At 36.9% G+C, this 72,089-nt stretch overlaps 4 protein-coding genes across 4 annotated transcripts; all 4 read right to left on the minus strand.

Annotated features, from left to right (window-relative positions):
• Positions 1-11,907: 11,907 nt before the first annotated feature.
• On the minus strand, positions 11,908-13,752 carry LOC140247016 (uncharacterized). The gene has a single exon (XM_072326321.1). It carries the CDS (start codon positions 13,750-13,752, stop codon positions 11,908-11,910), a length of 1,845 nt encoding a protein of 614 aa, XP_072182422.1.
• An 11,746-nt stretch (positions 13,753-25,498) lies between these two features.
• On the minus strand, positions 25,499-27,410 carry LOC140246527 (uncharacterized). The gene has a single exon (XM_072325872.1). It carries the CDS (start codon positions 27,329-27,331, stop codon positions 25,499-25,501), a length of 1,833 nt encoding a protein of 610 aa, XP_072181973.1. The 5' UTR covers positions 27,332-27,410.
• Positions 27,411-39,410: 12,000 nt separating this feature from the next.
• On the minus strand, positions 39,411-41,277 carry LOC140226426 (uncharacterized). Its single transcript, XM_072306900.1, is given in 2 exon segments — positions 39,411-39,725; positions 39,727-41,277. Coding segments are annotated over 2 exon segments (1,866 nt in total).
• A 14,137-nt stretch (positions 41,278-55,414) lies between these two features.
• On the minus strand, positions 55,415-57,262 carry LOC140246528 (uncharacterized). Its single transcript, XM_072325873.1, has one exon. The coding sequence runs from the start codon at positions 57,260-57,262 to the stop codon at positions 55,415-55,417; it is 1,848 nt and encodes a 615-aa protein (XP_072181974.1).
• Positions 57,263-72,089: the final 14,827 nt, after the last annotated feature.

The raw sequence follows: 72,089 nt of genomic DNA on the forward strand, positions 1-72,089 counted from the left end.
GGGCGCTATTATATGGATGTAAGAATGACCCAAGTCCTTCATTCTTACATTAATATAAGATTTAACTCATTCATTTCAGGCACTTCCGGGGGTAATTAGGATTTATCATTTATACACAAGATGAGTCCATGCGTAAACTACAATTTCCCATGTCAAACTGAATTTGGCCAAAAATTGGACTTGGGTCATTTTTATATTCAGGTCTTCATTTATGTTCAGTTATCAGCCAAAGGCTTGCCTGATGTATTTGCTCACATGTTTCAGAAAAACTATGCCGTCCATGCTTACCCCACGAGACAAAGAGATTCATTTCACCTTCCACGTACTCGCACACTCCTTTCTCAAAAAAAAAAAAAAAAAACAATTGTTTTTACCGGACCTAAATTTTGGAATGATCTTCCCGCCGATTTAATGAATTGTTCTAGTATGTTTACATTTAAGCAAAAATTGAAATTAATGTTAATAGATGAATATAACCAGCCTGATTAGAATTTCTTAATGTGCTATATGCGCAGTATCCTTGTTTAATGTATATTTCTGGTTTATGCTTCTATTATATAATCACTGCATCCGTACTTGTATTAACATTTCGAACTCATTATGAACATGATAATAGATAATGTGCACGTATATACTTGTGTATCTATATGCCATATTTCCACTCAGTTCTTATTCTTTGGATTTTTTTCACTTTTTCTTTTTCTTCTCTTTTATTTCTTTTTCCCTTTGTACCTTGATATTTTAGCTTTCATATCGTTTCGTCATGATTACTTTGTGTCCTATCTCCATTGATTGCATAGCAAGTTTACACCGGTACTTTTTCATGCAACCTGCGTTTACAAGCTTTGCTTTTGCGGTTCCATCATATTTCCCAAGTTATAGAGAATTGTCTTATGTACATTATGTATGCTGACACACTTTCTGTTCATGACCCGACTAACATATTTTGTATCTTGCTTGGTTTGTATTGTTTTTTGGATGTATTTTGATGTCAATTGAAATATGAAAATAAACGTGCTGGAACTGTTCACTGTGTCTCGAGTGTAGGACCAGTGCAGTTTCAGTTATTCAATTCAATTCCCTTTCAGTCGGGTTGGTTCATGAGACAATCTGGCGAGGATGTGTTGAAATAATGCTAAATCGATGCTGTTTACCAACTACAAGCATGGAATCTGATCTGATGTCTTATCAATTTATCTTTTTATCATTTCTTCTGTTTTAGTTTCCATCGATTATCATTACCGATAGGAGAACATACTTTTTGAACATTGTGAAAATTAAACGAACTGGTATGATAAAGAAAAGGGAAGAGGGAAAGGGTTACAGGCGATGACACACACACACACACACGCACACACACACATACTCACACAACCACACACATATTAGCTTTATAACTTTAGCCATGATTTGATTTCACCATAAACCTTTGACAACGTTGAAACAAGCCTCCTATTAACACTGTCAACATGTCAACATGTTAACAGAAGTTTCCGTTGCGTGACATACATGCTGATATTCAATAACAACCACACAGACAACACGCAAATACACAATGTACTTCGTCAAACAGTGAACGAGCTGGGTTATGCTTCCGTAGTAAGCTCCATTCAATTTCCTGTCATGCACTGACATCCAGCAAAACAAAAACTAAACATTAAAAAAGTCAATCAAAACACTGGGAAGCGTACAAAATGTTGGCGTAAAACCTGAATCATGTTATGCACTGGAGGTATACATACGTAACGGCCTGTGCAAAAACAATAAAAAGAGAAAAACAAACAAACAAACAAATAAACAAAGAAACAAACAAACTATATAGAATTGCAGTGCCATGTAGAACCGCTTGTTATGGAACATCTCAATGTTTGACTTGAAAGTCGCATATCATATCTTTTATTTATTTTTTATTCATTTTCTCACATAATTATTCAGAACATGGTAGCCCGTTCGAACACGTGATCTTCCACAGGGCCCTGTTTTGTAAAATACAGATTATTTTGAAACTTTAAATCCATCAATCACATCAGAAACCTAAAGCATAAAGGTGATTGTTGCAGTCATCTGATTACGTACAGCTGATCTGCTGAAAGGGGGAAATGTATTTTCCTGGAAATTATTGTAGGTATTGAGTATGTAAAAATAGAAGAATTATGGTCGTGTCTGTGAGGATGTGAGTTCCAATTGCTGTGGTATAGACTATCCCTTAATATCCTGTAACGCTCCAAAGTCATTCGCTTGAAAATACACGATCAAGTATAGGTTATTGCCGTACAAATATTGTGGAATTCAACTAGTGCATTGCAGCCAGACATTTTGAACTTGATATTTTAGATAATTTGAATTAGGGCATGCTTCATGCGGATCTCAGAAAAAAAAAAATAGAACTTTCTTGTTATAAACCAATAACAACTAGAAGAATTACGTGCTTTAAGTAGTTTGAGTAGTCAGAATTGGCAATGAAGAATGTAAAACTCTTTGTCTAATGCAGCAACAGTTGGTGCTATAGATAAGGTTCCGTGACCAAGTTCTCAAAATATATTTCTCAATGAACTTTAGCCACCACAAATAATACTTATCACAGGGAAGAAAAAGTGTGAAGTATCAAGTGATTGAAAGGACACAACAACATCAACAACAACAAACATACAAATTGTAAGGGCAGAAGAATCAAGGAGTATAGCACTCGAGCTTACTAAACTACGAGTTAGATAGACAAACATGGTTATTTGATTAAAGATGCATGATGTGAATCTACATAGAATCCTTATTGTTTCTATTTTTGGAGAGAGTTGAGAGAGAGAGAGAGAGAGAGAGAGAGAGCGGGGGGAGGGACAAAGAAGACTATAAGTAATGGTATGTAACGGGGTGAATGAATGATTGGATTGTCAATGTTACAATAAGTGACAATTGATTATAACGAAACATTGAAATGTCAGAGTTTGATGTGAAAAGCAAAATAGTACACGAGAATGCAAATGCACTGTAAATATAAACCATTTTATCATAGATTTTTATTAAAATTTCGGGTATGAAGAAGTTTTCGTTTTGTCCTGATCACTAGCAATAATTTTATGACAGAGCTCAACATAAACCTGTTTCTCTGGAGACCAGTTTGTGCCATTAAAACCTGTCAGTCAGAAATTTTGGTGGCCCGAAAGAAAAAAAAAATGAATATGGGTTAATTATACCCAAAGTAATAACGAACTAAAACATTCATTTTGAAACTTCGATACCCTATTTGGCCATCAATGTATAATCTTGTTGGAAATTCTTTGACTGATATCAACTATCAGCGGGCACCGGACTATAACCGCTAATGTCCGGCCCTCTTCTATCATGTGTTGTACAGGACTGTACTAAAGGATATCAATAAAATGAAAATGAATGAACAAAGTAAACGTTTTCCAGTACTTAGAGTACGCAACTTTCTGTAAATGACAATTATATTGTGTGTGTTATACTAGTTTGATAACATCACCAAAGCATTTTCAAAGATATATATTAATTAGTTTGAAGTCATCTACATTTTCTTTAGTTTCTTGTTGTTTACCTATGACAACTCAGTGATTACAACGGTAGAGTTGGTTTTACAGTCTTACCAAACGATACATAATACGACTTTTATCAGACATAATTATATGTAATGCTTTGCTACCAAAAATCAAATTAAGGCATTCCCTTACTTCAATTCTCTTAATATTGTTCATATACAGTTTCTCATGCATTTTTGGTATACCACATATCAGGTGACTTGATATACGTCACTGTTTCACTACAAATTTTCAAAAGAGAAATGAGCTACACGTATTACCTCTGCTGGAAACTCCGATCGGAGCTTCCGATCGACAGCAAGTGTTATGCACTACGTGTTTATTAAAATGATTGAAATGCTTGCGTTGAGATGCTTGTATTGCAACGGATTGACAAAAATTGTCCTGCATTACAATGATCGGGCCATCAAAGGATAACCATTTGGAAATTTGGCGGTCCGACATCAATTTTCTGCGGGTCACTTCAGGCCACCGATAATGGTGAGACCTAGCTGATTCTCATCATGCAAAGGATGTGTCGTACAAAACGGTATTATAAGATATCATAAAATGATTATGAATGAACAGAGTGAACGTTCTCCACCACCAACACTACGCATCTTTCTCTAAATGACAGAATAATACTATTAAAATTGTGTGTCATAATAGTTAAATAAAAGTCACCGTCATAACCAAAACGTTTCGAAAGTTATACATTGAAAACTTTGAAGCCATAGTAAATTCTTTCTTTCTTTCTTTCTTACTTACTTACTTAGCTTTGACAAGTATGGTTGACGTCTCAGTTTTACAGTTCTACCAAGCTGATCAGGTTATACGATGAATAATAGTGACATTAATCAAACATAATATCTATAATAACGACATCAAACATTTAGGTAACTTCACTATATTTTATATACAACTTTCCATCACTCTATTTGGTGTACCACTTTTAAGAGATGCGGCACTTCGAAACACCTCCGTTTCAACAAGTTTTTTTTTTGTTCATTTTCCATCTGAGAAGATGGGTGGATAGCCCATACTCAGCTACGTTAAGCTAGTCTTCCATGGGGTCCAGTTGGATGTGAGGTGTGACCACTTCACCGGGTTAAACACCCTGCTCTTTTGCGATGAATGAATGAAGCGGGATCTTTTACGTGCATGAGTTGTTACTCTGTCATACACGGGACCTCCATTTTATGTCCTATCCGAGGGACAGAGTGTTTTGCCTCTTGCTAGAGGGGACGGTATGCTTACACACAACATTGCTCAGTCCAGACTCGGGTTCGAACCCGGGCCGCTACCGACTGAGCCAACTCACCGCCCTAACAAGTGACTTCAGTAGTTAGAGATTCGACACTGTTCCACACCAAATTCAGAAAAGAGAAATGAGCTATTTACAGACATCACAAATTATAGAATTCTATCAAATTAAAATGTGGATAAATCGGATAATGAAGAGAGAGAGAGAGAGAGAGAGAGAAGGGGCAAAGACTTCAAATAATGGTTTGTAACGAGGTGGATAATGATCAGATTTGTCAATGTTACAACTAGATGGGAGTGATTACTTGAATATACGAAACACTGAAACTGCAGTTATGCAAAACACACACAATACACGTATTATAATGCAATTACACTGAATATATTACCATTTTTGTCATTGATTTCTAATAGATTTACACGTGTACAGAAATTCTCGTTTATCTCGATTAATGACAAGTTTTTTCACAAGGTCTCCACACTAACCTGTTTGTCTGGTGACCCGTTAGGGCCTCTAAAATCTTTAAATCTGAAATTTTGGTGGCAAGAAAGAGATATGTACTGGCCCAAAGTGAAAAACGAACGTAACAATCCATTTTGAATCTTTGTTGCTCGATCTATGAGAGGAAAAGAATCGCAAATGAAGCTTTCATTGTACTGATGTGGCATTGGCGATGTATCGATTGATTCCGATGGAATTGTGTGTTTGAGCAAAAAAAAAAAAACAAAAACCAAAAACAAAATACGCGACCTTGGTACCTCAGGCGTGCGAACATATGGCACATAAAGAGTAAAAAATTTCTGTCCAATGGCACAGCAGCAGCTGCTGCTATATATAGACGAGGTTACGTGATAAAGTTCTCAAAATATATTGTTGATTTAATAAAGTTTTGCCATCATAAATACATATAAACACACACACACAGAGTAGTCGAATATTCGAGAATAAAAAGTGATTGCAAGCATGCAATAATAGCAATAACAAAAAGAAACATACATATTGTAAATACAGAACCAAAGAGTAGCATATAAACTCACCATAATAACAGCTGTATAGTCCAACATGCTTATTTGATTAAAGATACATTGGGTAAATTTACGCTGAACCGTCAGCTGTTTTAATTCTCGCGGAGAGATGGATGAGAGAGAGAGAGAGAGCGAAAAAGAGAGAGGGAGAGAGGGAGAGAGAGGAAGACTGCAAGTAGTTTTATGTAACGCTGTGGATAAATGATCAGATTTGTCATTGTTGCAATGAGAGGGGATTGATTGCAGGTGTGTAACGCATCATTGGAATTTCGGCTACGCAAAAACAAGTAAAACACTAGAACTCGAATGCACTTTAGATACATAAAAAATACCATTAATTTTTAATCGACTTACAGGTATACAGAAGTTCTCGTTTGTCTTGATTAATTACAATAATCCTTTTACAAAGTTTCGACACTAACTTGTTTCTCTGGTGACCCGTTAGGGTGGGATTTCACGGAGCACGCGAACGATTTGCGAAGGACGCGAATGACAAAATCCAACATTCGGAAAAGTTTTTCTCCGAATGTTTTCCGACAATGAAGCCGAAAACTATTCTTGCGCAATTTGTACGAAGTTTCCACGACGTATGTGCGAATGTCGTGTGTATCATTGCTAAAGTACAGCATGTTACGTACACGAAGAACACGCGACGGAAATGCGAACAACGAAGAATTTTAAACAATCATGGGAGAAAATGTACCCAAGGAGAGGTGGAAGCTGTCTTGAGTTGAATTTTTTTCTTTCCTCTATTTTTCCTTTCTTTTTCTCTCATTTCTCTATCGTGTGCTTGCCTCCATTTTTTCCCTAGGAAATATCTCCACTAGTAAAGCATTTGATCTTCTTTTTTTTTTGCAGTTCCTCCAACACATAATCTCTATGGTTCAAATGAAATTTTACATACTTTAGATCAATTTTAAGTGTATTCTGCGATTTTTTTTATATCAAACATTTATTTCTCTTTGCAAGTCTTTAATTTCTTTTGTTACTGTAGTTGTTAATAATTCTTTGATGTTTAGATGTATGTTACGATTTTTATTTGTAGAAAACGTATAGGTCATACATCCCCCAAACGTGCGCTAAACGTTCGCGAGAGTGTCTCAAAAGGTACGCGAACAGTTTGCGATTACGTCGTAAAATGATCGGAAAAACTTCGCACATTTCGTGTAACATACGCGAGACATTCTCCAAAGTTTCGGAGTCTGTTTGGGGTTTCACGAACATTTTGCGAACATCGCGCGTGTCTTGCGAAGGTCTTGCGCATATGACGAGGCTTTAAAGACACTTTCGAGAACAATTCACGAGCAAATCACGACCAAGTGTGCGGAAAAGGTTCGTAAAATATTTCAAACTTTTTTGAAATTCTCGCCGAAGTAAAAACGACATTCGCGAACAACTGACGACGCTTCCGAACCCTCACGTTCGTTTGGCGAACTTTTGCAGACTAAAATACGAATGCTGGATTTTGCCATTCGCGTCCTTCGCAAATCGTTCGCGTGCTCCGTGAAATCCCCCCCTAAGGACCACTAACATCTAAATCTGAAATTCTGGTGGAGATAATAAGTAGTGACCCAAGATAAAAACGACCATAATAATTCCTTTGGTATCTTTGGTACCCGATCGGGCCATCAAAGGATAACTTTTTTTTTTTTAAATTTGTTGGACCTACATCAATATTCAGCTGGCCTCCTCGGGACACCGCTAATGTGGAGCCCCATTTGCTCCTCATCATACGAACTGTGTTGTACAGGACTGTAATAATAGGATAAAATGTACATTAATGAATAAAGTAATCGCTCTGTACCACCAACACTACGCATCCTTTTTTGAATGACAGAATAATACTACATAAGGTGTGATAATAGTTTGATAACATCAACCATTATTTCAAAAAAATGTACATCAATAAGTTTGAAGCTAGCTATAGTAGGAGCTACATGGTGTTTTTTTTTTTTTTTTTTTTTTTTTTTTTTTGCTTTGAAAACTCAGTGGTTGCATGGATGAAGTTAGTCGTATCACAGTCCGACTAAGCCGATCAGGTTTTACTATAAATGACATGAATCAAAAATATTTCTCATGCTTTGCTATGAATAACAACACAGAGGCAATCGGGGTTACTTCGATTTACTCTTAATCATGTCATAAAAAAGTACATACACAGCTTCTCGCTCATGCTATTTGGTATATCACAATATATTCAGAGATGCGGTACTTCAAAACTTCTCCGTTTGAACAAGTGACGTTACAGGGTTTGATACACGTCACTGTTTCACTCCAATGAGGAATTAGCTATTAGCCCTGCTGAAAAGAACACGGTGTTTCACTATAATAGAGTACCGAGCTTCCGCCCGACAGCAAGTGCTATGGAACGGGCACTGCGTGCTTATTAATCATATGTTTGCGTCGGGATGCCTGTATTGCAACCGACTGACATAATTGTCCTGCATTGACGTATTTTGAATAAAGGATTTTACTTTTCCTACCAAAGTGTACGAAACTTGAAATGTTGTTATCACGTGGTCACCATAGAAAACTACAGGAATGAGTTGGCTAATATACCAACACAATAATCAATGCAAATTTGGGCAAATACTATGGTACATTACTTATGGTACACACTTAAGGATTGCCGTTGGTATATAGCACGCTTTGCGTATACTTGCATTAACTCTCACGCAGACGCACAGTAATTAGTGTACGTAAACATTACCCATAAATTCAATGATATTTATAATGTATTCCGACAAAGTATTATAACCTCATCAGAGTTTAAATCTAATGACCTTTCACTCGTTAAATGTAAAACACCTGTCTAGGTAATATAAACAGAGTGTTGATAATTCTATCATTGTATACAATCACAACAATGCATAGAATTAAGTGAGTGTGTGTGTGTGTGTGTGTGTGTGTTGAAGCGTGTGTGAGTGTGAATATCTTTCATTTAACTGAGATTTTGATATTCCAAATACTGTAAAGCTTTAATTACTAAGTCTGTACAACTGTACATGTATACCTTTACATCTATGAATTCATGGTAACAATAAACATAAATCATACATCACAACTGAATTGGAAAATCATTGACGTTGACATGTTGCTGAAATAAGAAGTATTAAACTACACATAACAAAAGGAAGAAAAACAAATTGATGACTAGTTTCCAGATTTAATCTCCTTCTTGAGTATGCAAAACACAAAATGGACACCATGACCCCTCAAAGCCGCCCATCCCCAAGATTCCTACGTTCTTAGATTACCTGAATTACCTACGATAACGTCCAGTAGTTGAACATTTTAGAGGGCCATGCAAAGGGTTCAATCCTGAGAATGAGAAGACCCTTATGATGATCCATGGGATGGTCATTTTATGCAATCTGGATTAAATTTGTTATGTTTCTGCTCCAAGGGAACATTAAGCCTAGACTTGAAGCTGTTCAACGTTGTTGCCCCGACATAAGCACAAAGGCTACTTAAATTATTGACTACTCTCTGATTGAAAGATTTAAACCTTTTACTAGTTCGACGCCTTCCTGTATACAACTTAAACTTATGACCGCGTGTGACTTGATTATTGATGTCAAAGAGAACAGCTGGATCAAAGTCTTCCATTTCACGCAAAATATTGAACACTATAATCATATCTGAGCGTTCACTTCGATACTCTAGGGATGGAATCCCCTAATCCTTGAGTTTCTCATGATATCGCAACGATTAACATCTGGTACCAACTTTACTGCTCTCCTCTGAACTGGATCTGATTCAAGCTTTTTCGTGTCACTGTTTGAATGTTCATTCCATACAGAAGAGCAATATTCCTAGAAAGGTCTAACAAGGACCCCATGCAGTAAGACAAACACTTCTTTATTATATAGTCAGACAGTTAAAGTCCTTTTCATAAGACCAAGTACTCTATTCGCCATTGCAGCGACTTTGTGTACATGCAGAGTAGAGGTTAGGAGAAAAGTGCACCCCGAGATCCTTTTCCTCTTTGACTGTCTCAATAACCTCAACATAACCATTATTATCATTTGAATACCGCTGATATTGACATCGCAGATTTCCACGGCCATGTTGCATAACATGACATTTTCCGTGATGATTATCAAAATTTTGCCATATCCGGGACCAGACCTGAAGTTTGCGGATGGTATCCTGCAGTAACTGTGTGACACGGGGATCACTAATTGACCACCAGCATTTGACATCGTCTGCAAACAGTCTCATATTACAGTCGGCATCTTCAGAAATATAATTTACAAATATTAGGAACAATACCGGCCTATAACACTTCCCTGTGGAACACCACTACGGGCTGTCCTCCATGAACAAGCCTCACCATCACGGACAATGACCCTTTGTATCCTGTCGCAGAGAAAACCCTCAATCCAGCTCAACACGTACATTCCCATCGATGCCGAGGTGTTTTAACTTGAGGAAAAGCCTCCTACGGCGCACACGATCGAAAACCTCTAGAAGTCCAGATAAAATACATCAAAACTGTCACCATTGTCAAGGACTTTTGACCACTGTTCCATGCAATCCAAGAGTTAAAGAAAACGAGTGTTTGGAACGAAAATAGTACTGAACACTACTAAAGAGATCATTATTGTCAAGATGCTTCATAATATGAACACAAACAATGGAATACATAATCTTACAAACACATGATGTAAGACTGGCTGGTCTTCAGTTAGCAGCATCATATGTACGCCCCTTCTTATGGATAGGTATAATATTAACATTCCTCCAGTCAGATCGACAATATACAATTTTTGAGCGGCTGCGAAAAATAATCTGCAGAGAAATTGCAATTTCCTTCCTAACTTCTGTCAGGACTTTAGGATGAAGACCGTCAGGGACTTGAGTTTTACCCTCTTTGAGATTGGCAAGTTTCTCTGCAATATCTTTAGTAGTAATGTCGAAGTCAGTCAACAATTCAGTGATCAGTAAGACGTTCTTAAAGACGTTAAAGACGTTCCTAAAGAGAACATATTTTTCAATCAATCCATGCAAAAGTGTCCCAATTAGCACTGACATCACCTGAGCAGAGCACATACTGCCTATCTACCTCTTCAATGTCTTTGCAAATAGCTGCGTAGTAAGGTATTCTCCATACATACTGCTTGACTTGATAATATTACCTTCATTATGAACAGATGTCCAAACGCAGACATGACTGACCGACACAGCATGGTCACTCCGACCTATGGGGGACAATTATGCACTTGACAGTCATCACTGGTTAAGATTAAGTAAGTTAACTTGGATACTTGTGATCCTCGTGCCCTAGTGAAAGAAGTAACATGTTGGAAAAGAAAGCATTCTTCTAAACACTCCAGAAAAACAGATTTATCCACATTTGGATTATTTAGAAAACCAGTGCGATCAATCGAAGCGATGTCACTCCAGTCAAAATCACCTGCAAAAACAACTTGATTGCATGAACTGCATGGATCACGAATAGGCTAAAAGCGAGCAGAGTTATTCTAAGATAAAGCATTAGGGCTTCTGTAGACGCAGCCAATCGGGGTAACAACATTCGGGGAAGAATGTACATTAAGCCACAGAGATTTACAACAGTCTTGAAGAATGCCTGGAAGGCGAACTAACAACACCCGGGCGAGCACGACACCACCCCCCTCCCCCCCCCCCCCCCCGTGCACCACCAACACCATCTCCCACGGTCTCTTGTTTCGGATTTCATCTGAATAGCTCCCCCCCCCCCCCTTCAAAAAAGAAAGACAAGATAACGTTGCATCCTTAACAGGACTGAACATCGAATACAAATGATGTAATTGACCTTTCTGTACTATACTTTTTTTTTGAAATGGTCAATCACCAATACATATACTTTAATTTGTCGTCATTATTACTTGAAGGTCCTTAGAGTGTATGAATATTCTGGTGAGTAGGCATAACACATGAATGCAGCCCTTTATTACATTAATTATTACAAAGTGTATTCAATTCACTTAGAATTGACATAAGATATTCTTCTTCTTCTCTTCTCCTTCTTCTTCTTCTTCTTCATATTCTTCTTTTGAATATGGTATTGTAGTACAAATGTCTTCCATGTCAGTCCACGTTAAATCTCACCAAATATGTAAAGTCTATCTGTAGTGCAGAAAGCTATCTCACCACTCACAAACTCTTGTATATAGTACCAACACCAAATTCCTTTTTGTATTCTAAAATCAGTGATGAGATTGTGTACATGCTCCAAATCACCAGTGTATCGATCAATACTGACGAGACCCTCCTCGTGCTTCACCCAGGCTACAATGACCGAATCATCTCGACAAACAGCTGGGAAGGGAGAAATACCCTCCTTCTTCAAGACATTCTCCTTCTTCCCTTTACCATCAAGGCATACGACAGCTGAGTCTTTTAGGATCAGTTTTCCAGTGTTGTGAAAGGAGAATATTTGCCAAGGTGTATATCCATCACACATCATACTCCTGACAGCCTTGCCACCCTGTGTTGTAAATACCCGGATCTTTTTCGGTTTCCTATAAGCCACATATATATTATCATCTCTATCCACAGTGAGACTTCCATACTCTCCATCAGCGCAACTCATATCTTCAAACGTGACGTTGAGCTTCTCCCATTCGGGAGTGTATACTGTCATCTTTTCATTATTATCGCGTACTACACTTCGGCCATCAGACAGGAATTTAGTTTGACGGATTCTGACATCCTTCAGTACCGTCTCATGTAACTCACCATCAGGACGGTAGAGATGAATTCCACCTTTCCATGAACACACTGCCATCTTGATACCATCTGGTGCACAAGTCATGCAGTCCATACAACTTCCGCTTGGAAGCTCTACGTCTGCTTTGACATCCCACGTGTAACCGTCCAACTCTCCAAGACAAAGTTCATTAATCTTCTCGTATCGACGGAATGAAATCTTCTGAACTCGTTCTGCCAGACCTCTCGGTGATCGGTCGTCAGGATCATCTCGTCCCAGTAAGCTCTTCAAGTCCTCGCACAGCGTGTCGTGTGTAAATAAGGCGTCTCTCTCCAGCGGTACCTTCATGCCATTAGTTACCAGCTCTTCCATCGCGTTCATGTGACTGATTCTTTGCCGACTCTCTTCCTCCATGACTTGTAATTTCTTCTCGAATTTTTGAGACCAATGTTTCACTTGAATTTTCAGGGCATCTCTTCTGTCTGACAATAGCTGCATGTATTCCTCATACGTCTTGTCGATGTCATCATTGAGCTTTCTAAACATACTTGTTATTTCATTGCGTTGTGTCTCTATGAACTCGATATGATTTTCAGCGGTCGCTTTCTTTGATTTTACTCCTTTTTTCAACTCACTGATATTTTTGATCACTTTCTCCTCGTGGATAGCTGCCTCTTCGATCTGATGCCCAGCTTGTGAGTGTCTTAACATCCCGCACTTACAGCAAGTGTACTCCCGACATGCGGTACAAAAACACTCTTCATCCTCGCTAGGATGTTTCTTGCATTTCCGTCGCCTCTTAAACAGAACTTTTCCCGAGAACACCTCGCTCACGGGCACCACTTCGTGGGTGGAGAACAGTTTCCAGATAGAGTGGCCGACTTCACACGATTTACACAAATATTTCCCACAGTCCTGACAGTAGGACACAGCTGGCGACTTTTCGTCCGTCGCACAAACTGTGCATGTTGGATTCTTGGTTTTCACTTCGTCCACGAGAGAACTCAGGGGTATGTTTGTTTGTAACTTATCCACATCTCCACTGGGCAGGGGCGTTCCTTTCCTGCATATAGGGCAATTTATAGTGTCCTTGTCGGACTGAGTTTGAGATATCCGATGAAGACATTTTTTGCAGAACGTGTGAGAACATGTTAGCGATTTAGGTTGATTGAAAAGAGTCAGACAAATAGGGCATTCCAGATTCTGGCTGATGATCTGGTGAAACGTTGCCATGGTCTATATTTCTCTAATAGCAAAAGAAACAGAAAGTGGTAAAAACATCGATAAATATCATCAAAAAACTGAGTTCAGCAATTACCTGATAGAAGAGGCGAAAGTTCGTTCGAAACATGATGTTAGAATGTATGCATTCTTAAATCCGAACGAAATAATGAAGCACAATCTAAGACACCAGCGTGAATGTTTTCTTTTTTTATTTAACATTTACTGAGGATGCTTTATTTTTGGGTGCAAAGAAATTTCCCTATTTAGGATGGTTCATTTGAGTGGAGGAGATCATATTAACGTATTGAGTGGACCCGTCCTACGATGATATTGAATGAAATTAGATGTTACTCGTTGATACTCTGAAAGAAATATTCTTGAAAAAATAATAACTTGTATTGCGATACACTCATCAAAATATATTAGGTTATTTGATTAGAGTGGATTGCGGAGGGATGACTCTTTGAATGGTGATCCTGTATATTTATATGAGCGATAAAATCACCCAATGATGTTGTCTGCAAAAGTTGTCATGTAAAAAAAGAAAAAAAAATCAATGAATATGTGAGCGAAATGAGTGATTATAGAATCGTGTGTTCATCAATGTATAATATTTGCCTGTTTGTAGATAGGCCTATAAAACGGAAGAGGGTGTCTTTCAATCTATACAAAGTATCTACATCCAGGAGAGATAGTATTATGAATAGTTTACTTTTTATTGCATGGAGATACTGGTTTCCTTAGTCTTGGTGGACGCGGAAGGCCGCAAGAACTTTTACTTATATACCTGTACCTCATATGTCAGGAACTGAGTTAAGCACAGAGGAAATATTTGTTTTCGAATAGGCAGGTGTCGAAATGGTGCAAGAGAGGAGTGAATAAAAGTAAATGAGTACGGATAAAGGGGCCTTTCAGCCTCTGTACGACTGTAGGCAGTCAGGTCTACAGTCACCTTTCATTCGATGTTCTTTCGTCTGAGTTTTTTGTATACACGGAGAAAAGACAAACGCTCTTGCAGACAATGAGACAGATTTGACTGCCACGATTGCCTTCCTGTATACCTTTCCAACAATATAATCCTGTACTCAACACCATCTTTGTTTGAACGCTTAAAAGTTGTGTTGTGAGGCCTTCGATGAGATTCTTTCATTTTTTATGGTAGCATCTGGTAGCATATGGTAGCACATGGTAGCATATGGAAGCATATTGTAACATGCTGATTGGCATGTCAGTTTTTCTGTTTGCCTATTGTCACCTGCATTATGAATATTAAGAGAGGTATTTGTTTTCGAATAGGCAGGTGTCGAAATGGTTTATCCGTGGGGGGGGGGGATAAACATGCTCATGAAATTACCAAAATCCTAACAGAAAACAATTAACGAAACAAACAAGGGCATGCACATTTTTTTTTTTTTTTTTAGCATATTCAGTGGCCATGCGTTATTTGTAAAACTACGTGCCAAGCACAATATCTAAGAACGCACGATGGCATGGAGGCACGATTGTGGATGTCGTTTCGCATATAATGCTTACCAAGTTATGCTGTACGTCCGGGTTCAATATTGCTGATTTATGTCTGGTTCCGAATTAAATGTAGATATAAACTTGCAATCTGTTGTCTAACGACCCTGTAGGAAAGTGTGAATGTCGTCTTCATTTTAAGACCCACGCAAAATGAATTAACTCATGAAGAGTTTGTTTTCCGACAGAGAAATGTATTACACAGCACTCGACAAAATGGCCGGGCAACTTTCAGAGGAAAGTTTGTATTCTTTGTGACGTTTTTGATCACCCCTGACCCCTGATCGAAGCGGGTATTCCCCACATCTCAAACACTCCGTAGCGTCTACCTGAAATCACAGCGCACAATGAAAGTTCCTAATGCAAAATGAACATTTCGTATAGAATTGAAGCAACGGTAAAGCTTTGGTTGATAGAGATTTGGGTTTAACTTGTTGGGAGATAATTTGAAACAACTTGTAAGAAATACTAAAGAGCATACATACCTCTAAGAGGAATCCAAACTTTATTGGTGAAAATCGGTTTCGAAATGGCTGAGATAACATGTATAGTACCCACCTTTTATAAGAATCTCTTCACTTTTCTTAGTTTTTTGATATCTCGGCCATTTCAAAACTGATGTAGGTCAAATGAACTTTCTTTTTTTAGAATTAATAGGAAGGGTTATCCTTATGATTGTATGCATTTTGATATTTCATAAAAGTGTTTTTTTACTTAATATTTTGCAAAAAAAAAGTTAAGATCTGAATCCACATGTTAACTGAAGCAATAGGTCTACCATCATTTTTTTTAAGATACGATGGGAAATTTCTTTAAAGTCATGAAAGAGAAAGACATGAAAAAGTAGCTATGTTAAAGAATCACATTATTTGAGTAAAATGAGACATACTAGTTTAGAGATTTATGTAATTTATTCATATATCTGATCCACTTTTTCTTTAACTTTCAGAGACTTTTCAAACTATGCAAAGAGCCGATTGGCATTTATTCAGGTTTGAAGTATTTGACTGAAGTTCCCATGGCATTAACGGGCCATCAGAGCCTCATGTCAGCTGTCACCACCGAAAAAGTCTGAAACTCTGCAGCAAGATTTATCATGCATTCATTATTATTACTCCTGTATACTAGAGGTCACTCCTCTGGTTACCCATTCTGCACCGCATTCAATTTAAGCTGTTACTTATTGTATATCATTGTTTGAATAGATTTGCCTTTAAATACGGTATAATACTGATCTGTTTCATCAGTACACACCCTCAAGATCATTCCTTTCTAGTAATACTGACCCCCTCAAGTCCTCCCCCTAAAAAACCCAAACAAACAAACAAACAAACAAACAAACAAACAAACACAGAATAAACTTGTCATGATATGACAGGTCTTTTGTTCACACAGGGTTCTCTCTCTGGAACAAACTTCCTTTACACATTCGTATATCTCAATAACTTGCAATTCATCGTGTAACCAACTTTCCGAAATAGTTGGCACGTTTAATAATCAGGTTGTGTAATAAAAATATCTTATATCATCCATCTTATTTCTTATACTTATCACATTCGAGTGATCAATCTTCAGGCCATTCTTGGACAAGATTTTCATCCAAAATGTCCCTCTCGACCCAGGTGTATATTAAATGGGTAGTTGGCAATGCTAGGGTAATAATAATGGCAGGGCCCTCTGGTAGAGCAGTGGTACAACCGAAAAGGGTATATATTCATGTTTGTTTGATTTTTGTGAATCTCCCGCCGAACTTTATGTGAGCTTTTTGTTTGTTGTTGTTTTTTAGTCGAACATCGCAGAAACAACTTCAGCTATACATCGTAAGCCTTCTACACTTCTTTCTTGACTAAATGCAATCGCAAATCTCACTGTTGTTATCTTTATGATTCGCGACATTTCTAGACTGATTCGCCTATGTAGAGGAGACATGCATTGTTAATAATATTCTCAATAACAGGCAAACTTGGAAAAAGTGCAATTTGTCATCGCTACCTTTAAAGTTCATGTGCTCAGTCATGCATGACATTTGTCAACATAATTAGGTATCAATGGAAAGAGGAAGAGTTCCCCCTTTCTTCACAACTAACACTGCGCTCTCCATATCTGACAATTGTAAAATCATCGACCTCCCAAATTTGATTACTTTTTTTTTGATACGCACTTTACAATAAAGGAAAGGGGAGGGAAGCGGGAAGTGTTTACAGGCGATGACACACACAGACACACAAACACTCGTACATACACACGCATGATAGTCTAATAACATGCGCTAAGATTTAATTTCATCATTAATGTTATACATCGTTAAAACAAGTCTTTTATTAGTAAGAGTCACTGCCAACATGTTAACAAAGAGGTTCCGTTGCTTGACATACATGTAAACGCTGATGCATGACAACCACACAGACAACACGCAAATACACAATGGACTTCGTCAACGTGAACGAGCAGTGATGTATACTTCACAATCTGTAATAATATCTCTCTAATTTCATACATGCACTAAAATCCAGTAAAACCTTATTATTTCACAGTTACAAAATGTGAAATCAAAACCAATATATGAGGAATTTGTAAAAGAGATTAAATCAAGACCTGTTTGCGAAACAATTTTTGCTGGCAAGTATGGAATTCAACCAGAAGATTGGACACAAATATATATGTTGCCATTTACATGTACAATTGAAGTAAAATTGAGAGAATTTCAGTTCAAGTTGTCGCATAATATACTTTACACAAATGAAAGATTGTTTAAGATGAAAATATCAGAATCAGAGTTGTGTACGCTTTGTAAGTCATGTGCTGAGACCCCTGTACATCTGTTTTTTGATTGTAAAGCTGCCAAAGAATTACTTCAAAAATTTTGTGGATAAAATTGGTACGATCTCTCATGTCAAATTAGAGGATTGTACAAGAATTAGAGTAATGTTTGGATTCATCAAAGACTGGAAAGGGCCCCACAGGAGTTTATTGAATCATTTAATATTGTTATACAAAAGGTACATATATATTCAGAGATGCAAAGATACAGGTGTGAAAATTCATGGATTGACAGCATTCGTTGTTAATATCCGATATATAGAATCCAACATTGCAAAACGAACAAACAAATTAAGTTTTCATTATAAGAAATGGTCCCCTGTAGAAAATATTTTTTAGGTCATTGTAGAAGAACATACAGTCGACTCTCGTGATAAAGAATATCCATATGGCAGAACCCCGACGTGATGGGGTAGTTTTTTGGGGGTCCCAGGGTTTGAAAATTTTCCTATTCAGAGGTATTTGCGCCCTGGATACGGCAAGGTTTCAAAAGTGACAAGATCACGGTGGTTTCGCTGGGCCCAAGGAGTTTATTGTAACGAGAGCTGACTGTATCTTTAGGATATTGTTCAATTGTTGAAGAGTTTGATACCCATCTTTTACTGTTGTTGTTGTTGTTGTTAATTTGTTAAACAAAACATGATTTGTAATATGATTTTGTATGTTATGTTGTATAATGAAGAGGAAATAAATAAATTTGTAAAAGAAAAAAAAATCCAGTAAAACAAAAACAAAATGTTTAAGAATTCAATCAAAACAACAGGAAGTACGCAAAATATTATCTTAAAAAAACACCTGAGTTTTGTATACACTGGAGGTATATATACGCAACGAACTGTGCAAAGAGACAATTTAAAAACAAAAACAAAACTAAAACCAACTAACTGTAGAATTACAGTGGCACACAGAACCGCTATGGAACATAATAATTCTTTTCGTAAAATTCGTACAGAAATATATCATTTATCTATTTTAATTATTTTTCATATATTCATAACATGGCGGCTCGTTCAAATACGTGGTCTTCCACGGGGCCCTGTGTTGTAGAACACAGAATGTTTCAAACTTGAAACATATCAAACAAATCAGAGACATAGAACATAAAACAGAAACCAACAACAACAATAACAAGATAAACGGGTTTGCATACTTTAGGTAGTTAGGATTGGCAACAATGATTTGAAATCGTTCTGTCCAGTGGCACAACAGGTGCTGCTATAGGTGAGGCTCCGTGGCAAAGATTTCCAGAGATATTGTTGACTTAGTAAACTTTTGCCACCAGAAAGTAAAAAGAAAAACACCGAAGTAGAAAATGATTATAATCAACAACAACAACAAGAATACACATACATATTGTAAATGCAGAAGAAACAAAGAGTAGTATGAACACATCACGATTACAAGTTATACAGGCAAATAATTATCCTTATGTGATTAAAATTCCATCGAGTAAATTTACGCTGAACCCTCATCTGGGTTTAGTATTCGCAGAGAGATATGAGAGAGAGAGAGAGAGAGAGAGAGATGGCAAAGACTTGAAGTAGTTGTATGTAACGAGGTTGATAAATGATCGGATTTGTCAATGTTACAATGAGAGGGGAATGTTTATACGAAACACTGAAACTGCAGTTATGTAAAACAAAAACAATACACGAAGTGGTATGCAATTACTTTGTAAATATCAACATTTCATCATTGATTTATAATTGAATTGCAAGTATACACAAATTCTCGTTAGTACAATAGATTAATTACAATAATCTTTTCACAAGGGATCGACGCTAACCTGTTTCTCTGGGGACCCGTTTGGACCGCTAGAATCTTTAAATCTGAAATTCTGGTGGCCGGAAAGAGATATGTACTGTGACCCAAGATAAAAACACACTATAACAATCCAATTTGAATTTCAGTTACCGGATCGGGCCATCAAAGGATAACCTTCATGGGCCACCGCTATTATATAATATATCGAGCCATAGTAGCTGCTTCTCATCATTCGAAGTGTGCTGTACAGGACTATACTACAGGATATAAATGAAATGAATATGAATGAAAAGTAAACCCTTTTTACCACCAACACTACGCCTCTTCTCTAAATGTCAGAATTATTGTGTGTAATGATACTTTGATAACATCATCCAAACATTCCAAAAGATGTTCATCAATAAGTTTAAAGCCAGCGAAATATTCTATTTTTTATCAGCTCTGAAAACTCAGTGATTGCTTTGGTGAAGTATAGTCGCACCAAGCAGGTCAGGTTATACTATAAATGATACGACATTAACAAACATATTTCTAATGCTTTGCTATGAATAAACACACCAAGACAATCAGGTTACTTCGATATACTCTTAATCTTTTTCATATACATGTACACATTCTTGTTCACCCTATTTGGTATATCCCAATAACAGAGATGCGGCACTTCAAATCTCCTCTGTTTCAACAAAGGGACGTCAGTGGCTTGATAAACGACACTGTTTCACTCCAAAATTTACCAAAGAGAAATAAGCTATTACAGACATCAGATAGTACAAAACATAATCACATACAAATTTGAATAAAACAGAAAATGACGAGAGAGAGAGAGAGAGACTGAGAGGGAGAGAGAGAGGGAGGGAGAGAGTGAGGAAAAGGCTGATAAAGGTTTTGAGAAATGAAAAGGGAAAAAGAAAAGGTGCATGAGTTACAAATCAAAGTTTGTTAGGTGATATCCTGTTTGACAATTTTCATCTAAAATCTGTAAGGCCTACAGGTTCACCCCCGCAGTATTTATTTTAAGTCTTGTTTTGTGCAAAGTAATACATGTATTTCATATTTTCCTACTCATAACAACAGCATAGTGTTTTAAAATGGAGAATTGATATGGCCTCTGTTCCCTGGCTGATCACAGGGCTACGTGTTTCCACACACTTTGTGGAGTGTCCGGACACATACATGAATTAGTATGTCAATACTGAGGCATAATACTGTATTACTGCTCATTCTCTTGTTTTATTCAGATGAGATGTCAATTTCTGGGTTCATGAATGCCGATATACTTACACTACGTCTATTAAACATGACTTAATATTGTGATAAAGTGTTGAGCAGTAAGCTGAAAGAATAACCTGACTTGTTTACCACAACAATGATAACTATGCATTAGGCCAGATTCATTACTATGGTCTCTCATTTCTTTTTTTCTTCGGTTTCGATTTTGTCATACTGTCCCTTGAACCTGAAAATCAATTGTAAAAGTATAATTTTCTGTATGTCATCACATTTTTTTTATATGGGGGGGGGGAGCTTCAAGGTATATTAACAATTATTGAAAGGTTGCATTTTGGTCCACGTATAAAATTGAAGTTTATGTACCAAGTCATCAAACGTACTTTTTTTCTTTATCTCTCTCTCACTACACTGCTTTTTACTGTATTGCTTTCCAGTCACGTTATTATTTCATGATTTTAATATATGTGACCTTGCACCACAAAACAAACAAAAAGTCGCCAGGCATCAAATTTCAGTCAAGAGCATATTCCGAAAGAGCAGATTTTAAGCTTTAAAATGATGTATATCTCAAATCAAATGTAAATCTAAATCAAATCTAAATCAAATCTAAATCAAATCTAAATATTGGAAAGAAAGCATACACTCAGGAAAAGTGTGAACTGAGAAAGGAGGCTCTGAAGTACAGTGTCTATTCAAGCGCTTAATCTTTTTACCAAGCCGTGCTGGCTGTGCGATGAATGGGGCAAAAAATAGGATGTAAACGATTACTGGAGTAACAAGAATGAAGGGATGATCAGATCAAATTGAAATTGAGCATGCCTTATTAACACACTCTGTCCTTAACTAATGCCGAATTTAAAAGCAGTAGCAGTATCTTTTGAAAAGTTTTAGGAGTTGAAAGTGAAGAGTTTGTACATCAAGGTTTTTAAGAAATGAAAAGAGGACTCTAAAGGCACACTAAATCACACTATTCTGCCAAAAATGTTCGAGAGAAACTGTTAGAAAACATACTTGCCTGCCCATTTTATGATCCTAAATTTTATCATAATGTACAAGAAGACTTACTCTTCCAGAAAGGATGGAAAAGTCAAGATCGGCTCGGTTGACCCATTTCACCTATTTTCAGTCCTCACACAAAATCAGTGTGTGCGACTTTTTGTTCGGTTTGTGGTGCACGGTCAAATAAAAAGTTGAAAATGCCCTGGACCTTCAATGACAGTTTCTCAGCGTTATTAAATGTAATAACGTAAACACAATGAAACAATTCTTTTCATTCGGAAGCAGGAAAATATCTGTCACCGCCGTCAATACCATTTCACTCCATGATATAACGCATCACTGCATTGTAATGTATATAAAATATATCATCAACAGAAAACTAAAAAGTACATCTCCAACAATGCTTACTGTAAGAACCTAAAATAACGACACAATCAACTATTCATGGATCACAAGTATTCAATAGGCATTGCCACTTCAAAAGATGGTTTCTACCTATATAAACTTACATACATACCTTCAACGTATAGCATTGGATATATAGGCCCTACCTATTCCTGATAGTCACCGTAGACCCACGCTGCAGGGGGTGGAGAGACAAAATCCCCAAATAACGAAATCTTCACAAATCTTCTCTCAAACCTTAGAGCCACGAGTGAGTAGACTTGTGACTGTAGTAAGAGGGTGATATGTTATGTTACCGGCAAATCTGGGGGTGGGCGTCAAAGTATAGCCAAAACTTCGCAGGTGCTATCGCTTTATATTGTACAAGGATAATAATATTCAGGCAAAAGGTCATCATTCCACGTGCACTTGGGGGCAGAGAGGGGCACAATGTCCAGGGAGTGGGGGTAGTGGGGGGATGGGAAGAGGAAGCTCCAAAAATTGGAGAATGTTTACAATTACTTTTCTCTAGAACCAGAAGTTATAAGCTGAGTTAGTACTATGAATAAGTAGGTTGGTGACTGCAGTTTAAAGCTAGTTCATAGCAGAGGGATGGAGGGGGGGGGGGTGGATAAATTCTTCCTTAGGCTTTTATTTCATTTTCATCTTCTCCTTGGATACACATGTCAACTTTGTCAACAAACTTTACAGGCATTATCACTTATTTGATTGGGTTACAGAAGATGCATTTGTACAAAATAGAATGATGAGCACCATGCTCTTACCCCAATGGGGACTTCTAGGGGACCCCAGTACCCCAAATGACAGAATCTAAAAATAAAAAAAAAAAGTCTTCCTTAAAATCAGAGATGCTGTGAATAATACATTAGTGACTGCACTTTATACTAGGTTTTAGTGGATTCGGGGGGGGGGCAACGGGTCAGAGAACACATTTGTGGCTAGTGTTTTGAGTAATTGAGTCTGTATTGAAAATGCACGGTCATTCTATTTTGTAAAGAAAATATGAATGACTATACAAATGCACACTCTACCGTGTAACCCCCTGGAGCCCTCAAAGCTGCCCCCCCCCCAAGTTTCCATAATTATGTTCTTTGGAAATATTCTGCAAGAATGTCTGGAAGGTGAACTTTCAATACTCAGACTAGCGCTAGCAGGCGCGCCGGAAGCAGTTTTGGATTGGGGGGGCAAACATTGGAGGGGGCTCAAGATTAGACCATACATATGTTACACAATATACACATACACACACACACACACACACACACGCACACACATCTATTATATATATATAAATATATATATATATATATATATATATATATATATATATATATATGTGTGTGTGTGTATATATATACATATATATGTATACATATATATATATATATATATATGTATATATATATATATATATATATATATATATATATATAGATAGATAGATAGATAGATATTATATATATATATGTAAAGTGGCGTACGGTGGGTCGAAACATGGGGGAACCATAAAGTAATTTTAGACGGTCTGTATGCTTACAAGTGCGTGTGTGCGTGAGCAATAATGGGACTACAATACATTACGGAATGTGATACATTCAACAACTCAGTCATTGAGGAACATTGTAAGTTTTCCTTACATGGATTATGAAATGACGGTGTGAAACGATCGACAAATTATATACTGTCAGCAACATAAGGTGAATGGCATAACAATAAAATGCGAGCGAGCGAAGCGAGCGAGCTTGAAAATTTTGATATTCTACAGTTCCAAAACTGAAGTTTTAATTGTAGCTAATTTCGCTTTGGAAATAAATGGGGGCGCATCGGGCGCAACTGCTGGCAATTATTGGCAGCAACATTAGGAGAATGGCATAACGATTCAATGCGAGCGAGCAAAGCGAACGAGCTTGAGAATTTTGACATTTTACAATTCAAAAACTCCCGTTTGTAGTTATATCTTTCGCTTTGGAAATTAAGGGGGGCATCGGGCGCAACTTCTGGCAATTACTGGCAGCAACGTTATAGGAGAGTGGCATAACGATTCAATGCGAGCGAGCGAAGCGAGCGAGCTTGAAAATTTTGACATGTTGCAGTCCAAAAACTCCCGTTTAGTAGCTATATCTTTCGCTTTGGAAATTAAGGGGGGGCATCGGGCACAACTGCTGGCAATTACTGGCAGCAACGTTAGGAGAGTGGCATAACGATTCAATGCGAGCGAGCGAAGCGAGCGAGCTTGAAAATTTTGACATTCTAGAGTCCAACAACTGCCGTCGTAGCTATGTTTTTCGCTTTAGAAATTAAGGGGGAGGCGCACCGGGCTCAACTGCTGGATGCAAGCGAGCGAAGCGAGCGAGCTTGAAAATTTTGACATTTTACAGTCCAAAAGCTGCCGTTTGTAGCCATATTTTTTCCCTTTTACTCATATTTTTATATACATATTTATTTTATTTTCTTTGTTTATTCATTTTTTTATTATTATTATTATTTTCTTTTCTTTTTTTTTTTGGGGGGGGGGGGCTTTTTGGGGGGGCAAAAATGCGTTTTGCCCCCCCACTTTTTGGATTGGGGGGGGCGGCCGCCCCCCCTGCCCCCCCACTTCCGGCGCCTATGAGCGCTAGACCCCCAGGTCTCTTGTTGGTAATTAAAGTGTTTATTCCCCCAAAGCTTAGTGTTGTGTCATTTACAGCACTAATATCACAACTAAAAGAAGACCCAAAAAACAAAAAAAACAAAAACAAAAACAAAAACCAAAAAACAAACAAACCGTCGTGTGACTGGCCGTTTTATTTTTGGAGTGGTCAATCCTCCACAGGAAACCTTAACTTTACGACATGATTATTAAGGTCTTTTTAAAGAGTAAGAACATTCACATGAGTAAGCGTGGCACATGTTCAGCCCATTTCTACGAGTTAACTTCAGTCAAAGCGTATGGTATTCACTTAGCATATTGCACTGAATATCCCGTCTTTTTTCTGACATGCTACTGCCGAGCAAATGTGGTCTATGACAGCTAACTTTAAATGAATATATAAAGTCTTTGTGGAGTACAGAGAGCTATCTCACCACTCTCAAACTCTTGTAGGTTGTACCAAAATCTTCCTGATGTTTTTATTTGGAAATCACTGAGGCTGTGCACGTGCTCCAAATTTCTCGTGTATCGATCGATACTGACAAGACCCTCCTCGTGTTTCACCCAGGCTACAATGACCGAATCATCTCGACAAACAGCTGGGTAGGCATAAATATCCTTCTCCATCAAGACATTCTGCTTCTCCCCCTTACCATCAAGGCTGGCGACAGCTAATCCATGTGTCAGTATCAGTTTCCCTGTGTTGTGAAAGGAGAATAATTGCAGGGGTGTGTATCCATAACACATCATACTTCTTACAGCCTTACCACCCTGTGGCGTAAATACCTGGATCTTCTTGAGTTCCCTATAACCCACGTAGATATCACCATCTTTATCAACAGTGAGACCACCAGACCCTCCTACAAGGCTACTCATCGTCTCGAACGTGACGTCAAGCCTCTCCCACTGTGGAGTGTAGAGTGACACCTTGCCATTCATTTTGCGTACTACACTTCGGCCATCAGACAGGAATCCAATTCTTATGACTTTGACATCCTTCAGCACGGTCTGCTCTAACTTGCCATCAGGGGAGTAGAGATGGATTCCGCCATTATACGATCCAACCGCCATCTTTCCGCCTGGTGCACGAGCGATACATTCCATGCGACATTTGCTAGGGAGCTCTGCATCTGCTTTGACTCCCCATGTGTAACCTTTCAACTGTCCAAGACAAAGTTCATTAAACGTCTCGTGTCTGCGGAATGAAATCTGAGCTCGTTCCATCACACCTCTCGGTAATCGGTCGTCAGGATCATCTCGTCCCAGAAAGCTCTTCAAATTTTCGCAAAGCGTGTCGTGTGCTAACAAGGCGTCTTTTTCCAGCGGTACCTTCATACCGTTAGATACCAGCTCTTCCATAACGTTCATGTGATTGATTGTTCGCCGACTCTCTTCATCCATGACTTGTAATTCCTTCCCGAATTTTTCAGACCAATGTTTCACTTGACTTTTTAGGGCTTCTCTTCTGTCTGACAATAGCTGCATGTATTCCTCGTACGTCTTGTCGATATCTTCATTGAGCTTTCTCAACATGATTGTTATTCTATTGCGTTGTGTGTCTGTGAACTTGATATGATTTTGAATAGTTGTTTTCTTTGATTGTGTTTTTTTATTCAACTGCTTAATATGTTGGATTACCTTTTCCTCATGGATAGCTGCCTCTTCGATATCATGTTCTGCTTTTGAGTGTCTCAACATCCCACACTTACAGCATACGTACTCGCGACATCCAGTGCAGAAACACTCCTCATCATCATAAGGATGTTTCTTACATTTCCTTCGCCTCTTAAGCGGAACTTTTCCCGAGAGCACCTCGCTAATGGGCACCACCTTGTGGTTTGAGACCGGTTTCCAGAGAGAGTGGCCTTTCTCACACGATTTACACATATATTTCCCACAGTCTGGACAGTAGCATACAGCTGGCGACTTGTCGTCCATCTCACAAAGTGTGCATGTTGGACACGTGATTTTCACTTCTTCCACGAGAGAACTCAGCGGTATGTTGGTTTGCAACTTATCCACATCTCCACTGGGCAGGGGCGTTTCTTTCCTGCATATAGGGCATGCTATAGTTTTCTTGTCGGATTGAGTTTGAGATATTCGTTGAAGACAGTCTTTGCAGAACGTGTGAGAGCATGTCAGTGATTTGGGTTGTTTGTAAAGAGTCAGACAGATAGGACACTCCAGATTCTGGCTGATGATCTGATGAAACGTTGCCATGGTGTCTATTTGTCAATAGCAAAAGAAACACAAAGTGGTAAAAACATCGATAAGTACCATAAAAAATGAGTTTAGCGTTTACCAGATAGAAGAGGCGAAAGTTCGTGCGAAACATGTTGTTAGAATGTACGCATTCTTAAAACCGAACGAAATAATGAAGCACGATCTAACAGACCAGTATGAATGTTACGTTTTTTTATTATTATTTTTGACGAGGATGCTTTTTTTTCGGGTTCAAAGAAACTTCATTATTTAGGATGGTTCATTTGAGTGGAGAAGGTCACATTAACGTAACTAGAGAGGGGCCGTCAAAGGCGGCAGACCCACGCCTTAAGTACAAAGTCGGGGTAAACATAATGTGCATTCGGTCATCTACCAGAATTCGGTCACTTAATTGCCAGTGTGCTTTATCACCAGCCAGTGAGTTGTACCAAAGATCGTACACTTCAGTGTACGATCTTTGGTTCTACAGTCACATCACACGCAAATCACATAATTTCACATACGGTAACACTCATTCACAACAGAAAAGTCCTTTAGTCTCCTCCCAAAATCCATCGAAAATCCCAAATTCCACCGTCAAGTGCAGAATCTGAACTTTTCAAGCGCGCGCGAATTAAGTCCAGTTTTAAGAGTATTGTCTACGCGACGGGTCGCCGAAAAACGGTAAAAATCGAGAAATACGCCGTTTTCTGATATTTTGATTATAGCAAGCCGAGAGTGTGATGATATCAAAGGTCGTATGAGTGTACGATCTTTGATGGTATCCACAAAAGCGCAAAAGAAAAACAAAATTTACGTACCCCCTAGGCAATTACCCCTATGATTAGTGTCTACGGGAATTATTCAATGCATGGGTTGAATGCAAATGTCTACTGCACCAGTACAAGGTCACCAACGAGCGCCGCAACGTCCCCGATGCAATTTTGTACCAACAGTGTAGAGCGCGATGCATTTTCAGCGGCCTTGCACACGCATTGACATTGAACGCGCATATCGTGCAGTGTGACTGCGACCGAGCAAATGCTCCTCCAACGAAAAAAATAATCAATGTTAATTTGAAAAATCATCAAAATACGGGCCAGTTTGTGACGACGGAGAATGAACTTTCATAAATCTAGAAGGACATAGTCCCTCAAACAGGCCTAAACGTAAATTTCGGAATTCTTACGAACATTTGAGCAGCGAAGTCGGATCGTTTGGGAGTTTAGGTTTTCGTATGGTAGCGGAAAATCGCAAAGTGAGAAATGGGAAATTTTCGGAGTGGTCACTATACCATAGGGTCAAAACTTCAAGGTCACACAGAATTTGCAAGGGTCAACCGATTGTCACCAAAATCTAATCGATTCTTTCCTGCCATTATCCAAACATCCCCTGAACATTTCGTGCAAATCCGTTTACCCGTTCTCTTGTTATCTTGTACACAAACAAACAAACAAACAAACAAACTAGAGAGGGGCCGTCAAAGGCGGCAGACCCACGCCTTAAGTACAAAGTCGGGGTAAACATAATGTGCATTCGGTCATCTACCAGAATTCGGTCACTTAATTGCCAGTGTGCTTTATCACCAGCCAGTGAGTTGTACCAAAGATCGTACACTTCAGTGTACGATCTTTGGTTCTACAGTCACATCACACGCAAATCACATAATTTCACATACGGTAACACTCATTCACAACAGAAAAGTCCTTTAGTCTCCTCCCAAAATCCATCGAAAATCCCAAATTCCACCGTCAAGTGCAGAATCTGAACTTTTAAAGCGCGCGCGAATTAAGTCCAGTTTTAAGAGTATTGTCTACGCGACGGGTCGCCGAAAAACGGTAAAAATCGAGAAATACGCCGTTTTCTGATATTTTGATTATAGCAAGCCGAGAGTGTGATGATATCAAAGGTCGTATGAGTGTACGATCTTTGATGGTATCCACAAAAGCGCAAAAGAAAAACAAAATTTACGTACCCCCTAGGCAATTACCCCTATGATTAGTGTCTACGGGAATTATTCAATGCATGGGTTGAATGCAAATGTCTACTGCACCAGTACAAGGTCACCAACGAGCGCCGCAACGTCCCCGATGCAATTTTGCACCAACAGTGTAGAGCGCGATGCATTTTCAGCGGCCTTGCACACGCATTGACATTGAGCGCGCATATCGTGCAGTGTGACTGCGACCGAGCAAAATGCTCCTCCAACGAAAAAAATAATCAATGTTAATTTGAAAAATCATCAAAATACGGGCCAGTTTGTCACGACGGAGAACGAACTTTCATAAATCTAGAAGGACATAGTCCCTCAAACAGGCCTAAACGTAAATTTCGGAATTCTTACGAACATTTGAGCAGCGAAGTCGGATCGTTTGGGAATTTATGTTTTCGTATGGTAGCGGAAAATCGCAAAGTGAGAAACGGGAAATTTTCGGAGTGGTCACTATACCATAGGGTCAAAACTTCAAGGTCACACAGAATTTGCAAGGGTCAACCGATTGTCACCAAAATCTAATCGATTCTTTCCTGTCATTATCCAAACATCCCCTGAACATTTCGTGCAAATCCGTTTACCCGTTCTCTTGTTATCTTGTACACAAACAAACAAACAAACAAACAAACAAACAAACATACGGAACCCTTTACATAACCCCCTGCCGATTTTCATCGGCGTGGGTAACAAACAAACAAACAAACATACGGAACCCTTTACATAACCCTCTGCCGATTTTCATCGGCGTGGGTAATGAGTGGTCCCGTTCTACGATGACATACAGGTGATGTAGAATGAATAATCTTGTCCGTCATCTCTCGACACCCTGATCGAGTTTCGAATATCATAAAAATATGAATAGCCACCCCTCTCTTTCATTTCGGTTGCTAAAGATATAAAAAGAAATTGATTAAGCAGGGCATTGTTAAATCATTACAAAGCACAGTCCTTAAGAGGTCAGACATTATTATTTCAAGTTTCATTTCATTTCATTTCATTTATTTCCACTTTCGTAATTGGTTTACAAAGTTATATACGCATGCCATGAAATGCCCTAACTTACCATCTCTTTGCACAAATAGTTGGACATTGATTTATTTGAAGTGGAGACAACGATGTGACCGTGCACCTCAAAACAAACATAAAGTCGCACACACTGATTTTGCGTGAGGACTGAAAATAAGTGAAATGGCTCAACCTAGCCGAACTTGACTTTTTCATATTTTCTGAAAGAGTGGGTCTTCTTTTACATTATGCTAAAATTTGGTATTATAAAACGGGCAGGAAAGTGTGTTTTCTTTAGCAGTTTATGTCGAACAATTTTGGTAGAATAGTGTGATTAGGTGTGTCTTTAGAATCCCTTTTTCATTTCTGAAAAACCTTGTCCACACTCTTCACTTTCAACTCTAATAACTTTTGAAAGGATAGTGCTACTGCTTTGAAAGTTGGCATTAATTATGGTATTAATTATGGACAGAATGTGTTAATGAGGCATATCAAATTTCAGCTTAATCTGATAATCCCTTCATTGTTGTTACTCTGGTGGTTTACTTCCTGTTTTTTGTCCCATTCATGGCACAGCCAGCACGGTTTAGTAAAGATTTAGCGCTTGAATAAACACTGTACTTCAGAGCCTCTTTTCTCAGTTCACACTTTTCCTGAGTTTGTGCTTTCTTTCCAATATTTAGACAGGTTAGGAGAGTCCATTTGATTTGAGTTATACATCATTTTAAAGCTTAAAGTCTGCTCTTTCAGAACCTGGTCTTAACTAAAAATTCATGTCTGGCGACTTTTTGTTTGTTTTGAGGTGCAGGGTCACATTTAGTTTTATTGTCATGCAGCATATTTGTTACATTCTTATTGATCTGTCGGTTTTTTCTGTTTTGCATAGTGTCAACTCTATTACAAATAAGGATACAGTATATTTTGTTTGACTAATCATGTTTACCTCAAATCAGCGAAATCATAACAGAAAAAAGAATATCTACCAGTACCAGACAAACAAAAAAGACTGAATTATCCAGTTATCATACATTATCTGTAACACTGTACGTGTGAGGCACAATCTTTAGGTAGATATACGAGTATGGATTGTATGCTTACCAAACACGCCGCACTTCCGGGTTCAATACTGCTAATTTAGGTCTGCCTCCGAGCTTACCATCTAATGTCTAATCAGCCTGTTGAAAGATCCTCTCACATATGAAATTGAATGTGGTCTTACTTTTAGACCCATATGAAATAAACTCATGAAGAGTTTGTTATTTTCGACAGAGGGAGGGATTACACAGCGCTCACAAAATGGCCGAGCAGTTTTCAGAGGGATGTTTGTATTCTTCGTGACCTTTGCTCTCACCCATTATATTTATAGAAACTGGTTTTCCCCATGCACATGTCAAACACTCTAGTGTGTATATGCCTAATTGAAATCACAGCGAAATCATGAACGTTCAACTTGCACATTGAGCCGTTCGTACATGATTTTGATATTCTGTCTTTCAGTGAACTGAGGGGATACTTTTTACGTATCACCATCCGAATTGCAATGGACTTGCAATCTATGCTTCGACGGAAAATGGCGCTGATCACCAAGTCTCATAAGTAGTCAATCTTAAATGTAAACTGCCTCCGCCTCGTAAATATTACACATTGACCCACTAGGCAGGGTGATATCTCATGTCAGTGGAAATAGAGAAGACGAAATACATGTAGAACCTTTTCAGCTCTTAGACTTTTGATGTGAACTAGTGCTGCCGTATAGAATTTATAAGCCTTGCTTTGGTAAATTCACACCAGAACATTTCGCATCACACATCAATGCATATCACTATGTGCAAAAGACTTTGATAAAATTATAGGAGGGGAAGCTTATCCATGTTTGGACAACTATGCCGGAAAACGTTCATATTCTTGAGCTGCAAGACATATGATTTTGTTTTATTTCTTTCGATTAACAATTCCCTTTCAGTTGTGACAATCTGGCAAGTATATGTTTGAAAATTATTTTTAACCGATCCCCTCTAGCAACAAGAATAGATGGGGATCGTTTTTATTCATATTTTGGTGCATAAAGTTAGAGAATTGACAATTAAATATTCAAAATGTAAACAAAATTTGTTGAATGAGAGAATCAAACAGTTGCAACAGAAATTTTCAGATTTAAGTGAAATGGTAGATAACAATGGAAAAAGTGAAGATATTCAAGAAATGAAAAATGTTCAGAAAGAATTAGATGAGATATATACGCACAAATGTAGAGGTGCATATGTAAGATCAAGAGAAAAGTGGATGGAGTTTGGCGAGAAGTCAACCAAATATTTTTTAAAGCGAGAAAAAATGAATGGAGTTAAAAAAGAAATTGATTGTGTTATTGAAGATGGTAAAAAAAATATTTTGTCAAAGTGAAATTTTGAAAAGTATGGTGAAGTATTATGAAAAATTATATTCTGATACAAATATTGTTGATGATAATGAATTAGATATTTATTTGAAAGGAACAAGGTTAAGTGAGTTAGATGAATTGGATGCAAATAGTTGTGAAGGAATGATTACAGAAAAGGAATGTTATCAAGCCGTTATGTCTATGTCAAATAACAAGGCACCTGGGTGTGATGGGTTAGGTATTGAATTCTATAAATGTTTCTGGATGGATATAAAAGATTTATTGGTTGAGAGTTTAAATGAAGCATATGTTAAAGGGGAGTTATCTGAAAGTCAAAAACAAGGAGTCCTCACACTTATATACAAAAAAGGAGATAAACGAATTTTAGATAATTGGAGACCGATATCATTATTAAATACAGATTATAAGATAATTGCTCGAGTTATGTCTCAGCGATTGCAAAGAGTTATTCATAGAATAGTTTCATGTGATCAGACTGGTTATATAAAAGGGCGTTCAGCTGTAGACAATTTGAGATTGATTCAAGATATTATTGATTATTGTCATGCATTTAAAAAGGAAGGTATACTTATTTTTTTGGATTTTCAAAAAGCGTTTGATTGTGTGAGTCATAAGTTTCTTTTGCAAGTTTTAAGAAGGTTTAACTTTAAGGAATCATTTATTAAATGGATAGAGGTTTTATATACGGATGTAATGGCAAAGGTTACTAATAATGGATGGGTTACAAATGTATTCAAAATCAAAAGGGGTATAAGACAGGGTTGTCCCCTATCAGCGTTATTATTTGTTTTAGTAGTTGAGGTAATGGCAACACGTATACGTTCTAATATGAATATACACGGTATTAGTATACCAGTTTATGAGGATCCGTCTTATGATGTTTTTGATATACGTATTTCACAGTTAGCTGATGATGCTACATTAATTGTTGACTCGGTAGAGTCGGGCAATATTGCAATGAAAGAGGTATTAGTTTTTGGTGAATATGCGGGGTTAAAGTTAAATTTTCAAAAAACAAAAATATTACCATTGAATATTGATATTAATGAAGTAAATTGTTTAGAAAATTTAGAATGGACAGAAGAGCCGGTTACATATCTTGGTGTTGTCTTGTGTCAGACAGAAAATGAATTTAATTGTTTGAATTGGTTAGTAAAAATTGAAAAAATTCAGCGAATAATAACAATGTGGAGAATGAGAAATTTAACGTATTATGGGAAAGTAGTTATTATTAAATCTTTACTTGTATCTCAGTTGATTTATCTTTCAACTTGTTATAGAATTCCTCAGAAATATGTAAAACAGTTGAATAAGATATTATTTTCATTTCTGTGGAATTCTAAAAGAGATAAAGTTAAAAGAGCGGTTGTAATGAATGGTGTTTTGCAAGGTGGGTTAGGAATGATTGATTTAGATGCAAAAATGAATTCACTTAGGCTTTCTTGGTTGCCGAAATTATTAGATACTAGTGATAAATCCTGGAAATATATATGTAAATTTTGGTTAAATAGAATCGGAGGGGTTTATCTATGTTTACATTATAATTGTTCAGCAACAGATATGATTTTATTGTGTAAAAGATATAAATTACCGGTATTTTATTCGGATCTTCTTTCTACATGGGCAAAAACACATTATACAAATATATTGCAGGTGACTGATATATCAAATGAAATCATTTGGAATAATACAAACATCAAGTATATGAATGAAGTTTTATTTAACAGATACTGGATTGAAAAAGGTATCATTCATGTTAAACAATTGATAGAAAATGAATCATGGAAAAATCATGAACGAATATATGAGACAATGAACTTGACTTCTTTATTAATATTGTTTCAATATGAAAGAATTAAAAAGGCACTGCCACAGGTGTGGTTTGATTATTTGTGTAAAAGGCAATGTACCAGAGATGTTTTGTTTAATAAAGAATTGTTTCAAATAAATACTGGAGATATGATTGAGTTGATAGTTTTAAGACAAAACAGTTTTATTCGTTACTGCTGGATGAAAAGAAATCCGACCTAAGTGTAATATACTTTTGGACAAAGACATTATATATACCTCCAGATTTTGATTGGAAGGTGTTATTTGATTTCAAGTTTGGAAAATTATTTAATAATAAAATAAAGCAATATAGTTTTAAGTTATTACATAGAATTTTGCCATTTAAAGAAAATTTAGTGAAATGGAGAATTATGTCTGATATGATTTGTAAGAAATGCAACGAAGTTGAATCGATCTGGCATGTCTTGTTACATTGCCCAGATACGAAGTTATATTGGGAAAAAATATCAAATTTTATATGCGCTTATTTTCATATTGATATCACTGTAAATGAACGAATGATATTAACAGGAATAGATGTAAGAGATAAATCTTTGATGTTGTTAAATTTGATATTAGTTTTGGCCCAATACACGATCTTTCGTTTGTATATACTTAACAATTATACCGCAAAAGCAACGAATGTATACGCATTATTGATTAACTTTAGAACAGAGCTCAATATGAATTTAAAATTTTTAGTAAAAAAAAACTTACTTAATTTCACGAAAAGGCAACTTCATGAATTAGAACAGACGTTGAATCACATAAATGATATTTGATTAACTGTGGATGCGGAAATTGATATGTTGAGGTAATGTCACACTTATGTAGTATTTTGGATATATTTGAAGTATGTAATTTCCAGAGGAATCGAAATTCATGTGATGATTATGATTTTGACAATTTATTGTTCTATGTTCGTATATCTTGTTCTCTGTATGTCTTCTGTGAACCTTTTTAGATATTTGAAATGAAATAAAGTCCCTCGAAGGAGGATAAAGAAAAAAAAAATATTTTGGTGCATCATTTTTGTGTTACTTATATATTTCAAGTAAACAATCGCACGTACTAATGGGAAGATATATCATATAAATAATTATCTATATTGTATACCTTATATTGTGCGAAAAACAATATGTTATAATAAAGGAAAGGGAAAAGGGGAGGGGTTTCAAGTCGATCACACAAACATACATACACAACGACACACATGCACACACTCATACACACACATAACAGCTTCACCATGAACGTTTGACATCGTGCAAACAAGCCTCTCAACAGTAGCAGTTTCTATCAACTTGTTAACAAGGAGTTCCCGTTATTGACATATCATACACTGCTACTAACAGCCACGCAGACAACACGCAAATTCACAATGTACTTGAACGAGTGAACGAGCAATAGGTTTACTCCTGTAAGAAGTTAGGGAAGAACATAGGGAGAATTCAACATGCTTTCATTTTTTCTAGCATAATATAAGAGCACTTTACTAGCCACTTGAAGGAACCAGGGGATAAATTACTACCCTTAGCACAGTATCAAGTTGATAGAATGTGTAATTTTCATGAAATATGAAGTTTTGTTGAATTATTTTAATGTTTCCTTTATATTGCTGTCCACACACGACGTCATGAACTCCGGTATATATATACTCATCTCATCCACCGGTTCTAACACAAAAACTTAAAAAAAAATCATAACTTTTGCATCGATGATCCAAGTTTTCTCAAGCTTTCACCGATGCCTTCTACTATTGTTGCTGCTTTCACTCAATCCACATTTCTCTTCGGGTTTTGATTTCCTTTAAAGAGACTGTACAGTTCTGGTTGAGGTGAGGATTTAGCATTTAACGTTGTCCGAGATATTCAGAAACCATTCTATGAAATGTCAGAGAGCATGTAATTCTAAGGGGAGTCAAAATTGTATTTGATGAAAATCGGTTTTCAAATTGCTGAGATAACAAAAAAAAAACAAAAAAAAAAACAAGGTCAACCAAGAAGATCCTAATAAAAGGCATGGCCTGACGCATTTTATTATTTCCACTTTTGTTGATGTCTCAGCCATTTTCATCACAAAAAGAAAGATGTTTAATCCTTTTTAGAATTACAAGCTCTTTCATATTTCATAAGAGGTTTCTCATTATCTCACTTAGGAATGTTATAAACCTGAATCTTCACCTCAACCAGTACTGTACAGTCCCTTTAAAATTGCACAGAAATGGATATTTATTTTTTCTTTATTTTATTAACTCATATTCAAATACATGGTGTCCAGTTCAAATACGTGATCTTCCACGGGGCCCTGTGTTTTACAACAAAGAATATTCGAACCTTCATATGTATAAGTCATAGACATAGAATAAAAGAACAACAAAGACATAAAGGTGATTATTGTTGTCATCTTTTTACATTATGTATAACTGAAAGGGGAAAAAACATATTAGTTCCTGGATATATACATAGGGTAGAAAATGAATATGTAAGAATAGAAGAATTATGGAATGGAAAAGGGATTGCGAGTGTGATGATATAGGAGTAGGGCGTGGGAAAGATTATCCCGTGATAGCCCGACGCTGCAAAGTCAATCTCTAAAAAAGATACACGATGTTAAAGAGTTTACTCCCGTGCAAATATTGTGGAATTAAGTTAGAGCATTGGAACTAGATACTTTGTACTTGATATTTTGGATACTTTGTACTTGATATTTTGGATAATTTGAAATCATTTTGCGAGTGGCCTCATAAAAAACAGAACGGTCTTGTTATTAAACAACACCAACAGCAACAACAACATCTTCAACAACAACAACTACAGCAGCAAGTATAACAGGTTTAGGTAGTTCAAGTAGTTAGGATTGGCAATGATATCAAATCGTTATGTAAAGTGGCACTACAGTTGCTGCTGCTGCCTATAGGCGAGGTTCCATGACAAAATTGTCAAAATATATAAATTTTATATATTTTTAACTTAGTGACCTTTTGCCACCAGAAATAAAAACAATCACAGGGAAGTAGACAATTTTAAAGGCGCTTAGTGTCAAGTGATTGCAACCAACAACAACAACAATAAACAATGCAGAAATGCAGAAGAACCAAAGAGTAGTATGGACACACCGTAATTACAACCTATACGGGCAGATATGCTTATGTCATTAAAGATACATCGGGTGAATTTCCATTGAACCCTCAAATGTTTCAGATCTCTCTGCAGTGAGAGGAGGTGGAGAGAGAGGCGGAGAGAGGGAGAGGGAGAGAGAGAGCAAAGAAGACTGCAGATATCGGTATGTAACACTGTGAATGAATGATCAGATTGCTTAATGTTACAATGACCGGCGATTGATAATAACGAAACACTGATATTGTTTTTTTGTTTTTTTAATGCAAAAAGAAACAATACTCTAGAATGCCAATGCATTTTAAATGTCCACCATTTTACAATTAATTTCTAATTGAATGAAATTCAATTCAATTCAATTCAATTCAATTCAATTCAATAGTTCATGTATTTCCTTAATCAAAGAAGAAAAAAGAACATGATTCAAAGCGGTACAAGTTGTCAATCTGTCTTTCATCCCTCTGATAAGGACAGTTTTTATCCAAATACAATATAGAATATATGCACGAATGATGTCATAAAGAAGAAAAAATGCACGTTGTCATGGCAACAAAGAAAAAGTAAGTAAACCTAACGATGGAAAACAGTGTTCCACTAAAAAGATCAGCTTGTAGGAAACACTGGAATCATAACAACAACAACACCAATTTTTGTATGTCAATGAAATGTTATTCATTTTAAATTTTCATAAGATACAGATAATGTACATAACCTCATTGATACATGATGCCGACACTATAAACAATACTTTCGTATTATTAGTTACTCATAGTGTTTCTCTTAGGCTCGAACCAGCAAGTGTGAGGGCTACTAATGAAGCAGTGATGGCTTCGACAGATGGCGCTGGAGAAGCACCTAGCGAGTCTTGTGATGACAGCAAGGCTGGTGGTAAGAGGCGAGGCATGTATGGCATCTATTCGACGGTATTGCTGGCCAAGATTGGACAATCCTATTTACATAAATGAACAACATACTTCCAGCCCCGTAGGGGCCAACAATGGACCCTAGCAGAACCCCGAGATTAAAGAATTTTTAAAACAAAGTAAAAAAAAAACTGTTTTAATACAAAACAAAAACTTCTTCAAAACATCGGATACTATGGGTGACTACAATTAGAATGTATCTAATTGACTTCTATGAATAAGGTACATTCAGGGGTAGCTCCATCGGGGCCAGCAATGAAAAAAAGAGGGATTTTTTTTTTTAATAGATTTGATGTCCTTTTTGAAAATACACGCTCAAATTCTCCAAAAGGAATACAAATAATATAGAATGTATTGATCGCCATGCCCCCTGGAGCCCTCAAATCTGCCCCACTCCGCATGTTTTCTATGTTCATGGGTAATGTTATGCAAAAATGCCTGGAAGGTGGTCTTAGAATAATCAGGTATAAGCCCGAGACCCCAGGTCTCTTGTTGCTGGTTTCTCCCGAAGAACGTCCCCCAAGCTTACCGTTGTATCATTTAGAGCATGAATGTCGCAAAAAAAATGTTGTAACTGACTTTTCTTTATTTTTGGAATGTTTAACAATCCTCATAAAATCTTCGACATGATTAAAGCCCTTATAAGTGTATGAATGTTCATGTGAGAAGGCATGATACATGTACAGGACAATCATTACATGTAAACTTCATTCAAAGTATATTCTAGTCACGTAGAATATCACACCAAAGATTCTTCTTCTTCTTCTTCTTCATCTTCTTCTTTTGGATATACTACTGCAGTGCAAAATGTCGTCTATGACAGTCCACGTTAAATCGCATTTAATATGTAAAGTCTGTTTGGAGTGCAGAAAGCTATCTCCCCACTCTCAAACTCTTGTAGATAGTACCAACTCAACATTTCCCTTCCTATACTAAAATCAATAATGAGATTGTGCATGTGCTTCAAATCACTCGTGTATCGATCGATACTGAAGAGGCCCTTGTCGTGCTTCACCCAGGCTACAATGACCGAATCATCTCTACAAACAGCTGGGTAGGGAATCATACCCTCCTTCTTCAAGACTTTCTCCTTCTTCCCCGTGCCATCAAGGCACACAGCAGTCGAGTCTTGTAGAATCAGTTTTTACCGTGTTGTTAAAGGAAAATAATTGCGATGGTCTATGTCCATCACACATCATACTCCTGACAGCCTTGCCACCCTGTGGGGTAAATACCTGGATCTTCATGAGTTCCCTATAACCCACGTAGATATTATCATCTCTATCCACAGTGAGACCACCATACCTTCCTTTATCCACCCTCATCGTCTCGAACGTGACGTCAAGCTTCTCCCACTGAGGAGTGTAGAGTGACACCTTGTTATTTATATCACGTACTACACTTCGGCTATCAGACAGGAATCCAATTCTCCTGACTCCGACATTCTTCAGCACGGTCTGCTGTAACTCGCCATAAGGGGAGTAGAGATGGATTCCACCATTATACGATCCCACTGCCATCTTACCGCCTGGTGAACGAGAGATACAGGACATGCAATTTCTGCTAGGGAGGTTTACGTTTGCTTTGACATCCCAGGGAAGTGAGACGTCACCTCCCTGGACATCCCACGTATAACCTTCCAACTTTCCTAGACAAAGTTCATTAACCTTCTCGTATCTACGGAATGAAATCTTCTGGGCTCGTTCTGTCACACCTCTCGGTGGTTGGTCATCAGGATCATCTCGTCCCAGAAAGCTTTTCAAGTTTTCGCACAGCGTGTCGTGTGCTATCAATGCGTTTTTCTCTAGTGGTACCTTCATACCGTTAGTTACCAGCTCTTCCATAGCGTTCATGTGACTGATTGTTCGCCGACTCTCTTCCTCCATGACTTGTAATTCCTTCTCGAATTTCTCAGACCATTGTTTCACTCGACTTCTGAGCTCTTCTCTACTGTCTGACAATAGCTGCATGTATTCCTCATACGTTGTGTCGATGTCCTCATTGAGCTTTCTAAACATAGTTGCTAATTCATTGCGTTGTGTCTCTATGAACTTGATATGATTTTCAATGGTCGTTTTCTTTGATTTGACTCCCCTTTTCAACTCTTTGATATTTTCAATCAATTTTTCCTCATAGATAGCTGCCTCTTCGATATCATGTCCTGCTTTTGAGTGTTTCAACATCACACACTTACAGCAGACGTATTCCCGACATCCAGTGCAGAAACACTCCTCATCATCATTAGGATGTTTCTTACATTTCCGTCGCATTTTAAGCGGAACCTTTCCCGAGAGCACCTCGCTCACGGACACCACTTCGTGGTTGAAGAACGGCTTCCACGTAGAGTGGCTTTTCTCACAGGCTTTACACATATATTTCCCGCAGTCCTGACAGTAGCACACAGCTGGAGACTTGTTGTCCATCTCACAAACTGTGCATGTTGGACTCGTGACTTTCACTTCGTCCACGAGGGAACTCAATGGTATGTTGGTTTGCAACTTATCCACATCTCCACTGGGTAGGGGCGTTTCTTTCCTGCATATAGGGCATGTTATCGTTTTCTGAGTTTGAGATATTCGTTGAAGACAGTCTTTGCAGAACGTGTGAGAGCATGTCAGTGATTTAGGTTGGTTGAAAAGAGTCAGACAGATAGGACACTCCAGATTCTGGCTGCTGATCTGATGAACAGTTGCCATGGTGTCTATTTGTCTAAAAGCAAAAGAAACACAAAGTGGTAAAAACATCAATACATACAATAAAAAAATGAGTTTAGCGTTTACCAGATAGAAGAGGAGAAAGTTCGTGCGAAACATGCTGTTAGAATGTATAGATTCTTAAAACCGAACGAAATAATGAAGCACAATCTAAAAGAGCAGTGTGAATGTTTTCTTTTTTCATCATTTTCGCTGAGGATACATTTCCGGGTTTAAAGAAACTTCATTATTTAGGATTGTTCAGTTGAGTAGAGGAGATCACATTAACGAATCGTGGGCCCGTCATACGATGACATAGAATAAAATCAGATGCAACTCGTTGATACTCTTAAAGAAGTATTCGTAAAACAATAGTTCAAGTTCAAGTTCAAGTTCATATTTATTCGTTTTTTCCACAATATAACACAAACATAAATCTCACTTTCTTAAGTGACAAAATCAATGCATACAATTGTACAGAGAAAACAACAATAATAGCAACAAAAAAAACACTAACAGTAGCGATACATTGCAATAGTTGCTAAGATAACGAAAGTGAAATAGTTTTCAATATATGCACTGTGTGAAAAAAACGGAGGGACCCACTAAAAAGACAGAGCTTGTAGAGTGTGGGCCCCTCTTTTATTAGAAGTCCGATGTAAAAATTGAATTGAAAACAGCAAAAAATCCGCACAAAAAGTTCGTCACAAAAAAGTTTGGCAGCCCACTAAGAGACAGACGAACAAACAGTTATATACATAAAACAACTACAAACAGAGCAATGAACATGCAACAGGACTGGGACAGCAATAAGACTACTTGTAGGAGGAAAAACAAGAAAAAAAAACCTGACTTGACGACACAAGAGGAAACAAGACTATAGCGTGATAAAGAGGTAACAAAATAGACAGGAATATGCAATACAGATGACGATCCTCGGAGGTTTGAGGAAGAAAAAGAAGAAGAAAAAAGAATATAGAACAAACCCTGCAACTGCGAAGTATAGGTTAAAGAAAATCTTATAATCAAGGTTTGAGCAATAGTTACAATAATAAAGAGAACGACAATGCCGATATTACGGATGAGTAGCAAAGTAAGCCTATAAACTAATCTGATTCTGCGAGTCGTCATTATAAGATTGTAAAAGAAAAGACTTTAATCTCCTTTTAAATGAGTATATAGATGGAGCAGATTTTAAATCATGATTCAGGGAATTTCAATAATTTGGTCCGGTGTAAATAAGTGTATTCTTTGCTAAAATCCTTCGAAGAAGTGGTAAATGAAAACTCGTTAGAACGTCGGGTGGGGAATTATGGAATGATTGATTTTTTTGAAACATAAAATCAAAGATAGGCGGGAGTAATTTGTTATCATACATATACATAAATTGACCTAAGTTAAATAAGAATAATTCGTTGATTTTCAATAGCTTATCACAGTCAAACAATGCATTTGTATGTGAACGTGTAGGAGAATTAGAAATGATACGGAGGGCTTTCTTTTGCAATAATAACACTCTATTCAGCAGTGTCTGATGAGTATTGCCCCAAGCTAAAATTCCATAATTAAGGTAAGGGAGTATCAAAGAGGAGTATAACACTAGAAGGGTCTTTTCATGCAGGAATATAAGATTTCAGTCTATTCATAACACCTATATTGCGCTGCACTTTAATAATGAGTTGCACTGTATTCAATTCAATTCAATTCATTTATTTTCTTTTTTTCCAACAAAACATAATACAGAATAAATAAAGAATTATGTCATAAACGTATACATTTGATACGACACACTTATAAAACATTTAAAGATACACTCATCAAAATATATATGGGTATTAGATTCGAGCATGCAGCTAACGTGGGGAGGGCTACTCTTTTAATCATGATCTTGTACATCTACTTATCAGCGATAACATCATCCAGTTATGTCATTTGTCATGTAAAAAGGGAAAAATCAATGAAAATGAGCGATATGAGAGATATCTTTATTAAGAATCGTGCGTCCATCAAGGTCCATTTGTCTGTTTGTATGTAGGTCTAATGGAACAAGAAGTCCTTCAATCTATACAATATGTATATATATATATATATGAAGAGTTTGTTTGCAAAAACCGATAAGTCCATTTTTGAAGATTTTGAAATAAGGTCTCTGTCATAAAGTACAAAATAATACCTTTTAAATGATATATTGGTCACTACATATAAAGGTACATTTTTGAAGTTATGGTCAAAGGAAGCAAAAATTTCTTATTATTCTCTATATTTTTCTTGACCTTTAACTGCAAATATCTCCATTTGACAAATATGGACTTATCGGTTTTTGCAAACAAAGTCTTCATATATATATATATATATATATACATATATGAGAGAGAGAGAGAGAGAGAAAGAATTTTCTTCTTTATTGCATGACAATAATGACTTCCTCAGTCTTGGAAGACCCGGAAGAACTTTCATCCACTTGTTTCATGCGTGAGGAACAGAGTATAGCACAGAGAAAATTTATGTTTTCGAATTGCCAAATGTCGAAATGGTGGAAGAAAGGGGTGAATAAAAGTAAATGAGTATGAATAAAAGGGCCTTCCAGCTCCTGTATGACTGAAGGCAGTCAGGTCTACAGTCACCTTTGATTCGATGTCCTTTCGTCTGAGTTTTATGTATACATGGAGAAAAGACAAACGCTCTTGCAGACAATGAGACAGATTTGACTGCCACGATTGGCTTCCTGTATACATTTCTAACCATATAATACTGTAACCAACCCAATCTTTATTTGAAAGCTTAAAGTTATCTTGTGAGGCTTTCGATGAGATGCTTTCATTATTTAGAGTAGCATCATTTTATCGGTGATTAGAATGCATCAACCTCAGTTCTGGATGACAGTCTCGAAGAGGTCTGACCTTTGCCAAGTTTATTTACTTCTCGAATAATGATTATACTTACGTGATATCTGTTAGCACAACATGTTTGATAACATTGTCAGACGTTAATCTATTTCCAGCGGAGACAATGATTAATATCTTTATTCTACAGCATATTGTAACATGTTGATTGATATGTCAATTTTTCTGTTTCCCTAACTTTCAATTGCATTACGAATATAAAAAAGAAGTGTGGGGTGGGACTTAACATGCTCACAAAATTACCAAAATCATGGCAGAAAACTATTCACCAAACAAACAAGGGTATACAACTTTGAACATATTCCGTGGTCATGCATTATTTGTAAAAATACGTGTCAGGCACAATATTTAGGAACACACGGAGGTAGGGGGCACGATTGTGGATATCATTTCGTATGTAAATGCTTACCAAGTTATGCTGTACTTCCGGGTCCAATATTGCTGATTTACGTCTCGTTCCGAATCAAATACAGACATAAACTTGCAATCTGTTGTCTAATCTCCCTATAGGAAATTGCGAACACATATTAGACTGAATGTGGTCTTAATTTCAAGATCCACGCACAAGGAATTAACTCGTGAAGAGTTGACTTTCCGTCACAGAAAGGTATTACACAGCACTCACAAAAATGGCCGGGCAACTTTCAGAGGAAAGTTTGTTTTCTTTGTGACGTTTTCGCTCAACCCTAACCCCTGATGAAAGCTGATTTTCCCCACATCTCAAACACTCTGTACCGTCTACCTGAAATCACAGCGCACAATGAATGTTCCTATTACACAGTAGCCTCTCGTATCAGGCGCGCCGGAAGCAGTTTTAGATTGGGGGGCAAACATTGGAGGGGGCTCAAGATTAGACCATGCATATGTTACACAATACACACACACACACACACACGCGCGCGCGCACACATCTATTATATATATATATATATATATATATATATATATATATATATATATATGTGTGTGTGTGTGTAAAGTGGCGTACGGTGGGTCGAAACATGGGGGGAACCATAAAGTAATTTTGACGGTCTGTATGCTTGTGCGTGTGTGCGTGAGCAATAATGGGACTACAATACATTACGGAATGTGATACATTCAACAACGCAGTCATTGAGGAACATTGTAAGTTTTCCTTACATGGATTATGGAATGACGGTGTGAAACGATCGACAAATTATATACTGTCAGCAACATAAGGTGAATGGCATAACAATAAAATGCGAGCGAGCGAACTTGAAAATTTTGATATTCTACAGTTTCAAAACTGGAGTTTTAATTGTAACTACATATTATTTCGCTTTGAAATAAATGGGGGCGCATCGCCGGGCGCAACTGCTAGCAGTTATTGGCAGCAACATTAGGAGAATGGCATAACAATTCCAAATTTCGATTACTTTTTTTTTTGATACGCACTGTACAATAAAGGAAAGGGATGTGAAGAGGGAAGTGGTTACAGGTGATGACGCACACCGAAACACAAACACTCATACATCCACACGCATATGACTCTAAATAATTGAGCTTCTATTTATTTTAACAAAAAATTGCATATATCGTTGAAACAAGACTTTTATTCAGTAAGCGCCACTGTTCAAGGGATCGTACAGTTTTGGTTGAGACGTAATTTCAGGTTTCTAAAATTTTTTGGTGAGATAATGAGAAACTTCTTATGAAATATTAAAGAGCATTTAATTCGATGAAGAATTCAACGTTTATTTGATGAAAATTGGTTTTGGAATGGCTAAGCTATCCAAAAACGAGCGATTCTAATAAAGTGTGGGACCCACACTTTATTACGATCGCTTTGTTTTACTTTGTTTTTGGATGTTTCATTCATTCCAAACCCGATTTTCATCAAACAAACTTTGAATTCTTCTTAAAATGGTATGCTCTCTACTTATCATAAGTGTTTCTTGGTATCTCGCAAAAAGTTAAAAGCCCAATTCTCATCTCCACCAATACTATACTATCCCTTTAATTAACAAAGAGGTTCCGTTGCTTGACATATACGCTGATACACGACAACCCCACATACAACACGTAAATACACCATGTACGAACACTGATAAAAAATACTTCACAATCTGTATCTTGAGATCACTCTAATTTTATACATCACTAAAGTCCAGTAAAACTAAAACACAATATAAAAAATGTCAATCAAAACACATGGAAGCACGCAAAATACTACAGTAAAAAAAAAACCAAAACAAACCTGAGTTTTGTATACACTGGGTGTATGCATAGGATTCAGACTGTGTAAAGAGACAATTTATAAACAGAAACAAAAATAAAACCCACAAACTATAGAATTACACATAACACAACGTAGACATAAATGTGATTTTGTAGTCATCTGCTTACGTACAACTGAAAACATAGGTTCATGGAAATGTGTGGGGAAGAAAATTAATATGTAAGAAAAGAAGAAGAAATAATCAAATGAATTAGTATCGAATGGTAAAGGGATCATTTGTGTGAAAAGAGCACCACTTGGTGTGATTATCCCTGAATAGGACAACACTGCAAAGTCAGTCTAAAAAAAAAAACTAAAAGAATAAAAGCTTACTCCCTTGAAAATATTGTGGAATTCAGTCTAGGGCATTGGAGCTACACACTTTGTATTTGGTATATTTTGGATAATTTCGGTATGCTGCGAGGGGCCTCAGAGAAAGCAGAACATTCTTGTTTTTGATTCGATTTGATGTTGGTTTTTTAAACAAACATGCAAAGTAGTAGCCCGAAGGCTAAACTATAATGAATCACATTTAAAAACATACATTGTATGAACATTTTAACAATAACAAATACCGATTACATTAACATAACAAATAAACAGCATCATGTCAAAATGATAAACGATTCTGTGTCATTCATTGCATTGCTGATGTGTTTTGTTTTACATTGTAAAGGCAATGAAGAAACTTACTTTGTTAACAATTAATGTTTATGTATGGATTATGTGACCCTGCACCTCAAAACAAACAAAAAGTCGCCAGACATGAATTTTTAGTTAAGACCACATTCTGAAAGAGCATACTTTAAGCTTTAAAATGGTGTATAACTCAAATCAAATGAACTCTCCTAACCTTTCTAAATATTGGAAAGAAAGCACAAACTCAGGAAAAGTGTGAACTGAGAAAAGAGGCTCTGAAGTACAGTGTCTATTCAAGCGCTTAATCTTTACCAAACCGTGCTGGCTGTGCGATGAATGGGACAAAAAAACAGGAAGCAAACCACCGGAATAACAACAATGAAGGGATTATCAGATTAAACTGAAATTTAGCATGCCTCATTAACACATTCTGTCCATAATTGATGCCAACTTTCAAAGCAGTAGCACTATCCTTTCAAAAGTTATTAGAGTGGAAAGTGAAGAGTGTGGGCAAGGTTTTTCAGAAATGAAAAAGGGATTCTAAAGACACACCTAATCACACTATTCTACAAAAAAATGTTCGAGATAAACTGCTAAATAAACACACTTTCCTGCCCGTTTTATGATACCAAATTTGGGCATAATGTAAAAGAAGACCCGCTCTTTCAGAAAATATGAAAAAGTTTGGCTAGGTTAACCCATTTCACTTATTTTCAGTCCTCACGCAAAATCAGTGTGTGCGACTTTATGTTCGTTTTGAGGTGCACGGTCACATATATAATTATGACACCAACAATGTATAATAATAAATGCGGAATGAACAACGATATAATGCAGGAACCATTACAATCAATCAATCAATCAGTCAATCAATCAATCAATCAATCAATCAATCAATTAATCAATCAAACAATCAATTAATAAACAGTTCATACCAATTATTACACAAAATACATTACTTTAAAATGATAACCACAGTAATCAACGTACTCGTAATACGCACACGCACACACGCATTGACAAACATGCATTATACATGCACACACGTACACATGTACATCACATCCACATGTCTATACAGACAAACCATATACTCATCTCATGATGAATTATAAAACAGCAACAACAACATAAAAACCAATAACAACAAGAATAACTGATTTACGTAGTTTAATAAGTATTTAGGATTGGCAAAGATGATTTAAAATCGTTGTGTCCAGTGGCACATCAGGTGCTTCTATAGACATGGTTCCATGACAAAGTTTTCAAAAAATATTCTTTTGTCCAAAGAAATATACAAAAAATACAGGGAAGTAGAAAATTGTAAAATATCAGGTGATTGGAAGTGTGCCTGCTTGTACGAGATCGGTACGAGAATGTACGAGAATGATAAATCACTCGGACTCGGGTTTCTACGGGAGTGTCGTAATCTAATCTTGTCTTCTTTCGTCGCAACTCACTCCAATCCATTTCACTCCGTGAAAACTGTGACAGAGAATGATATAAACAAAGGCATATAATTAATACATGTGTTAACATACTGGCATAAATGAATGTATGTATAGAAGGATAAAAGGCACTGTTTGTACCAATAAATGCATCTTATAAGTTAACACTCAGCATCTGGCTCTTTACTTGTGTGTCTTGTTTGCATTTATCTGACTCGAACCTCAACTCTAGCTATATCGTTTCCATAGTAAACCTTTGCTTTCTCTCAGAAAACTCTATCATTATCAGTGACACCGATATTAATGAATGAATGGGAATTTCTTGTCCCGATTTAACTCATATCAGTATGACTTGAATGAGCCCTTAGTAAACTATCGCAATCCTTTACGTCCTTTGTTTGAACAAGTTTCTTATTAATATTCATATGGTAATCCTTTATACTAAATCATGCATCTTTCACTCGAGATACCAATAAGTCAATATTACTTGTCTCTTTATACATAGATGAATATTCATGATTTAGGAATCAGAGTTGCCAAGTAAGGGTAGCACCAAATGTTTCAGCATTGGCAGCTGAAAATGTTATAAAAATAAAATAAACCTGTAACAGCACCATAAATTACCTTTGAAGACCAAAACTTCATTACAGCCTTCATAATTTTTCTCAAGTTTAGTTAGAATAATTTCAGTGCTGTTTTACTTGGCAGCCTTGACATGTACAATCTAAACAAATAGCTGTATGTGACTTTGGCTTGACCTTGAGCCTGATTCATTTGACATTCAACTTTAATACATACACAAGCGTGTTCTCCAATTGAAGTAGAAACTTTCAACTACAGTGTATCTAGGTTTTACCAACCAAAACTGCAAGTGCTGTTGCATAATCGTGTTCTTACACTGTATCTAAATTTCTGTAATGTACAATGTACATAAGCGTACTTCGGTCAAGCGGAGCACACACGCATTCAGCGGTACACATTCTGTCACTGACTACGGTAACATTGCACAAATGATAGCCAAATTTATACATCTTTAGAAACATTTTTTCAACAAATACTTTAGAAAGGAGTAAATTACTGACCTCCGTGCCTATATTTGTCGCTTTGGATTTACCAGGATTCAGGATTCTCAAGATAATCCTGGATTTTCTCGTTGCAAACAGGGCGAGTCGTTCATTGCGACATCGCGAATTTCAGTCTCCGTAGATGGCGCTGTGAATTATCCGTATCTCGTAATTTGCAAGATAATTAAATTGATCAAACTTTACAGGAAGTATACAACAACAACAACAAACATAATGCAGAAGAAACAAAGAGTAGTATGAACACACCATAATTACGAATTATAAAGGTAAACATGTTTTCTTTTTTTATTTGATTAAAGATACATCGGGTGAATCTACACTGAAACCTCAGCTGTTTAAGGTCGAGGAGAGAGATGGAGAGACAGAGAGGGAGAGTGAGAGAGAGAGAGGGCAAAGAAGACTGAAAGTAATGGTAAGTAACGTGGTGCATGAATGATCAGATTTCTTAATGTTACAATGAGGGTTGATTATTCAAAAAAATAATTGAAATTCCACATATGGAAAAAAAGTAAACAAGATATACAATAGAATGTAAATGCACTGTAATAACAATATTTCGTTATCAATGTTTAATCGAATTACAGGTATGCACAAGTTGCCGTTTTGTCTTGACTAATTACAATAATCCTTTTACAAAGTTTCGACACTAACCTGTTTCTCTGGTGACACTTTCGAGCCACTTACATCTTTAATTCTGAAATTTTAGTGGCCCGAAAAAGTGCCCCCCCCCCCCAAAAAAAAAAAAAAAAAGAACATAGCAATCTGTTTTTAATCTTCATTGCCCGATCGGGCCATCAAAGGATAACCTTTTTTTTTTGACATTTGGTGGTCCGACATTAAATTTCAGCGGGCCACCTTGGGTTGAGCATAGCTGCTGCTTCCCATTATACGAAGTGTGTTGCACAGGACCTTCGTACAGGATATCAGTAAAATGGATCTGTATGAACAAAGTGAACGGTTTTTTTTTTTTACCACCAACACTACGCAACTTTCTTTAAATTACAGAATGATACTATATTGGGTGTAATAATTCAAGTTTAATAACGTCTTTGAAATACATCCCAAGATGAACATCAACAAGTTTGAAGCCAGCTGCATTGTATGAAGACTTTTATCGCAAAACAACCTAACTCCATTCTTGTTTGTGATTAACCTGCTAAACACAAATAGAATAATCAGAAAAAAATACAGGATATTTTTCAACATAACTTCATGAATATTCCTTGTTTAGCCTCAAGTGAGGTATTATAGGAAAGGTTTCATTTTGCTCTATCTGATGATGGACGTACTTTGAAATGTTTACAAATGGTGTCTAGCTAATTTTCCAATAAAACTCTTCATATTATTTTTCTTTCAAGCTATGAAATCTCAGCGATTGCTCTGGTGAAGTTGGACGTACAGCTGTATAGTCGTACCTATTCGATCACATTTTGCGATAAATGATGTGACATCAATTAAACATAGTTGTAATTCTTTGCTTTGAATAACTATACTAAGGCATTCAGGTAACATCAATATATATTTTTGATCTTGTTCATATACATGTACAACTTCTCGATCATCCTATTTGATCTACCACAATATCAGAGAGATGCGGCACCTCAACACCCCTTCGTTTCAACGAAGTGACGTCAGTGGTTTGATATACGTGTCACAGTGAACGTGACAATTTTGAAATCCACACTGCTCTGTTTTGCTTATTTTTAATAAGTTGATGAGACTAGTATGTCAAACACATGTTTATTGGATTGCAACCAGGAGTAAACACCTGTATTGTGTATGAGTAGTGCCATTGATGGTGAACATGCTCAAGTGCCATTGATGGTGAAACTAATTAACATGATAATGATTGAAATCTGTATGTCAGTGTAGTGAAGTCCACACTACACAGCATAGAGACTTGGTAATGCAGGTGTATTGAGAACTGGTTCTGGCTGGTTTGAGGTTGGCCATTTGGTTGTATCTTGGTAGAGGAGTGTATTAGAAGGAGTCAGACACACCCTAGCTGCCATGTTGAGTGGACAGAGTTCTCCAGAGCTGGGGGCACGTCCGGGAGACAAAACATGCCATGTACGATCACGTGGGTAGTAGGACAGTGAATACTTTGTTGGTCATAGTACTTTTTGGTTTACTTACACATACCCAATTGTGTTGTAATTTTTCTGGGGTCAAAGTTGTATCATTCAAGATGGATGTTGGCCAAGCTGTTAGAAGCTGGAGAGAAGCTTGGTCTGAGTGGTCAAGAGTTGCAGAATTTCATTACAGATCAGCGAAATAGAGCTAGAGATGAACGTGCAGAACTGTTACAGTTAAAGAAAACTGAAAATGAAACTGCTCAATTGAATTTGAAAATTGTAGAAAATCAGAAAGAGTTGAATTCTGGTGTAAAGTCAGAGGTAAATAGATCTTCAGTCAGACACACCCTAGCTGCCATGTTGAGTGGACAGAGTTCTTCAGAGCTGTCACACGGTACAGTCTACTTTGCAACATGTACAGTAATTGGTCTGAGAAGTTTGATTTAAGCAGCTGTAAACTACTGCACAGGGTTGAGGAAGGCTGCTAACCTGCCAGCAGAGTTGGAGCTGGTTTTGCAGTTTGTAAGCTGTATTCGAGCAAATTTTGGTCACCATCGGTGAGTTTTATCTTGACTTTGTTCTTCACTAGAGACAATGGACTAGGTGAAAAACAAGGAATTTATAAGTGAATGTACAAGTGACAGCTCGGGAGAACTCTGTCCATTCAACATGGCAGCTAGGGTGTGTCTGACTCCTTCTAATACACTCCTCTACCAAGATACAACCAAATGGCCAACCTCAAACCAGCCAGAACCAGTTCTCAATACACCTGTATTAGGCTGTGTTCACATAGAAGTATTCGGTATTCGGTATTCGGTACTCGGTATTCGCTATTCGAGCACCGAATACACCATCACCCGCACCGTCAACTCACCATCCCATGCAGTGAGGATTTCTTCCTCCTACATCCCAGCAAATCTTATTAACAATTTCTAAACTGCATCAGAATGTCAGTCTACATGCTTATTTTTGCTTAAGGGCAAATCCAGACCAAAAGTGTCATTATTTCATAAACGATTCTGCAAGAAAATCGAACAAGTTCGATTCCCACTTTGCTATACTTTTCGCAGCTATTCGGTACTTTCGAATAGTGCCCTCCTATGTGAACCGGTGTGAGGAAATCCTATCGTTCGATTCAAGCTATTCGCGTGCCCTCGAAAAACGAGCCCGAATACCCGAATAGTATACTTCTATGTGAACTCAGCCTTACCAAGTCTCTATACTGTGTAGTGTGGACTTCACTACACTGACATACAGATTTCAATCATTATCATGTTAATTAGTTTCACCATCAATGGCATTTGAGCATGTTCACCATCAATGGCACTACTCATACACAATACAGGTGTTTACTCCTGGTTGCAATCCAATAAACATGTGTTTGACATACTAGTCTCATCAACTTATTAAAAATAAGCAAAACAGAGCAGTGTGGATTTCAAAATTGTCACTTTCACTGTGACAATTCGTCACTGTTTCCTAATTTTCAAATGAGAAATAATCTATTTACAGACATTGGAAAGAAAAGAACATTATCGAATTAAAATGTGGACGAAACAGAAAGTGAAGAAGAGAGATAGAGATGATGCTGATAGAGGTTGGGTGAAATGAAAAGGTTAAAGAAAATTGTGAGACAAAATTTGATTTCGTTTGGATAATATCATGTGTGGTGATCTTATGGAAAAAAAAAGAAGTTACAATTTTAAGTTCACTCGTTGCAAACAGTCTTTTTTTAATTTAGGCAAAACAATAATTGCATTTCATCTTTCCCTACTAACAACAACACCACAGTTGTGTTTTGAAATGGAGAATTATCATGTTCTCTGTTCCCTGGCTGATCACCGGGCTGCGTGTTTCTACACACAATATGGGCGAGTGTTCGGATACAGGAGAATAATATTACTCTTCACTCCCATATTTTAATCCTGAGATGGGCAATGATTGGATGTATTTTTTTTTTTTTTTGGTTCACGAATGCCAATACACTGCTGGTCATTGACAGAATATGATACCTCGATGATACTGTAATTTCACTCAATACACCATTGAGCATGATAACACATGAATTCGAACAGAGCAAGTTTGATTCAATCACAAAACAAATCGGCCAGTTTGTCTCCTAATCACCGGGTCAACGTACATAGAAAAAGAAATACATAGCAGCGATTATAGAGAATTTCATTGCAATTACTTGTCAAATTGCCCGACATTCAACGTAAGTAATTACCGAATTGATCAGTGTTCGATCATGATAAAAAAGCATCATAGGCAAACATACTCGTGCAGTGGACAGACGTCTTATCCACTAGACCAGCGAGCTTCCCTACCGTTCGACAGCAAGCGGTGGTTTCAATCTTTACAGCATGCAATGGCCAATACATATTTATTCAAATTATTGAAATTCTTGCGTCGAGATGTTTCTATTGCAACATATTGACAAATTGCCATACATCGATGCAATTTGAGTAGAGGATTTCAGGGTTTTTTTTTTGTTTTTGTTTTTTTTGCAAACTCTATTAGATTTTAGATATTGTGATAACCTGTTGCGCCGAGTAAGCTGATTCCGCAAGAATAAATCAACAGTTCTCTTTACTATGGCGTGCTATCTTTCGATTTCAATGTTGTCACCTGAAAACAATCTTCTTGAGTATAATTCTCTGTTCGTTATCATTTTTTTTTTTCGGAGGGGGGGGGGGGAGCGCTCTAAATTGTTAGGGGTTGTATTTTTTTTTTTTTTTTTTTGGGGGGGGGGTTCATTTAAAATTCAGGGGCCCGATTCATATAACTTGTCATCAGTGTCAAGTTGTCATAGATGTGACAAGCTACTGAAATCCGTGCATCTGATTGGCTGAGAAATTTGTCATAGAAATTTGGCAGTTGTCACTGATGACAAATTCTATGAAACGGGTTCCTGGTCTATATACGAAATCATTAACCGCGTTTTGAATTCTCCCTACACTGCATTTCGGTGATGACATCATTATGTGAGTGAGGTAAAGGTAGAGAATACTCCGGAACTCCAGTAACCGGTCATGTACATTATACATATTAACACAATGTAACAGTTGTCTTTATTCGATAGCATGAAAATATCTACCCATAAGGACCTATAAGCAGATAACATGTAGTGAATTCTTTTAACCAAGCATACAGCAATCAAACTTAACATGGATTTTGACTTGGAAAGAGTCCGGAAAACATTTGCACCAAATGAAAGGAACCTTTACAAATAGTCTTCTCTAGAAGTACAAGTGATAATCTAAGTAAGTGCTATATGAATAAGTAGATTGGTAATTGTAGTTCCATATAATACTCCCTGGAGCCCTCAGAGCTGCCCCGCCCACTTTTAATGTTCATCGGTAATGGCATTCAAGAATGGTGGTCTGGTTATGCTCAGGTGAGTGTGAGACTCTACCCCCCCCCCCCCCCGTCTTTTGTTGCTGATTTCATCTGAGGAGCATCCCGAAGTTTACTGATGTATCATTTAGAACACTAATATCGCAAAACAAATGTTGTAACTGGCCCTGTCTCATTCTTGGAATTGTCATTCATCGACAGGAAACCATAACTTTTTGACATGATTAAAGTCCCTTTGAAGAGTATAAATATTAACATGTGTAGGCGGGCACATGGGCAGCCCAATTCTACATGTGAACTTCTTTCGAGGTGTATTTTAGTCACTTAAAACATAACACCAAAGATTCCTTCTTTCTGACATACTACTGCGTAAATGTCGTTTATGACAGCTCACTTAAATGGCATCAAGTATGTAAAGTCTGCTTGAAGTGCAGAAAGCTATCTCACCACTCTCAAACTCTTGTAGATTGTACGAACCTGGATATGGACATTGTATTTTGAAATCAGTGATGAGATTGTGAGTGTGCTTCAAATCACTCGTGTATCGATTGATACTGACTAGACCCTCAGAGTTGTTCACCCAAGCTATAATGACCGAATCATCTCGACAAACAGCTGGGTAGGCATCCGACATGATCACGTCCCCTTTCTTCAACACATTCGGCTCCTTCCCCTTACTATCAATACACACGACAACTGATGCATGTTTCACTATCAGATTCCCTGTGTTGTGAAAGGAGATTATTTGGCACGGTCCATATCCACCATATTCATCAAACATTATATCTCTGACAGCCTTGCCACCCTGTGGGGTAAACATCTGGATTTTACCGAGTCCCCAATAACTAACGTAGATATTATCATCTCTATCAACAGCTAGATCATCATCCCGTCCTCCATAATAACTTATCGTCTCGAACGTGACGTCGAGCTTCTCCCATTGTGGAGTGTAGAGTGACATCTTGCCATGTACATCACGTACAACACTTCGACCATCAGACAGGAATCCAATGTTAGTGACTCTGACATCATTCAGCATGGTCTGCTGTAACTCGCCATCAGGGCGGTACAGATGGATTCTGCCGTTCAACGAACTCACCGCCATCTTACCGTCTGGTGCACAAGTCATACAGCCCATGCTTCTTCCGCTCGGGAGCTTTACTTCTGCTCTGACATCCCACGTGTAACCTTCCAACTCTCCAAGAGAAGGTTCATTGACCTTCTCATATCTACGGAACGAAATTTTCTGAGCTCGTTCTGTCACACCTCTCGGTGATTGGTTGTCAGGATCATCTCGTCCCAGAAAGCTCTTCAAATTCTCGCACAGCGTGTCGTGTGCTAACAAAGCGTCTTTCTCCAGCAGTTCATTCATTCCATTAGTTACCAGCTCTTCCAAAGCGGTCATGTGACTGACTGTATGCCGACTCTCCATCTCCATCTCTTGGAATTTCCTCTCGAATTTTTGAGACCATTGTTTCACCTGGATTTTCAGGGCTTCTCTTCTGGCTGACAATAGCTGCATGTATTCCTCATACGTCTTATCGATGTCCTCATTAAGCTTTCTCAGCATAATTGCTATTTCATTACGTTGTGTCTCTATGAAATCGATATGGTTTTCAATGGTTGTTTTCTTTGATCTTACTCTTTTTTTCAAGTCATTGATATTTTCCATCAATTTCTCCTCATGGATTTTGAGTTTTGCTTTTGAGTGTCTTAACATCCCACACTTACAGCAGACGTACTCCCGACATCCCGTGCAGAAACACTCCTCATCCTCGCTAGGATGTTTCTTGCATTTCCGTCGCATCTTAAGCGGAACTTTTCCCGAGAGCACCTCGCTCACGGGCACCACTTCGTGGTTGGAGAACGGTTTCCAGATAGAGTGGCCCTTCTCACATGATTTACACATATATTTCCCACAGTCCTGACAGTAGGACACAGCTGGTGACTTATCGTCCATCTCACAAACTGTGCATGTTGGATTCTTGATTTTTACTTTGTCCACGAGAGAACTTAGCGGTACATTTGTTTGTAACTTCTCCACATCTCCACGAGGCAGGGGTGTTCCTCTCCTGCATATAGGACAATTTATAGTGTCCTTGTCGGACTGAGTTTGAGATATTCGTCGAAGACATTTTTGGCAGAACGTGTGCGAACATATTAGTGACTTAGGTTGGTTGAAAAGATTCAGACAGATAGGGCATTTCAGATTCTGGCTGATGATCTGGTGAAACGTTGCCATGGTCTCTATTTCTCTGATAGCAAAAGAAACACAAAGTGGTAAAAAACATCGATAAATACCATTAAAAAAAGCATTTACCTAATAGAAGAGGCGAAAGTTCGTTCGAAGCATGATGTTAGGATGTATGCATTCCCAAAACCGAACGAAATAATGAAGCACTATCTAAGATACAAGCGTGAATGTTTTCTTTCTTTTAATAATATTTACTGAGGATGCTTTATTTTCGGGTTCAAAGAAAGTTCTTTATTCATGGTTCATTTGACTGGAGGAGATCGGATTAACGTATTGAGTGGGCCGGTCGTACGACGACATAGAATGAAAGTAGATATTACTCGTTGATACTCTTAAAGAAGAATTCGTAAAACAAGAATGAGTTGTATTGTATTGCAACACTCATCAAAGTATATCAGGTTAATGTTAAAAAAAAATATATATATATATATATTATGTGAGCGAAATGAGAGACGATAGAATCATATGTCAATGAATGTAAATTTACCTGTTTGTAGGTAGGTCTATTAAGTGTAACAAGGTGTCCTTCAATCCATACAAAGTAACTTTATCCTCGGAAGATAGTATTATAGATTTTTTTTTTTTTCATTGCATAATGAAGATACTGGTTTCCTTTAATGGCAGACACGGAAGGCCGCAAGTACGTTTTTTCATTTATCATATATGTTAGGAACTGAGTTAGGCAAAGGGAAAATATTTTTTCGGATATTCCAGTGTCAAAATGGTGCAAGAAAGAAGTAAATGAAAGGATATGAGTATGAATGAAAGGGCCTTTAAGCCCCTGTGTGAATGAAAGCAGCCAGGTCTACAGTCACCTTCTAATCGATGTTCTTTCGTCTGAGTTTTATGTATACATGGAGAAAAGACAAACGCTCTTGCGACAATGAGACAGATTTGACTGCCACTATTGGCTTCCTGTATACCTTTCCAAACATATAATCCTGTACTCAACCCCATCTTTATTTGAACGCTTAAAGTTATCTTGGAGGCCTTCGATGAGATGCTTTCATTATTTAGAGTAGCATCATTTTATCGGTGATTAGAATGCATCTGTCTCAGTTTTGGATGGCAATCTCGAAGATGTCTGACCTTTACAAGTTCATTTATTTCTCCGATAATGATCCTACTTCTTAATCTCTTAGCACAAATATGTGATAAGATTGTTAGACGTTGATCTATTTACAGCAGAGACAATGATTAATATCTTTATTCTACAGCATATTGTTACATGGTGATTGATATACCATTTTTTTCTGTTTGCCTAACTGTCAATTGCATTACGAATATAAAAAGAGGTGTGGAGGTGGGACTAAACATGCTCACAAAATCACGAAAGTCGGGGACAGAAACCTATTGACAAAAGAGAGAGAGAGAGAGAAAGAAAAAAAAACAGGGGCATACAATTTTGTGCATATTCAGTGGTCATGCGGCACGATTGTGGATATCGTTTCTTATAATGGAATACTTACCAAGTTATGTATCAAATGTTATTTTGCCTGGGAGGCTATCTAAAGAATTACTAAAAAGCATAACTTTTGTTTTTTGAATATCTAATGACAATTTGTTTGCGTATATCCATTGTATGACCTTTATCAATTCTTCATTGACTGTTCTTTTTAAGATATTGTGGTCAGGGTGGGAAAAAAAAGATTAGAGTCATCCGCGAATAATATGAATGATAGTTTCTCCGAGGATCTATGAAAATCATTGATATAACTAATGAATAACAATGGGCCTAATAAACTCCCATGTGGAACACCACGTGCAATTGTTTTACTTTGAGAGTCAAAGCCGTTGACATGTACAAATTGGGATCTTTCTGATAGGTAACTCGTGAACCACTCCAAGGCCTTTCCACGTATTCCATAATGAGACAGTTTGGCGAGAAGTATTCCGTGGTTAATCGTGTCAAAGGCCTTGGAGAAGTCCAAGAAGATACCTATTGTGTGTGAAAGTGTGTCGAGTGCGTGTGTGACTTTGTCGATGAGGGCAAGTAGTGCGTGTGTTGTGCTGTGATTTTCCCTGAATCCAAATTGAAAGTTTGAAAATATGTCGCAGGTTTTAAGAAAACGTACTGTCCTAATGTAGACTATTCTTTCAAGAATCTTAGAAATAGAAGATAATAAAGATATGGGTCTATAGTTATTGACATCATCCTTCTTCCCTTTCTTATAAATAGGAATTACTTTCGCAATTTTCATGCTATTTGGCACATGGCCAGTTGCAAGCGATGAGTTGATGTACTAAGGGATCCACTATTTGAGGAATTATGTTTTTTATCAAATAGTTGTCAATTCCATCGTGGCCAGGACTTTTACCTTCTTTCAAATTGGCAACAATCTTTATTATTTCTTCTTTATATGTTGGGTCAAAAAATATAGTTTTGGAGTTAGGTGTATCTAAAAAATCACTAAAAGATTTACTAGAAAGAGGAATATTTTGAGAAAGATTTTTTCCAATTGAAGAAAAAAAGTCATTAAAAATTTCAGCCATGCCAGCGGGAGTGTTACTGGAGGCATTGCCCCACCGAACTTCAAAAATATTAGATGAATTGTTAGGTGTATTCATAGCATTCTTTAATGTTTTCCATGTGTTTTTGATGTCATTTTTATATTTGCTTATCTGATTAACATAAAAAATTCTTCTGCGTACGCAATAATTTGATGAGTGTGTTTTTGTATGAAACATTTTTTCTTATTTTTTTTTTCAGTGGGATTACATCTATATTTATAAAACAAATTATTTTTCCTATTTATAGATCGTAATATAGACTGGGTTATCCACGGGAGTCTTGGAATTTGCTTATATCTATTTTTTATGTTACGCAGGGGAAAATGGTTATCGATTTCGTAGGTAAGAGTAGATATGAAATAATCATAAGACAAATTGACATCGGTAGTGTTGTATACAGAAGACCAATCGAGTTCTTTTAAACTGTTTTGGAGACTTGAAAGATTATCTGCAGTAATCTTACGACGCTTATAATAATTATTTTGTTTATTCAGTTTAATTGGAACCTGAGCAAATATAGGAAAATGGTCAGTGATGTCTGAGAGGACGATACCAGACTCAGGAAGTGGAAGAACATTACAAAAAATGTTGTCTATGAGGGTAGCCGATTGGCTGGTGACACGGGTAGGCTTGGAAATTAATGGTAAAAACGAAGCAGACATTAATGTTTCTATAAATTCTTTTGAACTGTTTTGGGAGTTACATTTCATGAGATCGATATTAAAATCGCCCATCAGAAATGTATCTTTAATAGATATCATGGGATTTTGTACAAAATCCTGCAAAACTGTCAAAAAATCATTCAAATTCGACCGAGGGGGCCTGTAAATTACACCAATCATAATGTTTTTTCCATGTGGATTTATCAATTCAATAAAAAGGGATTCCAGTACATCGCTCATAACACTAATCTCCTCATGTATAATATATTTAAATTTTTTCGAGATGTACAAACCAACTCCTCCACCAACTCTCTCATTTCTATTTCTAAATACAAATTCGAATCCGGGTAAAGAAAATAAATGACTGATATTAGAGTTCAGCCATGTTTCTGTTAACCCTATGATGGAGCAAGATTTATGATCTGGGTTTTCTAAGAGTAAGCGCAACTTATCAAAATTTTTATTGATACTGCGTATGTTAAAGTGAGCTAACAAAAATGTTTCATCAACTGTATTCGTGATCCGATTTTTATACTGATTTTCGGTCAAATAAACACACGATGGACTCTGGACTGGATCATTTGAGTCAAAGTTATATTTAAATTCTTGTGCTGAGGTATTGTATTTATCGGATATGTAATCTTCATATAAACTGGAGATAATATTTGGATGATCAGATTCAGAGTGCCTTACTGTGTTATAGAATTCATCATTATTCAAGGAATTAAAAGCAAAATTTATTGTGTCAGCCATGGGTTAGAATATAAAACATTTGGTGGGTATGATAATGAATAATCGTTTATGAATAAGAAATAAACATATCTCAGACTCGATCCATTTAGCAGCGCAATCATAATATTGGTAAAAGTGGAGAGGTATTTACAAGGAGCCGTCATGCATGATTTAAATAAAATGAATTATTAAACTTGATTCACACCTAAATAGAAAATTCCACGATATGTTTCACTCTCTTGGCTTCTCAAATGTGGACATTTCCATATGGAATCCTCTTAATCTCTGAAAGAACCGGTGGCACCGTGTCATTGTATTAAGACTACCAACAACCAAACGCAGGATCCCAATTCGAATCCAGCCCATTGCTTACATTCCTGGATAAGATCTCCACCCATAATATCCCTCTCAACCTAGGTGAATAAATGGGTACCTGACAATGAGGGTAATGATAATGGCAGGACCCTCTGGTAGAGTGGTGACAACACTGTAACAGGCTGTTCTTGGTATGTTCATTATTACTATCATCAATATCATCATTATCATTACCATCATCACTTGTAGTAGGAGTAGTAGTATAGTATAGTAGAAGTATATAATTGTCCTGGTACAAACCTTGATTACTATCAATTTCTGTGGTGGATATTAATGGAGGTTCATGTTTGTGTCTTCTTCTTTACACTGACAACTCATTGTCTGTGTGGTAAACCTATCACACTGGCTTTGTCGTTGACACACTCGAACGCTCACCACCATTAAGCCTTGTTAGCAGAAATGAAAGAGCAGAGAACACAGTTCATGCCTGCTGTTTATCGATCATGAGTTACTAGGCTTTTAATGTTGACAAACAGCTATGTGGAGACCCCTCAGCTATACATCGAATATTTTCTCCTCGTCTTCCTCTTCTTTATCCGCTCACAATCTCACCCCTTTTATATAATGATTCGGGACATTTCCCACGTAGAGCGAATTGCCGTAACTAAATTACAGTAAAAATGGGCGAGTTGATCTTCAACAACTTATAACTTCGTTCTTATAAGATGACTATTTAGGGGTGCACGTTACGAGACCGACACCCACGAGTCATACAGCCCACTAGTCATACAGCTCACAAGTCATACAGCCCACGAGTTATACAGCTCACGAGTCATACAACCCATGAGTTCGACACTAAGCTAACAAGGCCCACGAGACCGACACATTAAGCGCCGTGTTATATCTGTCGAACTCGTGGACTGTTTTTACTTTATTTGCCTAGTGTCGAACTCGCGGGCTGTAAAACTCGTGAGCTGTATGACTCATGGACCTGTTTTCAATGTCGAAATCGTGGGCTGTATGACTCGTGGGTGTCGGTCTAGTGGGATGACCCCCCTATTTAGGCCATCACGTATGCATATTCAGTATAATCTTCTTCCTACATCAAGACAAAATATCATTAATGTTTTAAAAGAGGGCCTACTTCCAGCCAATCAGGCTGCACTTAGCCTGTTTACATAAGTTATTTTATGTATTGTCTGTGTTTAGAGACAACGTATATGTTGGAAAGTGTTCACTATTACCCTATCACAGTAGCGGTCAGGAATCCGTAACTTACATTCGAAATGTAACTGGCTGACTTTCAATGAATATAAAAATAATACTTAAAGCGTATCACCATCTTATTTGGGCCATTATAATCTAATCATTTATAGTGTTTATGGAAAAGTAGCGCTGACTAATTGTCGACCCTGAATGTATTACCTCCCTGATTAAAGTTGCCGCCGCCTTCTATGAGATTTTGCATAAGCCCACAAGGCAGGGTTATAATACCTCTTGTCTGTTGTAGTTCAGATTGGGAAGGACCTATTGAGCTCTAAGACATTTGATGTGAATTTGTGCTTGTTAAGAATTTGAATTGAGTAAATTGGCATAGACCTGGACATTCGTATGAGACATAATGTTACCGTCTGCAAAAGACTTCAATTGAATTATTGTAGGAGCGGAAGTATAGGTGTTAAGGTTAGATAACCATGTTCGAAACATCCGTCATTGAGCAGTAAAACGTACGATTTTTTTTAGGGGGTAATTTCTGTTCATTGACAATTCCCTTTCAGTCGTGTTAGTTCGTGAGACAATCTGGAGGGGATGTGTTAAAATTATGCTAAATCGATGCCCTTTACCAATTTTTATCATTACATGTGTTATATCAGTTTTATCTGTGCATCATTTCTTTTGTTTTAGTTTCCATCAAAAATTCGCATTTACCGATGGGACGACATACTTGACATTGTGTGAAAAACGAACAGGTGTGATAAAGGATAGGGAAGAGGAAAGGGGTTACAGGCGATGACACACACACACACACACACACACACACATATACTCGCACATATTCACATAATTGCTTGATGACTTGACGTAAGAGTTAATTTTACCATAAACTTTCGACATCGTTGAAACAAGCATTTTTTATTATTTGTATTGGTTAGAGTCACTGTCAACATGTAAACAAATTAATTCCCTTGTTTGACATACGCTGATACATAACAACCACACAGACATCACGCATATTTCATACTCACATATTTCATCAACTGTATGCATTGACACCCATCAAACGAAAAAGGCAATCAAATACAGAAAAAAGGTCAATTAGAACAACAAGAAGCTTGCAAAATACAGGTCACCTGGCGTAGATTATGTCCTTTTTACACTGGAGGTATACATACCCAGCGACCTGTGCAAGGAAACAATTTTCAAGAAAAAAAAAATAAGTAAAAGCTATGGAATTGTACTGGCATGCACAACCGCAGTGAAACATTGAAATGTTTGGCGTTAAAAATGCACAGAAATTGTTTTTCTTTTCTCTTTTCTTTATTAACTCATATTTAAATACATGGTGGCCTGTTCAATTAAGTGATCTTCCACGGGGCTCTGTGTTGTAAAATAGAGAATATTTTGAACCTTGAAATCTGTCAAACAAGTCATAAAATTAGAACAACAACAACAACAAAAAACCCACAAGAAACACATGAAGGTGATTATTGCTGTCATATGATTACATTACGTATAGCTGAAAGAAAAAAAAAAACATATTACTTCGTGGAAATATGTATAGGGTAGAAAATGGGTATGTAAAAAAAAAAGAACAATTATTATCAAATTGTAACTGGATCCTGTGTGTGAAAAGCCAAACAATGCAAAGTCTTTCTCTAAAATGATACACGACATTAAAGAGCTTACTCCCGTGCAAACATTGTGGAAATCCTTTTAACGCATTAAAGCTAGACATTCTGTACTTGATATATTCGATAATTTGAAGTTATGATGAGAGGGGCCTCAAAGAACACGGAACATTCTTGTTATAAACCAACAACAACAACAAAAACAACAACAAGTATATCTGGTTTACGCAGTACAAGTAGGATTGTCAATGAGTTTAAATCGTTCTGTTTACTGGCACTACAGCTGCTGCTATAGACGAGGTTCCGTGACAAAATTTTCAAAATATTTTTTGGACTTAGTGATTTTTTGCCCCCAGAATTAAAAAACAAACAAACAAAGGGAAGTAGAACATTGTAAAGTATCAAGTGAGTGCAAGCATACAACAACAGCAACAACAACAATCATACCAATTGAAAAGGCAGAAGAAGCAAGGAGTAGTACACGAACTGACTAAATTACGAGTTAAATAGGCAAACATGTTTATTTGATTTATTTGATTAAAGATGCATCGGGTGAATTTACATAGAACCCTTATTGTTTCTGTTTTTTCTTTTTTTGGAGAAAGTTGAGAGAAAGAAAAAGGGAGGGACAAAGAAGTAATGATATATAACGAGATGAATGAATGATCGGATTTCCTTTCTTCCTTTCTTCTTTTAGGTCTGCATACCCCCACGTAGCTGGTGAGCTAGGACCAGACGGGAAGCCAGCTATTAATTCCCGAATGTTTTATATTTTAACCCATGACTAACGCAACAAATTTTGCTTTTAATTCTTTGAATAGTGATGAATTTTATAACACAGTAAGGCACTCTGAATCTAATCATGTAAATATTATTTCCAGTGTATATGAAGATTACATATCCGATAAATACAATACCTCAGCACAAGAATATGAATATAAATTTGACTCAAATGATCCAGTCCAGAGTCCATCGTGTGTTTATTTGACCGAAAATCAGTATAAAAATCGGATCACGAATACTGTTGGTGAAAAGTTTTTGTTAGCTCACTTTAACATACGCAGTATCAACAAAAATTTTGATAAGCTGCGCTTACTTTTAGAAAACCCAGATCATAAATCTTGCTCCATCATAGGGTTAACAGAAACATGGCTGAACTCTAATATCAGTCATTTATTTTCTTTACCCGGATTCGAATTTGTATTTAGAAATAGAAACGAGAGAGTTGGTGGTGGAGTTGGTTTGTACATCTCAAAAAAAAATTAAATATATTATACATGAGGAGATTAGTGTTATGAGCGATGTACTTGAATCCCTTTTTATTGAATTGATAAATCCACATGGAAAAAACATTATGATTGGTGTAATTAACAGGCCCCCTCGTTCGAATTTAAATGATTTTTTGACTGTTTTGCAGGATTTAGTACAAAATCCCATGATACTTAATAAAGATACATTTTTGATGGGCGATTTTAATATCGATCTCATGAAATATAACTCCCAAAACACTTCAAAAGAATTTATAGAAAACATTAATGTCTGCTTCGTTTTTACCATTAATCTCCAAGCCTACCCGTGTCGCCAGCCAATCGGCTACCCTCATAGACAACATTTTTTGTAATGTTTTTCCACTTCCTGAGTCTGGTATCGTCCTCTCAGACATCACTGACCATTTTCCTATATTTGCTCAGGTACCAATTAAACTGATTAAACAAAATGATTATCATAAGCGTCGTAAGATTACTGCAGATAATCTTATAAGTCTTCAAAACAGTTTAAAAGAAATCGACTGGTCTTCTGTATGCAACACTACCGATGTCAACTTGTCTTATGACTATTTCATATCTACTCTTACCTCCGAAATCGATAACCATATTCCCCTGCGTAACATAAAAAATAGATATAAGCAAATTCCAAGACTCCCGTGGATAACCCAGTCTATATTACGATCTATAAACAGGAAAAATAATTTGATTTATAAATATAGATGTAATCCCACTGAAAAAATAAGAAAAATATGTTTCATACAAAAACACACTCACCAAATTATTACGTTCGCAGAAGAAAATATTTTATGTGAATCAGATAAGCAAATACAAAAATGATATTAAAAACACATGGAAAACATTAAAGAATGCTATGAATACATCTAACAATTCATCTAATATTTCTGAAATTCGGTGGGGCAATTCCTCCAGCAACACTCCCGCTGGCATGGCGGAAATTTTCAATGACTTTTTCTCTTCAATTGGAACAAATCTTTCTCAAAATATTCCTCTTTCTAGTAAATCTTTTAATGATTTTTTAGATACACCTAACCCCAAAACTATATTTTTTGACCCAACATATAAAGAAGAAATAATAAAGATTGTTGCTAATTTGAAAGAAGGAAAAAGTCCTGGCCATGACGGAATTGACAACTATTTGATAAAAAAACATAATTCCTCAAATAGTGGATCCCTTAGTACACATTATCAACTCATCGCTTACAACTGGCCATGTGCCAAATAGCATGAAAATTGCGAAAGTAAATTCCTATCTACAAGAAAGGGGAGAAGGATGATGTCAATAACTTTAAACCCATATCTTTATTATCTTCTATTTCTAAGATTCTTGAAAGAATAGTTTATATCAGGACAGTACGTTTTCTTAAAACCTGCGACATACTCTCAAACTTTCAATTTGGATTCAGGGAAAATCACAGCACAACACACGCACTACTTGCCCTCATTGACAAAGTCACACACGCACTCGACACACTTTCACACACAATAGGTATCTCCTTGGACTTCTCGAAGGCCTTCGACACGATTAACCACGGAATACTTCTCGCCAAACTGTCTCATTATGGAATACGTGGAAAGGCCTTGGAGTGGTTCACGAGTTACCTATCAGAAAGATCCCAATTTGTACACGTCAACGGCTTTGACTCTCAAAGTAAAACAATTGCATCTGGTGTTCCACAAGGTAGTTTATTAGGCCCATTGTTATTCATTATTTATATTAATGATTTTCATAGATCCTCAGAGAAACTATCATTCATATTATTCGCGGATTACTCTAACCTTTTTTTTTTCTCACCCTGGCCCAAACATTTTGATAAGAACAGTCAATGAAGAACTGAAAAAGGTTATACAATGGATATACGCAAATAAATTGTCATTAAATATTCAAAAAACAAAAGTTATGCTTTTTAGTAATTCTTTAGATAGCCTCCCAGGCAAAATAACATTTGATACTACTCCTTTAGAAGAAGTTTCTTCCTTTAAATTTCTTGGTGTTTGCGTTGATAACAAGCTTTCATGGAGGAATCATATTGATAACATATGTAAAATTATATCACGTAACATTGGCGTAATGAATAGATTAAAATATTATCTTCCTTCATCTGCATTATTAACTCTTTATTCTAGTTTGATACTACGTTACTTAAACTACGGGATTCTTGCTTGGGGTAATACATATCAGATGTTACTTGATAAACTTCTTTTACTGCAAAAGAAAGCGCTTAGAATTGTTTTTAATTTACATACCCGAGAACATACAGATGCTTTGTTTTCTGACCATAAAATATTAAAAGTAAATGATTTGTATGTGTTTCAACTTGGCCAGTTTATGTTTAGTTACAACAGTAACTTTTTACCTAAAATATTCCATGATTCATTTCATCGAAATAGTCATGTTCATAACTATCCCACGCGACGATCCGATGAATTTCATCTTCCATTAATGAGAACCGCACATGCCCAAAATACATTTCTTTATACCGGACCCAGACTTTGGAATAAATTAGATGATAGTTTAAAAGATTCCCCCAAATTTGTTACATTTAAATACAAACTCAGAAAATATTTACTTTCTACTTATAATCTTAGATAATTTCAATTGTTTTGATTCATGCTTGAGCCTTCACCTGTCCTAATGTCGCAGCACTTGGCGTGTTCTGTGTGCAGACTTCTCTTCTTTCTTCTCTCCTCTTCCTTTCCTGTCTTTTGTTCTTCGTAGACTTGTATTGTTACCGTCTTCTCTCCTCTCGGTACTGTCTCGCGTCTTACAGTGTACACGTGTGGGTAATTGAATGTGTGTACGAACGTGTTGTCCTTGTCATATTTTCCCGGTACACGTGGTTCAGTGAGCAGTGTCCGGGCACTAGCATTGGTATTCTATATTTTTCCCAACCGGTGTATCTCAAAATAATTACATGTACATTGTTGTAGAATAGTATATAATTTACTCATTATTTGTCTAGCGATCCACGTCCGACAAGCTATGCTTTTTAGTGGATCACTATTTTCCATAATCGAATTTATTTTCCGCTCGCCCACGAAGTATTCATACAGTGTTTTCCTAAATATTGTACATGTTATATGTTGTTCTAAAATTTGTCTCGTATATATATTACATGAATCTTTTGCAAACGTTTGAGCAATATTTCATCACATGTATACTTTGTACTATGTTTTTTTGATTTTCGATGATTGGAAATAAACTATGACTGAATTGATTGATTGATTTCTCAATGTTATGATAAGTGACAATTGATTATAACGAAACATTGAAATGTCTGGAATGTAAAAAAGCAAAACAGTACACTAAAATGCAAATGTACTGTAAATATCAATCATTATGTTTAAGATTTTTTAATCAAATTATAGGTATGAAGAAGTTCTCATTTTGCCCTGATCACTAGCAATAATTTTATGACAGAGCTCAACATAAACCTGTTTCTCTAGAGACCAGTTTGTGCCATTAAAACCTTTCAATCAGAAATTTTGGTGGCCCGAAAGGAGAAAAAAAATGAATATGGGTTTATTATACCCAAAGTAATTACGAACTAAAACATTCATTTTGAAACTTCGATACCCTATTTGGCCATCAATGTATAATCTTGTCGGAAATTCTTTGACTGATATCAACTATCAGCGAGCACCGGACTATAACCGCTAATGTCTGGCCCTCTTCTATCATGTGTTGTACAGGACTGTACTAAAGGATATCAATAAAATGAAAATGAATGAACAAAGTAAACGTTTTCCAGGACTTAGAGTACGCAACTTTCTGTAAATGACAATTGAGTATATGAACATAAGAACGACCCAAGTCCATGGAAGACCATTTCGAGTAAACTAAAAAAATAACAAAAAACAAAAAAAACACAAAAAACAAAAAAAACTTCATATCTTTTTTATTTGTCCAATAATATTCTATTTAACTGATGGGAAGGCAACATTGTATATACAAATTAGAACATATATCATTAAGACAATTAACATTAACATTGATTGTGGAGAGGCCATTTTGTGTGATGGACTTGGGTCGTTCTTTGATTCATATGGACTTGGGTCGTTCTTTGATTCATATACATGATATTCTGCTAAAGAGATGAGAGAAGGATGAGAGAGGGTGCTATTATATGAATGTAAGAATGACCCAAGTCCTTCATTCTTACATTGATATAAGATTTAACTCATTCATTTCAGGCACTTCCGGGGGTAATTAGGATTTATCATTTGTACACAAGATGAGTCCATGCATAAGCTACAATTTCACATGTCAAACTGAATTTGGCCAAAAATTGAACTTGGGTCGTTCTTATATTCAGGTCTTCAATTTATATTGTATGTGTTATACTAGTTTGATAACATCACCAAAGCATTTTCAAAGATATATATTAATTAGTTTGAAGTCATCTACATTTTCTTTTGTTTCTTGTTGTTGACAACTCAGTGATTACAACGGTAGAGTTGGTTTTACAGTCTTACCAAACGATAGATAATACGACTTTTATCAGACATATTATTATTTGTAATGTTTTGCTACCAAACATCAAATTAAGGCATTCCCTTACTTCAATTCTCTTAATATTGTTCATATACAGTTTCTCATGCATTTTTTGGTATACCACATTTCAGAGATGCAGCAGCACTTCAAAACTCCTTCGTTTCAACGAAGCGACATCAGTGGCTTGATATACGTCAATGTTTCACTCTAAATTTTCAAAAGAGAAATGAGCTACACGTATTACCTCTGCTGGAAACTCAGTGTCTCACTAGACCACCGAGCTTCCGATCGACAGCAAGTGCTATGCACTACGTATTCATTAATATTATTGGAATGCTTGCGTTGAGATGCTTGTTTCGCAACGGATTGACAAAATTGTCCTACATTACACCGATCGGGCCATCAAAGGATAACCGATAATGGTGAGACCTAGCTGATTCTCATCATGCAAAGTGAGTGTTGTACAAAACGGTATTATAACAATGATTATGAATGAACAGAGTGAACGTTCTCCACCACCAATACTACGCATCTTTCTCGAAATGACAGAATAATACTATTAAAATTGTGTGTCATAATAGTTAGATAAAAATCACCGTCATAACCAAAACGTTTCAAAAGTTATACATTGAAAAATTTGAAGGCATAGTAAATTCTTTCTTTCTTTCTTTCTTTCTTACTTACTTAGCTTTGACAAGTATAGTTGACGTCTGAGTTTTAAAGTTCTACCAAGCTGATCAGGTTATACGATGAATTATAGTGACATTAATCAAACATAATATCTATTATAACGACATCAAAAATTTAGGTAACTTCACTGTATTTATTTTATATACAACTTTCCATCACTGTATTTGGTGTACCACTTTTAAGAGATGCGGCACTTCGAAACACCTCCGTTTCAACAAGTTTTGTTTGTGCATTTTCCATCTGAGAAGATGGCTGGATAGCCCATATTCAGCTACGTTAAGCTAGTCTTCCATGGGGTCCAGTTGGATGTGAGGTGTGACCACTTCACCGGGTTAAACACCCTGCTCTTTTGCGATGAATGGATGAAGCGGGATCTTTTACGTGCATGAGTTGTTACTCTCTCATACACGGGACCTCCATTTTATGTCCTATCCGAGGGACAGAGTGGTTTGCCTCTTGCTAGAGGGGACGGTATGCTTACACACAACATTGCTCAGTCCAGACTCGGGTTCGAACCCGGGCCGCTACCGACTGAGCCAACTCACCGCCCTAACAAGTGACTTCAGTAGTTAGAGATTCGACACTCTTCCACACCAAATTCAGAAAAGAGAAATGAGCTATTTACAGACATCACAAATTATAGAATTCTATCAAATGAAAATGTGGAAAAATCGGATAATGAAGAGAGAGAGAGGAGGGGCAAAGACTTCAAATAATGGTTTGTAACGAGGTGGATAATGATCAGATTTGTCAATGTTACAACTAGATGGGAATGATTACTTAAATATACGAAACACTGAAACTGCAATTATGCAAAACACACACAATACACGTATCATAATGCAATTACACTGAATATATTACCATTTTGTCATTGATTTCTGATAGATTTACAAGTGTACAGAAATTCTCGTTTATCTCGATTAATGACAACATTTTTCACAAGGTCTCCACACTAATCTGTTTGTCTGGTGACCCGTTAGGGCCTCTAAAATCTTTAAATCTGAAATTTTGGTGGCAAGAAAGAGATATGTACTGGCCCAAAGTGAAAAACGAACATAACAATCCATTTTGAATCTTTGCTGCTCGATCTATGAGAGGAAAAGAATCGCAAATGAAGCTTTCATTGTACTGATGTGGCATTTGGCGATGTATCCATTGATTCCGATGGAATTGTGTGTTTGAGCAAAAACATAAAAAAAAAAAATACGCCACCTTGGTACCTCAGGCGTGCGAACATATGGCACATAAAGAGTCAACATTTTCTGTCCAATG

Source organism: Diadema setosum, chromosome 3 (assembly GCF_964275005.1).
Source record: "Diadema setosum chromosome 3, eeDiaSeto1, whole genome shotgun sequence".
Classification (NCBI taxonomy): domain Eukaryota; kingdom Metazoa; phylum Echinodermata; class Echinoidea; order Diadematoida; family Diadematidae; genus Diadema; species Diadema setosum.

Coding starts and splice junctions, on each gene's coding strand:
- LOC140247016 (XM_072326321.1), bottom strand. CDS start 13,752: ATGGCAACGTTTCACCAGATCATCAGCCAGAATCTGGAATGCCCTATT.
- LOC140246527 (XM_072325872.1), bottom strand. CDS start 27,331: ATGGCAACGTTTCATCAGATCATCAGCCAGAATCTGGAGTGTCCTATC.
- LOC140246528 (XM_072325873.1), bottom strand. CDS start 57,262: ATGGCAACGTTTCACCAGATCATCAGCCAGAATCTGAAATGCCCTATC.